Source organism: Elephas maximus, chromosome 26, assembly GCF_024166365.1.
Source record: "Elephas maximus indicus isolate mEleMax1 chromosome 26, mEleMax1 primary haplotype, whole genome shotgun sequence".
Lineage (NCBI taxonomy): Eukaryota > Metazoa > Chordata > Mammalia > Proboscidea > Elephantidae > Elephas > Elephas maximus.
Window position 1 is genome coordinate 26,438,931 of NC_064844.1, and position 72,089 is coordinate 26,511,019.

Sequence of the window (72,089 nt, forward strand, 5' to 3'; positions counted from 1 at the left end):
CATCTCTGATGAGGACCAATCTGAACAAAGACCTTAGTGGAGCGAGTGAGGAACCAGGTGGTTTTCTGGGGAAAGAATGTCCCAGGCACATGGACTTGTGCATGGAGTGTCAGGAGTGGCCTAAAGGCCAATGTGGCTAGAGCGGAGTGAGAGGGAGAGCAAATAACAGGAGATGAGGTCTTACATCCAACTCCTTGTCGTAGGATCCCTGCAGCCCCTGAAGTGGGATGGCTACTGAGTCCACAGTCCGGCTTCATTTTTTTGGAGGCTGAAAAGATGATAATAAATTGCAAGGAGAGCCTGCTATCAAATTACAATCTCGCTCATGAAAAGGTTTACACACAAAATGAAGTAACCTTTGATGCTTACAAGGGAGGGGAGGGCTGGGGATGGAAAAACAATAGGTAATAGATAAGTGGTAACTTTGGAGGAGTGAGACCTGGCAAACTGCTCTCATAAGGATTATACAGTTTAGAAAACCCTATGGGGCAGTCCTACTCTGTCACTTGAGGTCACTATGAGTCGAAAACAGACTCCACAGCACCTAACCACAACAGCACACATATATTTGGATACTTGCTATTTTCCCTCCTGGGCTCAGTTACCTATGCATTTCTCCTGTCTGAAGTGCCCTCCTTCATTCCTCTTCCATTTTCCCCACATTTCAAGGCTTGTTCAAGCTCTGCCTCCTATTAGAATCCTCCTCTAACCACCCCAGGTGACTCTGAGCACCTCTTCCTTCTCTGTGACTAGAGGCCTCAGGCAAGGAAGGCCTCACTAGACTAATCTTTAGGGAACCCCGAAATCGTATGCAAAAGTGTGTGTATAGTGCTCTGTGTACATTTTTCCTACCAGAGTGTTCGTAAATTTATAAGATTTTAAAATGAGCCTGTGGCTTAAAAAGATTGAGAACCACCGCTCTTGACCAGTGCTTCTCAAATGTTAAGCATGCACACGTTTATTAAAATGAAGATTCAGATTCAGTAACTCTGGAGAGAGGCCTCGTGCTGCTGGTCTGGAGACCACAGCTGGTCTTAAGAGCCTAGAATACTTCCAGTCAACACTCACTTGTATAAACTGGCATGTTGCTCTCTGCCCCGTTAAGTAAACTGCAAGTTTCTGGACCACCAAGGGCAGTGCTGGTGCTATTCAGCTCTTCTCCCACAGCCAGAACTAATGGAAAAATAGCCTAGTGTTGGGCCAGGCAGGTGCTCTACAGGTATTAATTAGCACATCGAACCACAGTAATTGAACCAAGTTAATACATCCTTTCTATGCCCATTTTCTTAGCCTCAAATTAGATTTCTAGGGTTACCATCAAAATTTCAAGGCTCTATCTTGCTGTAAGTCAGAGCAGAATTTCAGAACCCCTAAAATCTTCCTGAAACAAAGCTTTCTCTCTCTTTCAATATGTAGTCACCCAACATGTTGAAATCTAAATCCATCAAATCAGAGTACAGGAAATGCACTCATTTGGAAGGATAATTCATTATGTAAGGGCATTCTCTCCTCACTGAAGATCTTTGGTACATACAAATAAGGAGGGCATCAAAGAAGCCAGAGTAGACCAAAATAGTACCACCAGGCACTTGGGGAAGGTTCTGAATAAATTGTTTCGAGCCCAGAAATGAAGTCTCATAAAGAAAGGGTAGAAAGGGAGAGCCTCTAATAGGTGAGGAACACTGTAGAAAAGTGAAATGGGGGTCTAAAATAAAATTGTTGCCTCAAACAACCTGCGACGAGCTGTAAAAAAGCAATTAGTCCTGGAGAAATGTGTTTAACAGCAGTTTACAAGAGAGCAGGCACAGTGGTTAGGAAGGCTGCTGAGTCCTTGGAAACCCTATGGGGCAGTTCCATTTTGTCCTATAGGGTCACTATAAGTCGGAACTGACACAACAGCAGTTTTTTTCTTTTTTTAACAATAGAGCAAATGAAAAAAAAATTTTACACACAAGACGTATGTATCAGGAATGTCTTTGTGTGTCCAAACGGAATTTTTCATATGGTATTTTTATAAATATATATACATACTATTTGTACTTATAAAAATACCGTATGTAATGAAAGCTACCCATAAATATTTATAAAAATACCTTTAAGTAGGCCAGTAACATTTAATTTTTTCAATAAATTCATGTATAAAATACATACATTAGTGCCAAATGGAACATATATTTTGAAAAATGAACCCCAAGGAAAACTCTCAGGAATCTGGAGTGAAATCCAGGTATTTGCCAAAGGAAACTTCGAAGCAGTTGTGATTCGAGGAAAGGAAACAATGCCTGTTCTCTTATCTTCATGAACTGTTTTGCTTGTAAAATTTCTAACATCACTTCAGCAGAGTTTTGTACTTGACTTCCAACCTCACGGCCATTTGACCTGCCAACTATTATTTTCTTTGAGGCTTTTAACACTCCACCCAAGTATTTTGCTTTCCAGAGCAGTTGTGTCCGTTTCCTTCCCACTTCACTTCTTGTCAGCGGTGGTTTACATCGTGGGCTTAACGTGCATCCTCTAAGGTTTCAGACAGATTCGGGGGCACGGCTGTGACGACCTGAAGCTGATAGCGCTGTTGATTCAAGGTCCCCTCGAGGTCCTCCGATTGTGCCAGGATTTCTCTCCAACCTTAGAGTCCCACGGCCGCGGCCCGTCCCGGAGCGTCCGATTCCCCTGGGTTCCAGCCCCTTCCCCAGGCCGACTTGGCGGGCTGGGACCTCAGAGCCGGAAAACACCGCCCTTTCCTGTCTGCTACTCAGTCCCCAGGCCGACTACTAGAGGAAAAAATGGAGACTGATTAAGAAAAATTAACACTAATTAGCCGGGTTCAAGCTCGGGCCCGGGCGGAGGGGCGGGGTCGCGGCCGCAGGGCTGACCGGCGGGCGCAGGTGCGGCGCTGGCGGAATGCACGCTCCCCCGCCAGCAGCTGCGCTTTCGCCTCGTCGTGCGTAGGGGCGGCCGCCACACCCAGGCCCCAGCTCTGAGGAAGGCCGTTTTAGGGACGCGTGGGAGAGGAAACGCCTCCCCCTGGACGGGAAAAACCTGCCTCATCTGCTGTTCTTCGCGTGCCCAGTCGCTCAGCCGGGAGCACCCGGCGTCTCCAGTGCGTGAAATCCACTCTCCGGGTTTTGGCTGCAGCTCTGAAGGGAGCGAGCTGGAAACCAGCCGACCGCGACCCCCCAACCTCTCCGGAGCCCAGGCTGCGACCCGCCCGGGGACTGGCAGGGTAAGGTGGCCCTGCTTCCCTGGGGCACCCGCCCGCCGCGCCGGAGTCTTGCAGGGTTAGGCCTCCTGGAGCAGGGAGAGATGGGCTCACAGGTTTAGCGCCGGTGTTCGGGGTGCGGACGGAGGCTCATTGTCCTCAGGCACCAGGGCGCCAAGACTCCGGGGTCCCTCTTTGAAGCGGGCATCCGCGACATTTCTTTGTGCCGAGGGCACTGAACGCGGCTCCGTCTCTGAGGGCAGCCGCATCCCCGAGCGGTGGCGCTGGGGAGGTAGCAATGGGCGCCCATTGTCCTCCGGCGCCCCCCGGCCCCGCCGCCGGTGGTCCCTAGCAGCGCCGCGCGCGTGCGCCCGGCCCCCGGGTCAGGACTGCGGGCGCAGGTAGTCGGGATCGGTCCGCGGGGCAGCCGGGGCCTCCTCCTCGCCCCGCCCCGCGGCCTCGCGGCCCCACCCTCGCCGCCCCCGCCCCCCGCAGGTTCAGTCCTCCGGCCGGCGGCCGAGCTCAGTCTCGCTGCTCCCTTCCCTCTCCGCAGGGCAGGGGCCGGAGCGGGCGGAGGGCGCTGCGGCGGGCCCGAGCGGGGGGCCAGCCCGGAGACCCGGCGGCCGGCTTCGGCGCCTTCACGCCGTCTCGGAACGGGTAATGTGAGGACCCGGTCGAATTTGCGCTCAGCGGGCAGGGACTGTGTGCGCTCGGCGAGGTGTCGGTGCAGGGCGCCCCGACGCCGAGGACAGCGGCCGGGATCCTCGGGACTGCTGGTGAGTCGCTGCCACCCCACCTCTGCCTGTCTGTGAGTCTGTCCGAGCGGCGACCGTGGCCGCTTCCGGCGTGTGCGGGGTACTGGGCTTAGGAAAGACCAGGGATGGGGACACGGAGGGAGGGCATCGCCTCCCCAGCTGGCGTTAAAAGAACCAAAGAAGACATAAAGTACACCGGGAGGGGGCCGGGTGGCACCCACCAGGATGCAGAGTTCCACCGTTTGTGCTCACCACTTTTCAGGGTGGGGCTGCGCGGTTACACTGCACCATCTCCGAGCCATTGACAGAGCCATTTTTGGGCGCGTGTTGCATTTTTCCAGCTGAGAACAAGCCGCACATGGCCGCCGCGCCCCTCGGGTGGTGAATTGGCACCAGGCAGAACCGCACATGGGTGCACCGTGCAGATCTGCCGAGGCAGTGCCCGCCGGATGCCCTCTCCGCTTGAGAGACCTGCAGACCTGGCAGTTGAATTTTTTTTTTTTTTTTGGAAGGTGGACTCTGAACAGCTGAAGCGTTTTCGAGATTTTTTTTTTTTTTTTTTAATTTCTTTCTCCTTGGAACTAAGTGTCTTGACACTAGTGTCAGACATCTGAGGATGAATGGATCTGGCCATTTTCCTCTGAAGAATTATTATACTCCACCCCCCTCTCGACTTTGGGAGGCATGTGTTTCATCTTATAAATAGAAAGTAGCATATTTTTTTGGCAGGACCTCCTTTATACTGTACAGTCTAGGAGAGGTCAGTTTAAAAATAAATATGCACTTGAATGTTACGTTACCGAGAGCCAGGCTGTGGCTGAGACAAGCTGCGTGGACAGCAGCATCAAAGCCGGGAGCACAGCTGTGCTGAAAGGAGTAAAAGCCCCAGAGTGCAACCCAAGCTGACAGTCAAGTAATTACATTTTGTTTTTTATTTTTTTTCAAAAAGTGAATTAAAATGAGGGCGGGAATAGGAAGGACAGGACGGTATCGCAACATGAATCTTCCCAGCCCTGATGTGTTTGGGGGAGTGGACTGCTGATGTGTGCTGAGGGTGTAGGGGCACTGCGGAGGGAGGTGTTGGAGGGGGAGGAATCTGGTGAATGTGCTAGGGAGACAGATCCTCTCCCCCAGCCCTTAGGCCTTACAGTATCTAAAGGGTTTCTTGGGGATGTTGCCTTTAAAAAGAAGAAAAATTAGGAAAGCAGCAGATGTCTGTATTTTAATAGCAAAGTCAGCCTTGTGGACTTCCCCTTAACCTCATGGGGAGACAAAGGCTCACCATGAAGCAGTCCAGCAAATGGTTAATGGAACATTACTTGATGTCCCAAGGGTATCCCTGAGGTGACTTAAAAGAATCATACACTGATCTAACTTATCAAAGATTTTTACTCAAACAACCAGGAAATGGAGCTTCTCTCTTCTGGACAGCTCCAGAGGTCTTCTCTTTGATACCCCCTGTTAATTTTTATGAGCTCTTGTTAACAGATGTTATGAGTCAGAATCAATGGCAATGGGTTTGGGTTTTTTTTTTTTTTTTTTTATATATTTGCAGTTAAGAAAGAGGCTGCACAGGTAAGGGTGTGACACACACCCCTCTCAGAATAGATTTAAACATTCAGGGATGCGTTGGGGCAGTTGTGAAATGTTTAGCATTGTCATGTGTAAAATAAATGATAAAGACGTTACATGTATTTGAGGAATGGTTGAAATTTCTTTTTAAATCTCCCAAAGAATGTAGATTTCCCAACAGGCCTCGGCCATTGAATAAAATGCTCTGTACCAGCCTCTGGGCTCACAGATAAGAACTTTAGAGGAGAAATTTGGAAGCACTGGGGACCCATGGCAGTTTCTGTTTTCCAGTGGTGTCATCTGCTAGAGATTTACATAGAATCCCGTGATTGGAACATGGTGCTGCGGCTGTGGCAGCAGCGCAGACGTGAAGTAAAATGAGCTCCCTCTTCCCTCAGAATTCGAGCAGCGAAACCCTGTTTTGTATCTCAGTGGGACATGTAAAGGCAGTTGGAGTAAAAAATGCTGCACATTTTTTGCTTTTTATTGTAAATTTAAGTGTGGTGTGAGACGAGTAAAATATAAAGCCATAAAGATTATTGCAGAGTGCTCACATGAGCTTGCTTGCTGTCTGCTCTCCAGCTTTTCCTTTAATGTTGTGTTTTGTTTTATGTCCAACATGCTCACAAAAGCTGCCCTTTTTCACTTAGAAAACTCGTGGTATTCAGCAGTGTCAAGGATAACGTTGCTTTAACCTATATCACCCAACGATTTTTACCAGGCTATAAATTTTTCACAAGCTCTTTGCCCAGTAGGTTTCCAGCCCTAACACTGATCCAGTGGGTGGAATACAGTCCATGACTGGAGAAAATGCCAGAAAGACTGCTCTGATTTTGTTTTGTTTTAATTGTTAAAATTCTTGCTTTCAGTCTGATTTCATTTAGGCCCTGCCTAATTTCTTTCTCACCAGAACCCTGTTTTTCTTTTCATTGACTGGATAAGAACTTAAATCTCTTTCTAATTGTACTGTGTTTACCATTTGAAACTACTAGATCGAGCCAGCCCTTCAGTCTCCTGTATTCCCATATTCTCCTGACATATCACACTGTTCATGACTGGATATTGGAGGTACTTCCTGGATGGAGCCTATTCTGAGTGCCAGGCACTCTTCTCAACCCTGTATCTTTTTTAACTCATTTTTTCCTAACAGGGTTCTATGAAGGAGGAACTGTTAATATCCCCATTTTACAGATATGAAAACTGAGACAGGTTATATAACTTGCCCAAAGTCACACAGTGAGAAACATGTCTAAACATGCATATGTAATTTAACAACACAATATGTACTTATGTAAGTGGCTAATCCTTCATGGAAGTCAGCAGCTCTCTGAGGAAAGGGGGAAAGAACCCTGAGGTTAAAAAGCTGCTCTAAATCTGACTGCCTGGGCTCATATCCTGGCTCTGGTCCTTAGTACTTGACACAGACAAGCTGCCAGACATGTGAGGATGAATGAATTCTGGCCAATTTTTTGTTATGAATCGTGTGACTTTGGGCAAGTTACTTAGCCTGTGTACCCCCAGCTAATCAACTGTAAAATAGGAATAATAATAGTACTGTAAGGATTAAATGGTTAATCAAAAATTTATAGCACTCATAACAGTGCCTGGGCCAGAGTAGGCACAATAAATGGTTTGTTTTCATTGTTGCTTTTGTTGTTATGATAGGTGTTTAATACTGGTTCTGTCATTTAATAATATTCATGACTACCTTTTGAGACAGATGGTATTGTTTTTATTTCCCATATGAGAACTCATGTTCAGAAAGGGTTAGTAACTTGGTCAAGGTTTAACAAGTAAGTAGCAGAATCAGGGTTTGAATTAAGGTCTGTTTGATCTTGTATTAAATACCACACCACCACCACCAGTGGAGGAGGGGCAAGGACGCTATTAAATCTGATTCTCTGGCTTTTGGCCTCTAGCAAGGAACGCTTTTCTTAGTACTTTGTATCTCACAGTACCACCCACAAAAGAAAGATGACAGTAATTGCCTGCCTTGGGGAATACGATGTGAATTATTTTATTATTAAAGATGAAGCAGTCCCACATGTGTGGCAGCAGACGTCTCCTGCAATGGATCAAGCATCAGACTGCTAGAGTTAATATGAGCAGTTTAATTTATACCATAAATGAAAAAATTTACTAGGTAAAAATGCAGGACTCTGGAGTGAGAAAGAAAGCTGTGCCACAGCCAGGAAAAAGAAATTTCAGGGTCAGGGGTGAGATGGAACTGTGGTGTGAACCCTTTCCTTGCCTCAAAGTTCTAGAGAGTCAGGGGGTGCAGGGTCCAGTAACCAAGCCTAGACAGTCATCTTGAGGCCAGGAACTGCATTCACAGTGCCTGGTCCTTCAGCTAATAAGTAAGTAAAACCTGTTGCCATGGAGTCGATTCTGACTCATGGCCACCCGCCATGTCACAGTGTAGAACTGCACTTCGTAGGGTTTTCTTGGTATAATTTTTATGGAGGCAGATCTCCAGGCCTTCCTTCCAAAGTGCTGCTGGGTAGGTTCGAACTGCCAACCCTTAGGTTAGTAAAAGCTGAGTGTAAACTGTGCCATTCAGGAATCTATGGTGCTTCGGTACCTGGCACTTAAAACCAGTTGTCATTGAGTGTGTTCCAGTTCATGGCAGCCCCTTGTGTATCAGAGAAGAACTGGGCTCCGTAGGCTTTCCAATGGCTGATTTTTGGGAAGTAGACCGCCAGGCCTTTCTTTCAAGGTGCCCCTGGGTAGGCTTGAACCTCCAGCCTTTTTGGTTAGCAGCTGAGCCTGTTAACTGCATATATTATCCGGAGATTCCACTTGGCGCTTAAAAAAAACTAAACCTATTGCTGTCAAGCTGATTGCGATTCTTAGCGCCCCTATAGGACAGAGAAGAACTGCCCTAAAGGGTTTAAAAGGAGTAGCTGGTGGAGTTGAACTGTTGACCTTTTAGTTAGCAGCCGAGCTCTTAACCGCTGCGCCACCAGGGCTGCACTTGGCACTTAGTATGCATTTAATACATGTTTGGGAATGATTTTGCTCTAAGATGAGCTAAAGCAGGATCCACAAGTAAGCTGGGCAGGACGGCACTGGGCTCTTCCTTGGAGGAAGTCAGGGCCTCTTTACAGTCTTGTACATGCCCAGACCCTGCCAGATAAGCTTCTGCTGTGAAGGATAGATTACGGAGACCTTTGAAACCTTGAGGGGCGCTTGGATAACCTGGACGGTCTGCCAGGCTTCCACTGCCTTTGATGCTGTGGGTTGTGATTAGCTGTGTGAGTCTGCTTGGGGGACTGTGCTCAGACAGAGGTAGGGGTTCTGGAAAAAACTGCTCCAAATAAGCCCCATTGCCTCAAAATGAAGGGTAAGAGCCCTGGAGCTGTCCATTTCCATTTGGAATTACCATTTCTCCTGCCCCTACTTTTTAAAGGCCACAAAGCAAAACAACACCAAAAAGAGTAATATAAAGAGCCAAATAGCTCTACGGCAGTGGTCAGTTATGTTTCTTTAAAAAAATGCCTTCCTGGCCTTGATATACTTCAGTGCCACCCTTTCACCAGAGACCATGACGACAGACTGAGTTAGACAGTAAGGATTTAGTTTTTAAACTTGAGCCATGTCATTTTATAATGTGAATCATAACATTGATATTAAAATGTTTACTATTTCTGAATAGCCAATAAGCTGTTTGAAGGCTGATGAGTTTGCAGCTAGTATTGGCTTGATCCTTATTGATTGCCAAAGTCATGAGTCAGTAGTAGAATTCTAGAATCCCAAGATTAAAATTTAAAAAAGATGGATTTTCAGTGATTTGGGTTTATTTCCATATTTGAAAAGTTCATACGAGCCTTCTAGCCTCTGGTTTTTTGTTAAACAGTGTTGCAGAGATCACACACCTGCAGTTACCTAATGCAGGGCCACCAAAAGTGTACTCCAAGATGTGAACAGCACCAGAAAAGGACTCTGTGGAAAACTAAGTTTGATTAAGTTCCCTTACGGCAGAACCTTTCAGAGCTTTTAATATGCCAATGTGTACCATGAATCTCCTCGGGGAAATAGTGTCCAGAATTTCTCAAATAGTTTAGCCCGCAGAGCAGCTGGCAGGACTAGTCTGGCAGGAAACCCACACCCGGAAACACTGAGCCAGAAGGCAGAAGCCACACACTGCAGTGTGCCCTATAGGGCTTACGGAGCCCAAGGACATCTTAACAGACCACAGGCTGTACAGGAATAGAGCCATAGAACACACCACAAGATGCCGGCAAACACCCAGTGCTCTCCTGTTTGATGAAACTAATACAGAATTAAGTTTGGAGAAATGAAAAGGTATAATGGACTAGAGATCCAAAAACATAGGTTCTGGTCTTACTTTTGCCCCAAGTTGTGTGACAGATGAGGCATCTTAGATTATCTTCGATAATCTCTAGTTCTCAATTCAGGGAGCCAGATCAGTGGCACCTATTAGCATAGCTATCTTAGTACTAATAATGTAAAACCCCAGATTGAAAAACAGTCCTTGTGGACCTCTGGCCCGGCAGCTGGAGCAAGCGTGGAAGGCAGGGCACATCAAAGTCAGGCTGCTATTTAGACAGCTTTCACATTTGGGCGTCCATCATGTTCCGGTGACAATTTAGAAGGTCATAGTTGTAGACACATCATGCCAATAGTAGGTCAGTGTCGTGTGTTTAGTTGGAAAGATCTGTTTTGTTCAAACACATAGTCATTTAGGCTATGAACATTTTTAAAACAAGCAAAGACATTTTTGGTGAAACATGGCCTTGCCGTTTTGGAATGTGTTTGATTCCTTATTTATTTATTTACTTTTAACTTTTTTTTTTTTTGCCAAGGGTCAGTTAAGACTTTAAAACATTGATTTTAACACAGCAGGAGACAAGGCTCCAAGTCTTTGACCAGTGCATCACAAGGCAAATCGCTGCCCCTCCCTGGGTGGGCCTCCGTAGTGTGTGTGGGGGAGGTGAAGGGCTGCAGCTCCTGACTCTAAGCTACTGTGATCCTGTCACCCTCCTGTTCGGGAGTATTTCCATAGTGTCTTGTACCTTTTCCTAGTGTAACACTTACTGCGTTTCAGTTATCGTTCATGGTCCCATGTGGCTGCCTATTTAGATAGCCAGCTCTTTGAGGACAGGGACTGAACCTAGTTTATCTGAGCAGTCATCTTTTTAAAGATAAGGCTTAAGGAAAAAGTGGTCTGTCCAGTGTTGTAGCCAGATATGCAGCTTTGTCTCATTCTTCTATAGCATCCTTTTCTCTTAGTTGTCTTCAAGTCAGAAACCGTTAACCACTTATCTAGTTTGAGTCTTGCTGTAGTAAAGTACTCCTTGCCAGGCTACAGAACATTCAGATTTGAGGGGAGGCACCCCCCGTCCTTTGGTTCTGGTGATAATGATCATCCAAGGGTACTATGAAACCATTGAAGTCACCGCTGGAACCTTCTCAGTCTTCTCAGCTGGCCAGTTGGCAACCTCTGCCGAAGCTTTCTCATGCCTGAGGGCAGCATGTCCACTCAGCATGCAGGCCACCCGGGTAGCCCAGGTGCTGAGGAAAATAGTGGTTGTGTTTACTCGTGCTTGCCTAGGCCTATCACTGGAGCCACCATGAGTGTACAACCAATTACCGGTTTATGTATTTATCATCTGTCTTTCTACACCAGAATGTAAGCTCCGTGTAGGCATCGTTGCTATAACCTCAATGCCCACAACAGTGCTTGACACTTAGTAGGACTTGGTAGATATGCCTTGAGTAGATGGAGGAGTGACCAGCATGGGCTGGGCACGTGGAATGCTCTCCTGAAAGCCTGCTTCTCACTGACTGAAACTGTTCAAGCCACATGTCCCACTGTGTATGTATCATAGCACCAAACTTGAAACTTTTGTCTTGCTCTCAGATGACTCCAGAATGAAGTGTCTTCCAAAGTAATATGGCTGTTTGGCCTTGTATTTAGTGTAGTTTATGCTCCCTGGTGAATTTGTTTCTGTAGTCCTTGTGAAGAGGCCATTAAGCAGTGTCTTACCTGAGGGAAGGTGGGCTTCACTTGCCAGCCTGTGAGCACCACCACAGACACGGCTGAGGGATGGCATGTGGAGTGAAACAGCACCTCTTTCAAATGTGAGCTTTTTGTCAGATGGGGTATTAGACTTTTGGAACCAGAACATTTGGGAATTCCCCACACTCTTTTCAATTAGTTTAGGTGTCCAGAGTCCAAGGTCTAAAAGAAATAATGTTGGAAGAAGTCCCCACTGTGAGCTGGAATTCCAGCCTGTCTTGTTTCTTATATAGCTCTAGTTTTTTGGAGTAATTAATAATAATAATAATTGCCTTTCCCATTACTTGAGGCTCTTTGCCTGCCTGGACTTTGCTAAGCCCTTTATGCACATTTCTTTGCATCCTTACTGGAGCTCTGGAAAGCCAACTCCTACCCCTACTGTTTCTACTTTACAGTTGAGGAAACTGAGGCTTCCAAAGGGAGTCATTGGCATGGGAAACGACGATGATGAAAATTTATAAGCTGGTAACAAGTATTTTAATTCTAAGGATAGTCTTGTCTTCTTTAAAAAGTATTAGATTTTTTTCTTGAAATTCCCTAGAAGGTACAGATTCTGCAGATATGTTGAATCACATTTCCCAAAGGGAAAGGACCTTATCTAGACCCTACTTTCTCACTCTAATAGGATAAAACTGCTACACCCTGTTATACGCTCGCACCTTGGAGCCCCTGCAGCCACCCAGGATCAGCGGGAAAACTTCCTGTGATGAGTCTGTCAGCCCATTCTTCAAGTAGATAACTCGAATTGTTATAGACTTCTTCCTCATATCAAGCCCCAACTGGCCTCCCTTGTGAAGCTCAGTCACACAGAGTCTGTTCCTTGGAACCATACAGGTTTCCTTTCACTTGACAGCTTGTCAGTATTTCAAGAAAATACCTTTATATCTTCTCTCTCTCACACATTACCTTACCATGAGCCAGTAGGCATCTGCTAAGATTCACCATCTAGCTGTTCTCCTCTGGATGAACTCAGGTCTGCAAATGCCTCTTGTAATGTGAAGTCTCAGATAGGGGTTGAACAAAGTGGGGTAGGAAGGGACTCTTGCCGGTAGGAACTGTCCATAGAACCACAGATTGCTATAGCTTTTTCAGCTACGATCTCATACTCTTAGCTCACAGTAAGCATGTGGTTAACTAAGATGCCCTCGTTTATTTACATAGGAGCCCTGGTGGCACAGTGCTTAAGAGCCCAGGTGCTAACCAAAAAGTTGGCAGTTCAAATCCACCTGCCGCCCCTTGGAAACCCTGTGGGGTAGTTCTACTCTGGGTTACTAGGAGTCAGAATCTACTTGTTAGTCTGCCATCTAGATCTTGTCCCACTCAGTACTTATGTGATGATATAATTTATTTTTACCCCAAACCCAGAACTTCTTGTTCTCATCCAGTGCCTCTTGATTTCATCCTGCCCCTACTCCTAGTCTGTCAAGATAATTTTGGCCCCCGGTTTGTCATTGGCACATCGAAGCTCCCTCTGAGTATCGTATCATTTATAGATTCGACAAGTGTTTCCCATTTCAAGTCAGTTGGTCTGTCAAAGATGATTCTTCTCACACTTGCTAAAATCAAGGCATGATGTGTGTATGGTTTGATCCTAATCAGCCTTCCTCGCAACCCTGTCAAAAAACAAGGAAACAAAATGAGATGCTGAGTAATTTCCTTTCTCTCTCCTGTTTTTTGGAATAAACAAACAAACAAAAACAGACTGCCACATCTTTCTCCCACAGAGCAGCTGGTGGGTTCAAACTGCTGACCTTTCAGTTAGCAGCCGATCACTTAACCACTGCCCCATCAGGCTCCTTCCTTGGGATAGAAGCACAATAAAAGCTGAATAAATATCAGAGAAGGGCATTTACCTTTTTGGCTTCAGCTTCCTTTTTCATACAAATAAAACACAGTGAACTTGAGATGCAATGAAATGGGTTCCCCCTCAAAAAAATTAGAGTTTGGAGAGAGAGATTTTAGACTATTTGCATCTATTTATGTATTAAGACTGCTGTGTACTACACATGCCTATTATTATGGATTGAATTGTGTCCCCTAAAAAGTTATGTTGAAGTCCTAATCCCTGTACCTATCAGTATGACCCAGTTTGGAAATAGGGGTTTTCTTTGTTATGTTAGTAAGGCCATATTGGAATAAGGTGAGTCCTAAAACTAATCCCTTCTGAGTGATGTTTTATAAAAAACGAAAACAGCTGTGGAGAGAGGCACACACATAGGGAGAAGAGACCATGAAAGGAACCCTCTGCAAGCAAAGGAAAGCCAAGGAGCCTACTATAAGAAATCCCAGTTTAGGCATTAAAACGACGCCGTTATCTGACAGTTGTTGATTTTCCAAACTCAAGGAAGTCCTATTTGTTCTCAAGACTGGAAGAACTGTAATGGGAGATAAAGGATACAGGTATATGTGTATGAGAAGTTAGCCTCACGGCCTCTTGTCAGAAGAAATCACTTTCTGATCCGCAAGCCCTAGGAATCTTGCCCCATCTCCATCCATGTTATTGATGACTGCTCCAAACGACACTTAAGGAGAAAATGGAAATGGTTATTTTGGCAGTTAGAATGGTTCCCCGTTCTTCATATTGTATTCCAGTAGATGTTCTGGTTTTTCACTTGGGGGAAAGATAATGCCTTGTGTTGGCATAGCACCCTGTAGTTACAGAGATTTTACACTCAGTTTCTATAATCACCTAAGAGAGACTAGGAAGGTTTGGGGCAATAGCTCCATTTTACATAGGAGGTAACTGGCACCTAGATGTGTATGGGAGTCTGCAAAGATTCTTTAAGTTCAAGGTTTTGGGTCTTTTGGTCCAGTTCTTTCCTCTACTTCTAAGGCCTGGAATAGGAGTATCATTATCTAGTGCTGCTATAACAGAAATACCACAAGTGGATGACTTTAACAAACAGAAATTTATTCTCTCACAGTTTAGGAGGCTAGAAGCCCAAATTTGAGGTGCCAGCTTCTAGGAAAGTCTTTATCAGTTCTAGTGGAAGGTTCTTGTCACCAGTCTTCCCCCAGTCTAGGAGCTTCTCCATGCAGAGACCCTGGGTCCAAAGGACATGCTCTGCTCCCAGCGCTTCTTTCTTGGTGGTATGAGGTCTCTATCTCTTTGCTCACTTCTCTCTTTAGAGATTGACTAGATTGACAACTAATCCTGTCTCATTAACATAACTAGTCCAGCCTCGTTAACATAACTGCCTCGAATTCTGCCTCATTGACATCATAAAGATTAGAATTTACAACACATAGGATAATCACATCAGATCACAAAATGGTGGACAGTCACACAATACTGGGAATCATGGCCTAGCCAACTTGACATACATTTTGGGGGACACAATTCAATTTATAACAGTGGGTGAGAGCTCTACTAGCTGTTGATGTTTTTGTTCATTTGGCGGTTTTATCTTTTAAGTACCTGTTCTGTGTCAGTCCCGTGTTAAAGTCAAAAACAACGCTTCTCTACAGAATGTCCATTGTTGTTTCTTGAGGTTCCCATATACATCTTTGGCCAAACAATCTGACTTCCGCCTTACCCATTTCCTTTTGGAAGGAAAGGTCAGGAGAGCGGGCTTATTGTTTCCCTTAGGGCCTCATTCTTTAAGTTTGTCTTAAATATAACTAGCAAGCCTGTATTCTGGGAAATGTATTGTCAAATTTTTCTTGAGACCTGCCTCTCTCTAACATCTATTTGTACATTGCAGTCATGGATAGAAGACATTTTCCTTTCAAACAGCAGGTTCACAATTATTCATGGCTTTAATTGTAAAGATCTGTAGGAGCCCATAGAATTACTGAGGCTTATATTGATACGCTGCTAAATCCTTACCCTGCATGGAGAGAGAAAGGTTAAAATGTCTTACAGATGGAAGAATGAAAGGCCTTTACCACAAGAAAAGAGACTACAGCTCCTTGTTAATTTCTTTTTTTTCCACCTGTAGGAGTCATAGAAAGACTCCAACTTGGATATTCAACAGGCAGGTTGAAGAGGAAGCAATGTCTTTCAAGATTTTTTATTCATTCATTCATTCATTCATTCAACAAACATTTGTCCAGAATCTGCTATGAATAAGATATAGTTCTCTCTCCCGAGAAGCAGGCTGTCTAGTGGGGAGGCAGTCAAGTAGGTGGTAATTACAGTTCAGTGTGGTAGTTGGTCCGAGGTGTATACAAGGTGCTAAGGGATCCCTGGTGGTCCCGTGATTAAGTGCTCGGCTGCTAACCAAAAGGTCGGCAGTTAGAACCCACCAGCTGCTCTGTGGGAGAGAGTTGTGGCAGTCTGCTTCCATAATGATTACAGCCTTGGAAACCCTATTGGGCAGTTCTGCTCTGGCCTATCGGGTCACTATGAGTCAGAATTGGCTTGACAGCAATGGGTTTGTTTGTTTTTGGCTTAGAAGATCATGGTAGACACCAAGCTTGAGTCATGGCAGGTGAAGACCTGGGAAGTAGGCAATACTTAGTGTTGAAGGACTGCATCACTGAGCAGACAAGGTGGAGGCAAGGCATAGTAAGCATGTGTAAGGGTATAAAAAGGCACCGCCAATTTTAAGAGGCTTTAGGGAGCTGGCAGAAGATAGAGCTGCAGAGATGGATGGGACTTAGATTGCGAAGGCGAGCCTCACCATCTGTCTTATCTCCAGGCTGTAAGGGCAGCCTGCCATTGTAGGATTTTAGAAGTGACAAGATTAAGGTAGAGGATCACTGAAAGAGAGGAAGACTCTTAACGAGATGGATAGACACTGGCTGCAGTAATGGGCTCAAGCATAGCAACGATTGTGAGGTTAGTCCAGGAACAGGCAGTGTTTCATTCTGTTGTACATAGGGTCTCTGTGAGTCAGAACTGACTGAACGGCACCTTACAACAAGATTACCTGAGCATTCTAGATGGCTCCCTGTGGTATAAGTTGGAAGATACAGCACAGGAAGAGGAATGAGGCTGGAGGCAAATGCCCTTGTCTAGAGGAGAGCTCATGAGGGCCAGAAGTAAGGCCAAGGCAGTGGGGGTGAATAAGAGGAGACAGAGCCCACTCAGATGGAAGAGGCAGAATGATAGGACTTGATACGGAGAGTGAGGCAGGGGGAGGAAAGATGGCAAATTCCATCAGAGTTATGTTGAATATGAAGTGCCTGAGGAAAGCAAAGTAGAGCAGTCTAAAGGACAGGGAGAAATGTTCAGTGCTTCTCAAATTATCTGTGAAGGACCGGTGTTTTTTTGTTTTTTTTTTTTCTTTTTTCCAATTTCCAATTCATCATCTGATATTGTGCACAAGTATGCAGCTTGGGCCACACCCAACTCCTATGCAAGTTTCATAACTCAGAACTCCAAATTTTCTATAGCCTATTCAGTGTGAACATGCATGATTGTCAGGACAATGCCAAATGTTATAGGAGGTTCTAAACACCTTCAATTTTGCCATGAACTGGCCCTAGACCACGGACCACACTTTGAGTAGTACAGGTCTAGACGTCACATATGTGTGGGCTAAAGATCCTGATTTGGAGGCTTTCTTTAGAGGTGGTAGTTGAAACTATGTGCAAGGATGTGACTGCAGGGGGATTGTTGAGGGTTGGGGGATGGACAAGAAATGTCTAACGCTGTGGACATGCCAACATCTAAGGCAGAGGTTCAGACTTTGTCTGTGAAGAGCCAGATAGTTAATATTTTAGAGTTTGAGAGCCACATGGTCTCTGTTACAGCTCTCAACTCTGACCTTGTAGCATGAAAGCAGTTATTCCGCCAGTTTACAAACTCAGCACTACGGAGATTTTGGTGGTACAAACAGTGGAGCACTTGGCCACTAACCAAAAGGTTGGCAGTTCAAACCCAACCTGCTGCTCTACGGGAGAGAGACGGGGCGATCTGCCTGTGTAAAGATTGCAGCCAAGAAGACCCTATAGGGCAGTTATACCCTGTCACATGGGGTCGCTATGAGTGGAAAGCGACTTGACAACACCCAACAACAATGAATTCTTTGTTGCGGGGGACTCTCCTATGCATTGTTGGATATTTAGCAGTATCTCTGGCCTCTACCCACTAGATGCCAGTAGCACCACCACCCAGTCACAACCATCGAAATGTCTCCAGGCATTGCCAAACGTTCCCTGAGGGGGGCAAAATCACTTCCCCTTGAGAACCACTGAGCCGTAGATAATACATAAATGAGTATCTATGAGTATACCAATAAAGCTTTATTTACAGAAACAGGCAGGAGGTCAGATCTGGCCCACCTGCTGAAATTTGCAGACCTTTGGCCTAAGGGATTGGCAGAAGGGGCTCATTCAACAAAATTTGAAGGTCCCTTGTGTTCACAGCCTGAGAAGAAGCTCTGTAACTGATCCAGCGTAAAGAGTTTCATTGACAGCAGTTCTTATTGATGGCACTTTTGTTTACCTTATTCTTTTTAAGCTTACCGTTACCTGGAGATATTAAACATAAAACCAGAGAACAGGAAAATAACAAAACAAACTATAAATGCTCCATGAACCCAAGGCAGTAATGAGCCTGGATTGCATGAGGTAAGTTAGACTTCCTCCAGGAAGGAAGTGACTCTTGAACCCGGTCTTGGAGGATGTTATGAGTCGTTGATGATGGTAAGAAGGTGGGAGGACATTCCATGTAAGGAACACAGAGTTCTTAGTTTCAGAAAGTTACCAGGGAAGTGAAGTGTCAGTAGTGAGGGAAAGATGCCGTTGTCCCAGGTGAAAGCAGTGTGATTATGTGTGACCCCAAGCATGTGTTTCCTCAGGGAAAAGAATTCACAGCACTTACAGCTGTTTTCTAAGAACAGGATGTTTGTTTTTCTCCTTGAGACACAGAGGACTTTTATTACCTTAAAATTAAAATCTTTTGACTCTTTTTATGTTTTACCATAAAGTCAAATTCCTTTTGAGATTCCTTTTGACAAATAGCAAAAATATTGAAAAGTCCTAGTAAGTTAGAGTTGGAAAGGCTGGTGTCTAGGACCGTTTTATTCATTCTTGATTTCTGACAAGGTCACGTTAGCATCTCCACCTCTTGCTGATGTTGAGATCATAGGGCATCATTTCTTCTTGGAGTTATCAGACATCAAGACAGATAATCTGCAAGGTGGTGGTCCTCACACTATACAGTAGGCAGTGGTTGAGCTCAGACTGTGGAGTCCATCTGGGGCTGAAATCCCAGCTCTTGCACACTGGGATTTGGCCTGAGATACGATTGTTGCCTCCAAGGTGTGTTCTAAGTATTAAATAAGACAGTATGTACCTGTGCGACCACAGAACGCACTCAAATCGTAGTCCTTTCCATTCACATGTGTAAGTTCTTCAGAGAACCAGGCATTTAAAAGTTCCACTTCCTAGAGACTGCCCTGTGTTAATCTCTCCCTGACCCACAGATGGGGCAATGAACAGCTGGAAAGACGTAGTTAGGCACAGCACCTGGGAGCACACTCTCACCTGCCCTCTGTTTGCAGTCAGGACTTCCCTGTGTCCCTGAAAAGGCCTCTTGACTTGCACTGGGGGTGATGGGAGTCTAGCAGGGGTTATGGGTTTAACACTTAACTATTGATTTTGTACCAGGGCTTCTGGGCGGCAAAAACGATAAGACCACAGAAGAGCTTTCAGCCTGGTCAGAGAGATTACTTATTCATTCGTTCATTCAACATCCAATACTTATTTCTGTGCAGACATACACACCAGTTACGCTGGGGTGTCTGCCATCGAAAGGGTTGGAAGTGGCCACTGGCAGATTGCAGACAGGCTGAGTGCTGGTGTGATGCAGAGAAGCTGTATCTCAGACCCCCAGGGAGCATGGGTGGGGGTAGAGGGCCCCATCAGGATGGGGGAGTGACATAGAAATTGATCCCCACTGTCACGTCTGACCTACCACCCTACTAGGGGAAGATGGTGTTCTGGGACCTAAACCTGAGGATGTGTTACCAAGGCAGATGACTAGGGACTCGGCTCTCTTAAGGTGATATTGGTCAAATGACTGAATTTCCAGATACCTGTCAAACCTGTAAGTCTGGATCATTTGACTGACTAATAGTAGCTATGATACTGTTGCCACAACTGCAGTTTTGCATAGGATAATTGCAGACTTAAATAGTAGGGGTTTTTTGTGTGTGTGTGTGAGCAACCCATAAAGATTTCTAACACTAAGCAGCCTTAAGAGTTACTTGCAATCACAGTTTAGAATAAATATCCTGGTTGAATATTGCTGAAGACTTCCAAGTTGAGTTCACTTCCTGTATGGGTGTTATCCTTGCAGCGTTCAGATCAGGTGGGATCCATTAGTTATGGCAGCGCATAGATATTAGTTATGGAAGCACCCAGTTCACTCTGATGGCCTTCTGATGCTCATCTACCAAACTCAAATGCCTGAATCGGTGCTCCTGAACAGCGCTGAGGCTGAGTCCCCTGTTGAACGAGCCAGACATTTTGAGAGAGCCTGCCCTCTGCTGCCTTGTCTTAAAGACCAGGGATCAGTGTCCATATTTAGTCCTCCCCAATAACTCATTTTTATAGGGAAAAAGGCCATAATGGCCTCTCTTCAAAAGCAGTGGCTTGGTATTTTGTGAAGTGGATGTTCTGTCTTCTAATTTTGATTCTAAAAAATCTTTCAGATAGAACAGTTAAATCCTATAAATGTGAGAAGTAGACACAAATTAGCAGTGAGTCTCCCATATGGTATTTTGTGGGTCTCTGTGTCATCAGGGGAAACCCTGGTGGCGTAGTGGTTAAGTGCTACGGCTGCTAACCAAAGGGTCGGCAGTTTGAATCGACCAGGCGCTCCTTGGAAACTCTATGGGGCAGTTCTACTCTGTCCTGTAGGGTCACTATGAGTCAGAATCGACTAGACTGCACTGGGTTTGGTTTTGGTTTTGGTTTTTATATAATCAGGGTTGTAAAAGAAAAGTAAATGCAAGTGGTAGCTGAGTCATAAACAAGAAGTCCACTTATAAACTGAAGGTGCAGTGTCTCAGAGACTTTCTGAGTGGGTCCATAAAACACAGCCACCTCCGTTTGCAGACAGAACTGGGCAGCTGGAGCTGGGCTACTGCGGTTTACAGTCTGGCAGTGTATAGCTGCACCCTCAGCTCAGATGGTCTGGGGAGAGGTTAAAAACCTACAAGTAGAAAAGGCATTTTCTTATCTTAAAATGGGGGGAGGAAGATAGATTGGAAGTATGAAAAGCATACCTTTAGGATGCTGTTCCCTGAGTGTTCTCTTGTTACACTTATTTCTGTCCTGGGTTTTCATTTAAGTTCATTGTTGGATTTTTAGTACTATGATTTGATTTTTTTCCCTTGAATTTTAAAATTCCTTGTCTGATTTGGGGAAGCGCTCCTACAGAGGCTTGTGGACTGATTGGCAGGAGCCACCCCCATGTTGTTATACTGTGTCAGTGTTTCTGAAACCAAAGCCTGGTTCGTCATTTCTGTTTTAGTGGAAAAGCACAGCCTTCTTCACACAGAAAGCCTTTGGAAGGGAAACTTTAGTCTTAAGAATCCAAATTCACTATGTTGCTAAGCACAATTGCAGTAAACAAACTTTTATTAACCCAATAATATTGGTATGAATACAATTAATTTTCTGTCTCATTTTCCATTAAATGTGTCTGGTGGAAAGTCACTGAATAAACTGTCAAATTCAAAACAAAAAAAAGTGGGGGAGGTGGAGTCTGTGAGTATTTTATAGGTAAATGTGACTTGGGGCCATAAGGAAATGAGCAGTAATAGCATCCCCATAGAGAAGAAACTGGGATGTAAACACCTTCAGGCAGTCTCAGAGGAATGGCTGCCTCTCCCCATGCTCATAGCCCCTTCTTGCCCTCCCCATAGCAACTCATTTGTTTTTGGGGAAACTTGGTTCTTCATTATGGTCCTTGGGTGGTGCAAATGGTTCGCACTTGGCTACTAACGTACAGGTTGGTGGTTCAAACCACCCCCCTGTGGCGCTGCAGAAGAAAGGTCTGGCAGTCTGCTTTGATATAGATGACAGCCATCAAAACCCTATGGAGCAGTTCTGCTCTGACACATGGGCTCACCGTGAGTCAGAATCAACTCAAGAGTGTTGGGTTTGGCTTTTTGGGTTTTTGTTTGCAGGGAGGATGGAGGGAGGTTCTTCCTTGGAAAAGCCAAAGTCTGTTTCCCTGTAGCTGCTATTTAGTAGCCCTAAGGCCTTGCAGAACAAGTTAATCCCTCTTGTGTTTACAATTAACGAGTCCTTCAGATCCCTAAAGATAATTTTCTGAGTTTTCTGTAAGTGATGCAGTGGTTAAAGCACTCAGCTGCTAACCGGAAGATCAGCAGTTTGAACCCACCAGATGCTTTATGGGAGAAAGATGCAGCAGTTCGCTTCAGTAAAGATTTACAGCCTTAGAAAGCCTATGGAGCAGTTTTCCTGGGTTCTGTAGGGTCGCTATGAGTCTGAATCAACTCCACAGCAGTGGGCTTGGTTTCAGTGAATTTACTCAGTTCCTTCAGCTCCTTCTGATTTGATGTGACCAAGTTCCTTGGCTCCTGGTTGGGTTGCTCACATGTGGGAACATACTCCAGGTAACCTTTATCCCATCCAAAGTGCAGAGCCCAGGGTGGCATACAGTATTCTGGGGTTTGCCACGGTGTCAGCAGAGAGAAACACTCCCAAAGGTGGCTAGGGGTGGGGAGATGGGGGAGGGTACTTGAGCGAGTCATCCCTGCCTAGGACTGTTGATGAAGACACGAAGGAGGACTAATTTAATATTTCTGCTCGGAGCCCGGACAGTACAGTGGTGCTGAGGCTGGTGCTAGGACAAAGGGCGTACAGATAGGTGCTGAGGCCGAGTGAAAAGTGACCAGAAGCTAGGATGCCCTTAAGGGATATGACCACCAAGCAGGAAAGGGGAAATCAGGCAGAGGCTCACTTCCTGAAAGTAGAAGACAGGGAGAACCCAGCAGGTTTCTCAGGACAGTAATACCCCTCCCTTATCCCACCTGCCCCTATTTTTAGGCGTATGTGTTTTTAATTAACATTGTGCAACCTATTTTGTAGGATGCAAGAAATTTTTTACCCTCTCCACTAAGAATTAATCTAAGAATAATTAGTAGGCAAACCAAACATTCCTTTCTTAAAATAAATGAAGTCTTTTTATCCCAACCTCTTTGTTCTTTTCGGAGCCCTGGTGGCGCAGTGGTTAAGAGCTTTGCTGCTAACCAGTCAGCAGTTGGAACCCACTGCTGCTCTTTGGAAACTCTATGGAGCAGTTCTATTCTGTCCTATAGGGTTGCTACGAGTTAGAATCGACTCGACGGCAACAGGTTTGGTTTGACTTTTTGTTCTTTTCAGAACCCTGCAAAATTGCCAGTACAGTCAACTCTAAGGAGTTCAGGAATGGGTTTTTCCATCTGTCATTTTTTATACCCGCTTGTTTCTCCCTCCTCCTTGCTGCTACCCCATTTTGGTCTGTTCAGCGTCATCCTGCTTACCAGAAGGATGACAAGGAGGTGAAGCAATGGACATCTTTTTTTTTTCTGCCTTGAATTATTACTGCCATTACTACTTCTGTTATTACCACTGTCGTCTTTGCTTGAGTCAGTCACAAATGAGAAACTAGAACTGTCTGGCCTAGTGTCAGGCCAAGGTCCCTGGGTGGTACAAACAGCTTGTGTTTGACACTAACCTAGAGGCTCGTGGTTTGAACCCACCCCATGGCACCTCAGAAGAAGGGCCTGATGGTCTGCCTCCATAGAGATTACAGCCAGGAAAAATCCCAGGGAGCCCAGTTCTGCTCTAACGCATCGATTGCCATGTGTCGGAATTGACTCCAGTGGTGATGGCTTAGTGTTAAGCCCGGCACTAGGCCTTTCTTATCAAAACCTGGCCCTAGCACTCTCTCCGGTACTTTTGTGTCTTTGAGCCGTTTAATTTCTTGAAAGTACCTGTAAAAGGAAGCCTGTCCATTTGTAGCTGGCCTTTGGCCCACGTATCTGCCGGACCACCTCTCTAGCCCTGATGGAGGGAGACAAGCGGCTGGCTGAGGAGTCCGACCATTTTGTTGGAGAAACTTTCCTCACCAGTGCCCAGGAACTGCAGAATTTGTTTTCAAAGGAATCTAATTTCCCAGATGACTGTTATCTCGAGTGTCATCTAAGGGAGGAAAAAAGGAGCAAACAGAGATCCAAGAGAAGGGGTTAGCTGGCAGTCCTGGCGAGTTCAGATTTCGGGGTCAAGGGAACGGTTTTTGAGAAAGGGCTTAAGATGTGGGAATAGTAGAAGTAAAGGACTGATAGCCACGCAAGAAAGCGGGAGAGGTGGGCAGGAAAGCAAAATGGAGCCTGAGCGCACAAGTCCTTGTTGCAGGAAGAGGTTAAAGGTGGGGCAGGAGAGGCCTGAGTGTGGGTGATCAGCATCCTCCGGTGGTTCTGAGCCTGAGAGTTAATATCGATGATAGATTCTGGGCTGATGCAGAAAGGCTATAAATTCTCATCATGTGGCTCACGGGACTCCCAGGAGTGTGCTCTCGCCAGTTCTAGTCTAATAACGCACTTCCGGCCCATAAATCCTCCCAGTCAGCCTTTCTTCTCCCACACCACCCTCCTGTAAGCACGCCTTGCTTCCTTCTGGGTGTAGAGTAAAGCCTGCTCAGTGTCCCCCGACTCAGGCTCTCCCCACTCTGGTCCGTCCCTCCCTCTGTCTGCTGCCACGTTGGTTGGTCAGCCATCAGCAGCCTCCTCTTTTTGAAATGGTGAGGAGGGACAGGGTTTCTTGTCATGGTGTTGAGGACCATTCCACTGTAAAGTTTTATCTGTCAGTGTCACTAGCCACCTCACAGACAAGGGACTGTACGCAGGGCCCTTGCGACTCTACCTGTCTATTGGCTCCTCCACGTGGACGCCCTGCCCTCTGGCCTTTCTTCCAGCACCCTTGTACTCTTCACCTCTTCTCATTTCCTTCTTCCTAAAACCCCTTCTCTTCTGAAATCTTTCTGTAAAATACAGGCTGATGCTGCCTCCTTGGTGAAGGGCTAACGACTACAGGAACTAGTGATCTCTCCCTTTCCAAGCTCAGGTGGGACCAGGCCCAGCCCTCTCATAAGGACTTCATATATCTATATGCTGCCTTCCCAGACTGTGGCTTTTGCTCACATCTTTGCATAGACATGTTATGATCAGGTACCTCACAGGTTCACTAGGTTTCTCAGGACCTCAGTACCGTGTATAACATTGGCTCTGCAAGAAAGTGCAGTCTGAACCTTGCTGGTTGCCCTCAAGTGGATTCCAACTCATGGCCAACCCCATGTGTGCAGAGTAGGACTGCTCCACGGGGTTTTCAAGGCTGTGGCCTCTCAGAAGCAGATTGCTGGGCCTGTCTTCCAAGGTGCCTCTCAGTAGTCTTGAACTGCCAACCTTTTTTGCTAGTAGTTGAGCACTTAACTGTTTGTACCGCCAAGGGACTTCTCAATCTGAGCCTTAAGCAACCCATTTATTTAACTTTTTAAATAGCTCATTCATTAACATGGTTGGAAAATCCAGAGTTATAAATTTAGATGTACTGTGAAAAGCTTCAAGTTTCTTTTCTATCTTCTACTCATTTTCCCTCCCTGTAGGTAGTCACCATTAGTTTCTCATGGATGTTTCTAGAGGTATTTTGTGGATATACAAACAAACACAGATATAAATACGTACACCTTTTTCTCCCTTACTAATAACATATCTTTGAGCTCGTTGCTTATTAGCACACAAAGAACTGCTTTTTCCTTTTTCACACCTGCATGGTACTCATTTGTATGAATATACCTTAATTTATTTAACCAGTCCCCTATTGGGGACCACTTATTTAGGTTGTTTCCAACTCTTCACTGTTACAAACTGTGTTGGATTGAACAACCCTGGCACATACATTATTTCCCATTTACGTGAGTTAGGGATTCCCTATAAATGGAATTCTTGGTTCAAAGAGCATGTGAATTTACAGTTTTGATACTGCCTTCCATTGAGGCTGAACCTGTCCGTTCTTCCACCGTCAGTATGTGTGAGGCCTGTTCCCTACCCTCATAAGGACAGTACGTGATTGCACATTTGTGTCTTAGAATTTGGAATGCAACCCCTTCATAATTTTGGGGGGCTGACTGAATTCCCAGGGCATGCGTCCACCAATTGTCAATGTCAAGACCTCAAACTCTGGAGCCCAGCAGCCTGGCTTTCTGCTTGGCAGCTGTGCGGCCTTGGCAAAGGGACTCAGCTCAGTGCCTTGGTGCCTTATTTGTGTAACAGGGATGTTAACAGCAGCAGCCTCAGGTTCTTGTGAGTGAGCTAGTACATGTCAAAGGTTAGACAGTGTCTGGCACAGAGAGATGCTCCCCGTAAGTGTTAGCTGTTGCCACTGCTGTCACCGTTGCTTCCCAGGAGAAGCACATAGCCTCTCGAGGCAGGCCAGTCACTAGTGAAGAAATTGCCCCATTGGGTTTCTGCATAAAACAAAGGCAGAGAAGACGTTGAAAGAGTTATTAGTCTGGGTATATATCTCTGAGCTCTTTAAATATCCCCAAGGGGAAACCTGGTAAAGCTGCAGGGAAGTCCACTGAATGATAAGCCAGGAAGTCCAGAATCTTCAGAAAGAGAGAGGGGAGGAAATGGTCATTGTAAGAAGTGGGAATAGGATTGCCTCTCCTGTAATCAAGCAGGGGTATCCCTGAGCTGGAGGAGGAAAATAACAGATAAGATAAAGGGTTGAGATCAGACACCCACCCATCTAAACTTGTGAAGCTGTCATTTTTGCCTCATATTCATTTTTTTAAATTTTAAGTTTCGAAACTTCCACTTATTTGGGAGTTCTTAGCACTGGCACATAGTAGAAATTAAATTAAAAAAATGTTTCCCAAGTCCTCAGGGCCTACATCCTTGAGATGTGTGTAACACTGTGCAAATATTTGTAGAAAGAAGAAGCCTTTTAAGGTTATCTTCTCCTGCTCTCCAAAGTCTCACTGTCTGCAGCTTGTGTAGCCTCCATTCACCAGTTCTTTTATCTTTAACCTTTTTCTCTTGTCTTTATTTTGCCACTTCCTCCAACCTTTGTCTCTATGCCATTGACGTAAAACCCCAGCTCCCGGCAGGCCAAGCGCACCTCAGCCTGGGTGCCTGCAACAATTAGTGTCCGTGGCCAGGAGGCCTGAGGCCTGGGCACTCCTCACCCCGTGCCCTCAGAGAGAAGCATTTCCTTCCCCTCTTTTCCTCCTGAATTTGCCGCCCCACTGTCCCGCACCAGTTGCTGTCGAGTCGATTCTGACTCATGGCGACCTGACATGTGTTAGAGTAGAACTGTGCTCCATAGGGTTTTCGATGACTGGTTTTTCAAAGTTGATCATCAGGTCTTTCTTCCAAGGCACCCCTGGTAGACTCGAACCTCCAGCCTTTCAGTTAGCAGCTGAGCACATTAATTGTTTGTATGCCCAGGAACTCCCAGTGCCCCACAGGGTAGCCTCATCCTTGTTGTTTAAGTAACGGGGTAGATGTGAGGACTCCGGGACCACTCTCTGAAACCAGCTGCTGGCTGCATGTCCTGGGGAATTTTTCTTTTTTAGATAACTTTGAAATCCCTCATCTCTGCTTCTGGCCTTGTATAACCCTCGCTCCACCAGCTGGCCATCGGCATCCTTGCACGCCCCTGAATTGCAGTGAATACACTGTGTCTTTTTTCACAGCAGCTGCCCTCCTGGCTGTGTGTGGGAGGCCATTCATCAGGGCTACCCCCCTAACCTCTGCGGCCAGTGCCTTCTGCAGCCATTCATCCCACTCATCTGCGCTGTGCGCAGAGAGACGCGAAGGTGGGTGGCAGGGCCCTAGGCTGGAGCCATGTATCATGTATTTATACAGGAAGAAGCCCTGATGTATTAGCAAGAGGACCCAGGTTTTAAATTTTGTTATTGCTGCAAGACCCGAATTAGACCTAAAACTGAGAGAGAATGCCAGCATCCAAGTCTTGGCTTCCTTTGCTAGGGTTTCCCGTTTTTCCACTTAGTATCAAGGGTCTCCTGTAATCACACAGTGTCTCTGTAATGCTTCTAACCTGAAATGTGCCGCAGAATCCAAGGCCACTCTGTGTGGCCTCAGAGGCCGGCAGGATACCTAGGCGAGGGCTGCAGAACCCAAGACCACTCTGTGTGGCCTCAGAGGCCAGCAGGATACCTAGGCAAGGGCTGCAGAACCCAAGACCACTCTGTGTGGCCTCAGAGGCCAGCAGGACACCTAGGCGAGGGCTGCAGAACCCAAGACCACTCTGTGTGGCCTCAGAGGCCAGCAGGATACCTAGGCGAGGGCTACACCCCCATGGATTTTTTGACCCAGTGCCTTAAATAATAAAAAAAAAGAGAAAGCAAGAGGTGGTGCGTATGTAGCTCTCTTTGGCAGTTTTGAGGTCAGCCCACTGTGAGTGGGTACAAACCTAATGCTGCCTCGTCCTCCTCCCCGAGTCTGAAGTGGGGGTAGGGTTGGGGTTCCTCCAGCTCGTTGTTCTCTTTCTTCCCTGGCCTGGATCACTGTAAGGCATGCTGACAGGCACTCTAGGTATATGCTGGTCAACATGCCATTTGCCAAACAGTTAGTTATTACCTTGCAGTTGGGGGGTCAGGGGGAGCGGGGAAGATGGTAGAACAAAGTTCTGGTCACCTGCCACTGGCAAATGAAAACTTTTGTTGAAAGAAGGATGGGGCAGATGGGTACAGCCCCCAGATGCTACAAAGCAAATGTGGCTCTCCTCAAGCCACTGTCTCACCCAGCCATAGACTATTTTTTTGCAGGCTTTGCAGCCAAGGGGAAGAGATCATGATGGGAAAAAGGTCACAGCAGAACCACCAGGGGATTCCCACAGTGGGGAACTGGTATCACCTGATGGAACTGAAGAAGGCATGGTATTGTGTGTACCAAGAGTTTGTCATCTGTAAAATGAGGACCTCAGGTCCCCAAACACCTTCTAGCTCTTCACCTCTAATTTTATCATATGACGTGTATAGAGAAGTGTGTTAATTTTCTGTGCTGTGTAACAGATTACCACAAATTTAGCAACTTAAAACAACACCCATTTATTATCTCACGGTTTCTGTGGGTCAGGAGTCCGGCAGGGCTTAGCTGGGTCCTTTGCTCAGGGTCTCATCAGGCTGCAATCTAAGTATCAGCCAGGGCCGTGGTCTCACCAGAAGCTTGACTGGGGAAACTTCCAAACTCCTTCAGATTGTTGGCAGAATTTCTTTTTATAAGCCCTCTCACAACATGGAAGCTTACTTTTTCAAAGCCAGCAAGGGGAGTCTCTCTCTATAGTCTGCTAAGATGAGGTCTTCTAAAATGTAACCTAATCCGGGAAGTGACATTCCATCACTTTCATCATATGCTGTTGTTTCTAAGCAAGTCACAGGTTCTGCCTACACTCCAGTAGAGGGGATTACACAAAGGCATGAGGAGGCAGAGATGGCAGCCATCTTAGAATTCTGCCTACCACAGAGAAGAGGAACTTACTAGAAAATATTTTGAAGGTAATTCTAAGTGAAGGCCCAGTGTAATATATGTAACCACACTGTCTTCTCTTTGAAAAGAAGCAGTTTTGTTCTTTTTCTTCCATCCCAGAAGGCCACCAAATCCTGAGCCCAGTACTTTCCACAACACATTGATTCCAATTCCAGCTCTGTCACTTATTGTCTGTATGTTATTAGGAAAGGTTGGTTTTTTGTTTTGTTTTTAACTACTGAATCGAGTTCCCTCCTCTGGAAGAGCACATCTCACTAAGAGCATGTTGGACACTACCATACAGTTGCCAGTTATGGTCAAGTTGATTCCAGCTCATGGGGACCTCATGTGTGTCAGAGTAGAACTGCTCCATAGGGTTTTCAGTGGATGATTTTTTAGACGTAGATCACCAGGCCTTTCTTCCAAGGCACATCTGGGTGAACTCACACCTCCAGTCTTTTGGTTAGCACCCAACCGTGTTAACCATTTTCACCATCTGGTCACTTAGTAAATGGTATCTCAAGCCCTTTCCTTATAAAAACCAAACCAAACCCATTGCTGTGAAGTTGAATCCAACTCATAGCGACCCTATAGGACAGAGTAGAGCTGCTTCATAGGATTTCCAAGGTTGTAATCTTTTTGGAAGTAGGTTGCCATATCTTTGTCCCACAGAGCAGCTGGTAGTTTCGAACCTCCAACCTTTTGGTTAGCAACCCAGCACTTAACAACTGCGCCACCAGAGCTCCTTCTTTCCTTACAGGACTATTAATTTTATTTACATATTGAACTCAACCACAAAGTATTATCAGTCTTGCTAGTGGGAATGCCAAAGCAAATAGGAAAAATAATATTTTTAAACTAATCTAGTTTTTTTAGTTATACCTAAGGAGCTGAAGGCACTCTGGTCATATGCTGACTGTAGTTCTTATGTTAGAGGAAAAGGGTAAAATCCTTTTAGCCGCTCTTAGGTATGTCCGTGGGCATGTTTAAAAAGTGCCGATGTCATAGATTTGGGGGTTTTAAGTCTTTTTGTCTTTTTTTTTTTTTTCCCTGAAGTAAGGCCGGATCAGTGAGCCTTTGTCAAACTGAAAGCTTTATATAGGGAAACAACAAGATAAAGCTCAGCTTTAGGTGGGAACTGCCTTTATATACAGGCCTTTTGTGAAAAGGAGGACTAGTGAACCCTGAAAGGAGTCCTGGTGATGCAGTGGTTAAAGTGCTCAACTGCTAACTGAAGAGTCATTCATTCAAACCCACCAGTGATTCTGAGGGAGAAAGACCTGGCAATCTGCTCCCATAAAGATTGCAGCCTAGAAGACTATGGGATAGTTATACCCTGTCCTATAGGGTCACTGTGAGTCGGAGTCAACTTACCAGCACACAACAACAACAGTGAACCCTGAAGGGTTAGCTGTTTATAACTTGCTCTGGTTTATTTTCCAGGTTTTTCCATGGTGCAGAAAGGATCAGATGGTGTGACTGGCTGTCTTGGAAGCCTCACTTGGCCGTAACTCAAGGAAGTCTCTCCGACCCCATCTTGTTTCAGAGTTGCTTCTTAAGCTCCTTGAAGAAAATGATGTGACTGTTCATATCAGAAAGGATTTTTCAGAAACATATCACATCTGTGAAGAAAGTGATCCTTTTCCCTTCTGCAAAATAAACATTCTCAAATTCCAAAATGCCAGCCAAGACCCCAATTTACCTAAAAGCTGCCAATAACAAGAAGGGAAAGAAATTTAAACTAAGGGACATTCTGTCTCCTGATATGATTAGTCCTCCCCTTGGAGACTTTCGCCACACCATTCACATTGGCAAAGAGGGCCAGCATGACGTTTTTGGGGACATTTCCTTTCTTCAAGGCAATTATGAGCTTTTACCTGGAAACCAGGAGAAAGCACGCATGGGCCAGTTCCCTGGGCATAACGAGTTTTTCCGAGCCAACAGCACCTCTGACTCTGTGTTCACAGAAACGCCCTCCCCAGTGCTCAAAAACGCCATCTCCCTCCCAACCATTGGAGGGTCCCAAGCGCTCATTCTACCCTTATTGTCACCAGTGACATTTAATTCCAAGCAGGAGTCCTTTGGCCCAGCAAAGCTGCCCAGGCTCAGCTGTGAGCCTGTTGTGGAAGAAAAGGCTCAGGAGAAAAGCAGTCTGCTGGAGAACGGGCCAGTCCACCAGGGAGACGCCTCGTGGGGCTCCAGTGGTTCCGCGTCTCAGTCCAGTCAGGGCAGGGACAGCCACTCGTCCAGCCTCTCCGAACAGTACCCCGACTGGCCCACCGAGGACCTGTTTGACCAGCCAGCCCCATGTGAGCTCATCAAGGAAAAGACAAAATCAGAGGAGTCCCTCTCGGATCTGACCGGCTCCCTCCTCTCCCTGCAGCTTGACCTGGGGCCCTCACTTTTGGATGAGGTGCTGAATGTCATGGATAAAAACAAGTAACAGGACACCAGCCCTTTTCCTCTGGGGCGAAAGGTACTGAAGAGCCAAAACTAACCACAGTTGCAGAGGAGAGCTTCACTGGCTATATTTGCAGTTGTGCCATGGGTTTTCTAAAATAACGTTCCTAGGAGATATTTTTTTACCTATCGTGTTATGTCCTGTTTGCAAAAAGTTTTAAAAAGGAAAAAAACTATCCTGGCAAAAAGAGGAAATGAGTCAGCCAGAGCCCATTTTCGGTGGGCATTGCCGACGTTCAGCTCACATTGTCTTTGCAGATGTGTAAGTAAGGAACCTGGCTTGGCTGGGATTGGCACTTAGGAAGGGCTGGGCGAGGCACGGGAAGGAACTGTACAGTACTGCAGCATTTTCTGAGCAAGAGGAAGTCAAAACTATCTAACACCTAAGCATTTTTTCTAGACTCTTTTCTATATTATATCGTTTGGGCTCAGCATAGCGAATTCTCCAGTGTTAAAACTTTTCTCTGTTTTCACTTTGAATAATTTTATGGTTTGGGGGATTTTCTTGTAGTTCTTATATATCCTTATATATTATAGCTATATCGCAAAATTTTGACCGTCAGCTACGTGTTGGTAAGACACAAGCAAAGTATTACTGTAACTAAGTTATTTTTAAAGTTAAAATATATTTTTATGTGCCTTTGGCTTTTTATTGCAGAGTCTACATTTTACAGATATTGCATCCAATGCCATTTGATTTGTTTCCATTGGGGTTCCATTGTAAGCTGTGTGTGTACGTGTTTGGAAAAATGTATTCATACTTAGCATTATTTTTTTTCACCTGTTGTCATACTTCTCACAGCAGCCAACAATGGATTGTAAAGTATGAAGGCACAGGTTACTCACGATGCTTCTGCAGAGACTGTGGGTTTCACCACATAATGTATTTGGAAATAGGGGTATTTTAGTACAGTACATTCTTGCATTACATAGGTACTTCATACAACACAATAAAGAGTAAATGTTGAATCGAAGTTGCTTATTTATACAGAAGAGTGTAATAGAAGATTTCTGTAAGTCTAGGGCTAGAAAAATTGCTTCTCTAAAATGTGGGTGAGACTTTAAAACAAGGTAAGATATGGTTTCCATCCACTCTAATTTTCCTTATTTCCCGAAGATTCGAGATTGCAGAAATGGGGCCCTTCAAGTTTAGGAAAAATGTACATCTGAGACCAGAAGTTTTTTTAGAGCCAACACTGATGCCAACCTCTCAAGGTTTACTTCTGTGACTCTCCTCCCTTCGCTAACACTGATACAGCCAACACTTGTGACCCCAGTCCCATCCCTGCAGGACAGATGTTTGATACCTTACAGATGAGGTTAAGGAGGCTAAAAGGGCAGTAGACAGCACTTAAAAAATCAAACCCAGTTGCCGTTGAGTTGACGTGTGTCAGAGCAGAACTGTGTCCCGGAGGGTTTTCAGTGGCTGGGTTTTTGGAAGTACATGACCAGACCTTGCTTCTGCAGCATCTCTGCATGGACTTGAACCTCCCACACTTCAGTTAGCAGCTGAGTGCACTAGCCATTTGTACCACCCAGGGACTCCAGAGAGCGCTTGCCCCCTCCTTCCCTCCCCCACAAGGACCCAGAGATTCTCTAAGGATGTTGGTTAAGGAAACAGGAACAGGAAATGTACACACTGATTCCTGTCCCTTTGTCAACCACCTCTTCCCCCACCAGGGAAAAACACCTGCACACAATAACTGCCAACTCTGTCTTTCAAACTTTCATTTCTCCTTGAAATGTATCTCAAAAATGACCTCACCATTCACTTCAGTGGTTCTCTCACCGCTTTTGGAGTTGTTTGCAATTCTGCCACCTGATCATCTGAAATAACCTTTGAACTGCAGGTGAAATGCAGTTAGGGTGACTAACCAATTAGAAGAGTTCCCTTAGAGCATTGAGTGTTACTCCATAATTTTCCAGTTGGGTTTCTTTATCCCATAACTTTCTAGTGTTTTTTCAACAACACCCTACTCAGAGTTCACAGTTCCAATAGAGACTCCCCAGCTTCTTCTCAGTCTCGTTACTGAGGACGAGTTCATTTATCTCATAATTTTTAGCCAGTTTTAGCTACTCTTTCAAAACCTTCCTCCATCTTAATTATTATCGATCATATTAAATCTCTCATTTTACTCTTCATTTGTAGTGTAACCTCAAGGAAAAGATGAAACAAATAGGCTAGATGATGAAGACTGTCAGTGTGTATTTCATCTGCTCACAGGTCTGGAGACAGTTATGGAGGTGCAAGTAAGACAGAGTTGTGTTTGTTAATCAAATAATGCACCCTGCATGTATTTAGCCATGTTGCTCTTTCCCAGCCCTTTCACATACCCTCTCCCCCATCAGTTTAGGTATAATTGAGTTGACAACAAACATGCCCCTACTGGAGAAAGGAAACAAAGCCACATCCGGTTTATAAACTATTTGTTGAGTCATTTCTCCCTTGGCAGCCCTTCTAATGTCTGGTCCCTTCTCCAGGGAGCAGGTGCAGAGCTGCTGGTGTTTTTCCTGCAGAGAAACACTTTAGAATTGCACCTGCTGAGAGCTGAATCGATGTTCTCTCCAGCCCCATGAACACTCTCCCACTTTTAACCTAAGTCATCTTCACTTGTTTATAGTCGAGAAAACCCAAGATGCACTTTACCTGCAAGTTCAAAGAGAATGGAAACCACCAGAAGAGATCCAGCTGTTTTTATAAGTAGAGGTGCTTATTGTATCAGGCAAGGTTATTAGTGATCTTCTCCCTGGGTGGCCAGACCTAACAAAGGACAAGATAATTTCTGCCTAAAATTACCTGCTTAAAATATCAAAATATTAGAGTTACTTAGCACTTCACAAATATAAAGTCTTAAATGATGTTTTAGTGAGCCAAAATCAACATCTAAACACTAAAGGCTAAAGTGATTGAACAGAAAACAGAACCTGGGTTTCCAGAATCATGGTCTAGTTCTGTTTTTAGATTACTGCAAACTACCATTTTTTTTCAAAGCTCCCTTCAAACAGTTGAATTCATGAAATGGAGGAAATCCATGAATCCATGAGTTAACAATGGGTTCAAGCATAATAACAATTGTGAAGATGGCACAGGACCAAGCAGTGTTTCACTCTGTTGTACATAGGGTCACTGTAAGAACCAACTCGTTGGCACCTAACAACAACAACATGAATTAACTTGATAAATACTTAGAGCATACAAAAGAAAAATTATACATTAGGTGATGATTCTGATCCTCCTAGTATGGAGCCTGGTAAGACTGAAGCATTTTACTATAAATATAGAAAGACAAGAGGATGAGCCAACACGATGATCTCTCTCCAATAAGGCTTTCTCCTTTGGAAATTATGTTATCAACCTAGTCCCAAATTTAGCAGTCCTATATTTTTTTTCTATTGAACAAAATTCTTGGACTTTAGATTCAAACCACAGATCTTTTGGTTAGCAGCCAAGCTCTTAACCACTGTGCCACCAGGGCTCCGGTTTAATGTCCAGACTAACATAAATGATTGACTTCTTAAACAAGTCAGTGAGCCATATAAATAGGGTTATTGGGTACTACCCTCAGGTCCCCATCCAAACTCCAACAAAATAAGAATAGTTTCCAGATGTCAATGGTAAGTCACCATTAATCCAAACAGGGAGCCTTCTAGTTTGTCTGTCTGCATGCACCTCAAGGAAGTCATGGTACTCAAAACTGGCATTCACTCATTAGCTTATTGGTTCTGGCTGTACAATTCATCTTCCAAAGAAGAAGATGGTCTCCCTGGTATATTTTGTGACATGCCTGTTTCATCTGACTGTACCTAGAACGCCACTTGCTGTATTCCAGTGGTATACCATTTTACCTGGTGAGCCTTCCATCTGAGGATATCTAATTTTCATCTTATTCTTAGAGCAAGTGCTCATTAAGCATCTCTAAATATTTCTCACTTGGGTTGTCAAGGAGTCATGATTCGTGGTAAAGATGCTACAGAGAATATCGTGTAAAAGAATGGAAACTGCCTGTTTTATGAAGTTATGTATAACACAATGAAATCTGTTTTACAACTATTACGCTGCAGTTAATTATCTTCCATTTTTACTTTCAAAAATCTGATACTGATGTCACTTTCATTGGCTTCCAAAGAGTGGTTAATAAGCTTTATCCTTTGAAGGTCAACCAGATTTCCTCCATGGAAAGCAGATTGACATGGGTGATAGAAACATCTGCTCAAAGCACAGCTGTTATACAAAATAGAATAATTATTACAGAGACTCATCACACAAGCAGAGATGTCTGCCATACATCAAAATTATCAAAGCTGAATAAGTGAAGTGGGTATTATGTTCACCATAAAATGGTTGTTGGAAGTATGGCATAATGCATGCATGGGATTCATTACCAAAAGGATCACTGGAAAAAAAAGAGCTTTGTATTTTGAGAATTGATTCATGGGAGAGAAGGACCTAAAAGGGGGTCTTGAGGGACTGAGAAGATTTGTTTAGGGGTAGGGGGCATTTTAGGGAGAAAGAAGGTTGAGTAAATAAAAGGATACACACTGTCCTAGTAATCTACTCAAAACAGTTCAGGAACAAAGATTGTAGAAAATGTCAGTTATAGAGCTGCAAAATTTGGGCCCAAGGCCCTTCTGGTGGAGGAAGAAAAAGTTGGGTAATCCGAGCTGCTGAACAGGTGCTTCCCAAGATTGAAATTTTATATAAGTGGCTGCCATCTTGTGACAGCTCACATCCAGTTGATAGTGACCACTCCAACCTCAAGGCCAGGTTAGGGACACTTCAACAGTGAGGTTGTCATCAGGTGTCCAGGAAAGACGTGGGGCCCGGGGGCGGGGGAGGGGGTTGCCAAATGTTTCCTGAAACAGCAGCAGATGAAACAATTTCGTATTACGTCCCCTGGACTGAACACACTTGGACAGCTATCCCACCAGCAGTGCTTCCTCATGCCCTCTCAACCCATCTTTTCATGGGCTGGTTGATTGAACATCAGTCAGGAAACTTAGAGTCTCAGCTGAGAATTTCTTTTTCCCAGATCCCTAGAACCTGAGAGGACCAGGGTTTCCAGCTTGTGGAGTAGGAAAACCAACACAATGGAGTAGAAGCAAACAGCTCCTGAAGTTGCCTTAAACTCCTGGAAGTCCAAGGCCACAAAACTGAGGCCCAGAGAAAGGCAGCAGTCCTCAACTTCCAGAGTCTGGTTTCTTGTCTGAGGGCCTGCCTGCTTCCTTCTGGGCTGTCTAGCCCTCGGGGAAGACCACAATCACTCCTGGGGTGAGGCCTTACCCTACAGGCCACATCAGGAAAATGGCCTTCTCAGCTTAGCACAGTGTCCCCAACATTTATACCACAGATACCCACATAAATAGTGAAAAAAGACTTCGTTAACATTTGGGTCCTAAAAATCCCAACAAAGACCCAAGACACTGCTTTTCTGTAGAAAATTACATCTTTAACAGAAGTCTCAAGAAAGGTACATTAAAACTTCAAAAAGAAATTGTTCTCATACCCATGGCCAGCCTTTTTTGTAAGTGAAGAAGGTAGAACCTGAGTGGTTCTGGGAAGACAATCCTGCTCAAAACAATCCCTCTTCTACACAGCTGCCCCAGGGCCATAAAAATCCACCCTTAGAGACACCACCTTTGGGTGAGGCATTATACTAGGGGCAAAGTCCTCTTAGAATACTCCCAGGAGTAAGTAAGGACACGTTAGGGCCACCAACAATGGGATGTGAACTCATTTGTGTGCCAGAGTTGATTTTCCTGTAGGACAGAGTAGAGCTGCCCCATAGGGTTTTGTTAATCTTTACAGGAGGAAATGCTGGTGGCGTAGTGGTTAAGTGCTGTGGCTGCTAACCAAAAGGTTGACAGTTTGAATCCATCAGGGGCTCCTTAGAAACTATGGGGCAGTTCTACCCTGTTTTATAGGGTCGGTATGAGTCACAATCAACTTCATGGCAATGGATTTGGTCTTTTTCCTTTTTTTAAATCTTTACAGGAGGATCCCTGGTGGTACAGTGGTTAAAGTGCTCAGCTGCTAACTAAAAAGTCGGCAGTTTGAACCCACTGGATGCTCTTTGGGAGAACGATGTGGCTGTGTGCTTCCGTAAAGACTTACAACCTCAGAAGCCCTATAGGGCAGTTCTGCTCTGCCCTGTAAGGTCTCTGTGAGTCGGAATCAACTCCAAGGCAGTGGATTTGGTTTTGATTTTTCAATCTTTAAGGAAGCAGATCACCGGGACTTTCTCCTGAAGAGCTACTGGGTGGGTTCTAACCATTGACCTTCCAGATAGCAGCCAAGCACATAGCCATTGTGCCACCAGGGCTCCTTAGCACACAAGCCTTTGGCAATTGAACTAGGGCAAGGAAAGACAGACAGCAAGAGAGACCATTATCATGAAGACTGAATTCACTGAATGCATAATTTTGCCTGGGACCAAAATAAAGGGGGTGGGGAGATTGGGAGACATGCTTTCCAAGAGATTGACCTGTCACCAAACGTGACCTCAGCAGAGGAGATAATAAATGTGCCAGAGGAGTAAATATACCCATTGCAAGTAAATCTAATTTTAAATCAACACAAGTTAGATAGTACAGGAGAAGATTACTGTGAAGTTCTCAGTGATTGACATGGTTCTGCTCACCCTATAGGCCACAAGGCTTTAATGCCCTGATGCCAAATGTTGATGTTTCTAAATCATTGATTTTTCCTCTGCCTTTTCCCCCACCTCTTAACAACAGAATCATAGTGACATGCTTTCCCTGGTAAGATTATGACTTTATTCTGAAGTCTCCTTTATAATCGTCCTTCTGCATTCTAAGGTAAACCGATGGCAATGCCCCAGAAACTCATGAAACCTTGAAAAGCCTGAAAAAACATTAAAAATAACATACTGAATTTTTCAGAGTAAGGAGTAGCATTCAGACATAGTTTTGTAATCAGAGGCATTGTTAAAAGTGAAAGAAGATAATTGTTAATTATTTTCTAAGCCCTACTCCCATGACATAAAAATTAAATTGGAATGGGACTAGAAACAAGAAGCAAAACACTGGTGGTGCTTGGGCAGCAGACATATCACCATAAATGGCAAAAAGGAAGAGCAGACTAACACAATCCTAGATACGAGACTAGCACCAGTGAAGTTTGCCCATTCTACCAGGAGATCACATCTCTTGTGAGCAATTAAAGTACTGTTTGTGAAGATTCGCTCGCAAACTCCTCTTTTTAAAAAACAAAGTTGTGGGTTCACTGTTGCTTCAAATTGCTAATTTTCAACACATTTGGCTTTCTGGACTTTATCTGCACATTGAAAATTCATCTAATGCCTCAGGTAATTGAAAGGAAAAGTGTAAGTATGGTGATAGAATAAGGAGGAGCAGCGTCTCCCCACAGGGTCCACACTGCAGAGGAGAGGGGAGCCACCCTCCTTGTGATTGTTCCAACCAGAAATAGGCAAACTATTGCAAGTGAAATGACCTCCAGGAGTGCCCATCCCTGTAACCAGCCATGAAATAAGGAAGCATAGAAGGGACTCTTCCTACCTCTGGTTGTTGCAAGCTGCACCTCCCCAGGGAGACTCCTCACCTCCCCAGCCCCCAGGCCCTGTCTCTAGTGAGAGGACAGCCAAGGTGTCTTGAGTGTGCTTATGAGGTGGTGATCCTGCCTGGACCTGCTCAGGAAAGACAGCTTTGAGTCTCCTGCCCTCCAAAAAGGTCTTGTCTCATAGGTGGTGAGTCACTGCTAAAAGACCAAATGATATTACATGAACAATATATCTGTAGTAGACTGAATAATGGCCCCCCAGAGATAGTAGGTTCTAGTCCCTGGAACCTGTAAGTGTTACCTTATTTGGAAAAAGGGTCTTTGCAGATGTAATTAAGAATCATGAGATGGGGAGATTATCCTGAACTTTCTGGGTGGGCCCCAAATGCAATGTACTTATACAGGAGAGGCAGAGGGAGAGTTGACACACAGAAGAGAAGGTGATATGAAGCTGGAGGCAGAGACTGAAGTGATGGGCCCCACACCAAGGAATGGAGGCAGCCACCAGAAGCTGGAAGAGGCAAGTAATGAAAAATCCCCTAGAGTCTCTGGAGGGAGTGAGGCCCTGCTGACATCTGGATTTTGGCCCAGTGATACTGACTTCAGACTCTGGCCTCCAGAACTGAAAGAGAATATATTTCTGTCATGTTAAGTCACCAAGTCTGTAGTATTTTGTTACAGCAGCTGTAAGAAGCAAATACCCCACCAAACCACTGGAGAGAATTCAGAAAAATCAAGTATGTGAAGGATGGAGCTACCAAAGACCTTCTTAAAGAGTTAGGTTCTTAAAGGTGATAAGACCAGGATGACCCCACCTCCCTGGACCTCGGACACCACTACAAGAAGAGGAGTTAGCGCTGGCTCAGTGGAGCGCTGACTGTGGCGAGGGAAGGGAGAACATTCCAGGCAGGAGCAGAGTCTAGCCCTGCATTCACATTTCCAGAAAGCATCGTCCACTACAAGTGCACGAGAGAAAGCTGCCATGTGCCACACGTTCAAGTGGGGTAACACAGTGTCTAATCGTACCCAGGTGTGATGCCTGAGCCCAGGGGCCAATTCTGCTACCTTAGGGAGGGCCACTGTACTCAACGGTTGAGTGCTGCTGCTATAACTCCAGTTGGTGTGTGCATGGTGGGCAGATTTGGGAGAGAGAGAGGGAAAGAAAGGATTTAAAGGATGTTTTAAGGCTTGTTTCCAGCCCCAGATAGTATGTGATGTGGGCAGGGGCCAGATTCAATCCCTGTCATCCAGGTAACAACCAAAGGGAACCAGGAAAGCCTGCAGAGGAGGAGTTTGGTTATTACTAGGGACATACTCTTACAGTAGCTCTTTGCCTAAAAAGTGAGCCTTCTCACACAAATGCCAGGCAAAGTTAAGTAGCCCTTCTCAGTGTGCCCATGGCAGATCAAAGAAGCCAGAGAGTTTATTGAGGCCTGAGAGTGATGTGTGGGGCATTGTAAACACCGTCAGGAAGCTGATTGGAAAAGAAACAGCCAGTGTGCTGGGGGAGCCACTAAGTAGTGCTTCCATATCACTGTCCAAAAAGAAAATGATAACATGTGAACAACAACCTGGGGAAATGGAAGGGCTATTAAGGCTGAACAGGCCTCATTTACCTGCCACAGGTGCTGAGAGGTTCAATGCCACAGCACCCTTGTAACATATTTGACAGCCAACAGTTGCAATGTAGGAAGTCCTGCCCCAGAACACAGTGACCTCACTGGCCCCTGGCTCTTTATGGGACTGTCCTGCAGTTCTTCATAGGTCTCAGAGTCTTGGGACCTCTGTGAAGCACAAGGGGGTGAAGGAGAAAGTGTGGTCCCAAGAGAGAATACAGAGCATCGCACTTGTTGAGGCCTGACCGCCATGCTGGCAGTGGTGACAGCAGCAGGGCAGGGGCAAATCCTTCCCCTGTAACAGTGGACAGAGAGCAAACCCAGGGAGCCTGGGAGTCCTGGGCACTAACTGGTGAGTTGAGGAAGAGATCTATAAATAAAACGTATTCAGAGTCTGACAGGCGAACCAGAACTAAGCCTTTTTTTTTTTTTAACCCATAGCTCAGTCTGCCAATCTCCCCGTCTACTGGCTTCCATGGAAAACACGCTGTAGTCTCTCTCATGAAAACATTCAGCGACTTTGAAAAGGTATTTTACCTAGAGGCCTATCCTTCCAAATCTTACAATCTCACATTGTCTGAAGCCATTGTCCTCTGGCTTCCACCTTCACCACTTCACTGAAGCAGCACTCAACAAAGTCACCCGTGAACTCTGTTCCTAAAGACACAGACAGACATTGTCTACCACTACCTCCTTGCCTTCCCTGTGGCATTTGACTCTGCCAGGCACCGCTTCTTCTCTCACACCCATCTCTCTTGCTTTCCTTCTCCCTCTCTCACTACTCCATTCTGCATCCTCCCTGGTTTCTCTTACTCTGTTGGCCCAGTCGCTACTGTGCACTCCAGGGTCCTCCTCGTCCTTCTCTCAGTTCCTGTTTGGTGAACTCTGGTCGCATAGTTTCTACTACCAGCTCTTTCCTGCTGACTCTCACATCTGTATCTCTTACCTGGACTGGACTCTTGAGCTTCAGGTCTGAATATCTAACTGGGCACTGGAGGTTTCTACTTATTTCTGCTCCCATCTTCTTCCTCCTAACCTAGTGAATAGCACCACCTATCCAGCCAGCAGCCCAACACAAAAACCTGAGAGTGGACTCCTCTACCCACATCTTTCTGTGTCTACCTCCTTAATATTTCTCATATCCAATCTCTTTTTTGCATTCCCACTGCACTAGATTTATTCAGACCCTCTTCGATCCTTGCCTCAATTAGTATTTCCTTGCCTTCGGTATGGCCACTGCCAATGTTTTTCTTTTGTTGGTAGTTGGGCTTTTTAAAAACATATTTTTTAACATTTAAAAATGTTTAAAACCCTCTCTAAATGAACATCTAAACCTGTACACTCTAAAGTTAACAAACTTCAGAGATTTCGCCTTACCACACAAAGCTCAAACCCCTAAGCAGGACATGGAAACTCATCTGTTAGTGGCAGAAGCTGGACGTAAATCCAAATTTTATAAATCAGAATCAAGTGTTACTCCACCTTACCCTAATCCATACCCAATGCGGTAGAATTGAGTTTGTGGTACTGTGGATTAAATGGGAGGAAAAACAATCAACTTTTTTGCTCCTGGGTGGAACACTTCATTCAGAACATCTTCTTTTAAGTTCAACTTTATTAAAATTCTGGTCATTTCTCTTTCTTCCCAAGAAGCTGGTGGAAAACATTGGTCCAGAGCCTTCTTCCCTTTCTTAGAAAGCTGAACAGGAATCAGGCAGAATCCAGGAGAGAGGGGCCAACAATGTCATCTCACCTGCTTTAGGTCTTGCTTTTAGATGGGCCAAGGGGTCCTTACAGCTCACCCAAAGCTTGGCCCAGATGAGTGGCGCAGAAAAGGCACTTACTTAAGGTGTTAAGCATAGAGCCTTAGCTGGAAATAGCATGCCTCCCTGGAATGTTTTTCATGAACTTACAGTGGTAGGAGGGTACAGGATAGGATCTGGAGTTTCAGGATCTTGCCTATCTTCTCTTCATAGACATGACTAATAAAGACACAAGAAGTATCAAATGAAGATGGAAGGGATACACAGTCATTGTACTAAAAAGAATTGGTCAATACTGAACCACTTCAGGAGGTAGCGTATGATCAAGAGCCAATGTTACTGAAGCAAAAAGTCCAAGCTGCACTGACAGCACTGGTGAAAAACAAGGCCCCAGGAATTGACGAATACCAACTGAGAAATTTCAAAAAACAGATGCAACACTGGAAGTGTTCACTCATCTATGCCAAGGAATTGGCTTCCTGGCTAACTGACTGGAAGGAACCCATATTTATGCTTATTCCAAAGAAAAGTGATCCAACAGAATGCAGAGATTGTCAAAGAATATCATCAATATCACACACAAGTAAAATTTTGCTGAAGATAATTAAAAAGCAGTTGCAGCAGTATATTGACAGGAAACTGCCAGAACATCAAGCCAGATTCAGAAGAGGATGTGGAACAAGGGATATCATTGCTGATGTCAGATGGATCTTGGCTAAAAGCAAAGGACACCAGAAAGATGTTTACCTATATTTTATTGACTAATGCAAAGGCATTCGACTGTGTAGATCATAACAAATTATGAATAACATTGTGAAAAATGGGAATTCCGAACATTTAATTGTGCTCATGCAGAGCCTGTACATAGACCAAGAGGCAGTCATTTGAACAGAACAAGGGGATACTGCATGGTTTAAAGTCAGGAAAGGTGTGTGTCATGGCTGCACCCTTTCACTGTACTTATTCAATCTGTATGCTGAGTGAATAATCCAAGAAGCTGGGCTAGAGGAAGATGAACACAGCGTCAGGATTGGAGGAAGGCTCATTAGCAACCTTTGATATGCAGATGACACAACCTTGCTTGCTAAAAATCGAAGAGGACTTGAAGCATTTCTGATGAAGATCAAAGACTATAACCTCCAGTATGGATTATACCTCAACAAAAAGAAAACAAATATCCTCACAATTGGACCCATAAGCAACATCATGATGATGGAGAAAATAATGAAGTTGTCAAAGATTTCATTTTACTTGAATCCACAATCAATGCCCGTGGAAGGAAGGAAGCAGCAGTTAAGAAATCAAATGACATGTTGGATTGGACAAATCTGCTGCAAAAGGCCTCTTTAAAATATCAAAAAGCAGGAGGAAGGGCCAAGATGGCACAGTAGTCAGACACTTCTGTTGATCCCTCTTACTACAAAGACCCGAAAAAACAAGTGAATTGATTATATATATGACAAGGTAGGAGCCCTGAACATCAAAGGCAAAGTTAGGAAATCAAACTGAGTGGCAGGGGGAGGGAGAGATGGTTCAGAAGCAACGAGGAGTTGCTGGACCTGACTCAGTGGGAACCGGTGTCCCTCAGGCACGATCCCCTGGCAAGACCACGGCAAGGCTGGCAGTAGCGTTCAGGATGCATTTTCCTCAGGGACGGATGGCAAGCAGTACAGAATCTAACAATGCCTCCAGAATCAGCAAAGAACAGAGCTCTCAGCAAAAGGTAAATATTTGCATCTAATTTAACACGCCCCTTGCCCCCAAGCTGGTTTAAGTGGTTGTTGATTTCCCTGGGCCTGAGATAGGTCATGCTGCACATCCTGAGCCATTCTCCCAGTCTTGGAGAAGGAACAAATTAACTAATGGGGGAAAAAATAACCTGCAAGCTCCCCTAAGCTGGGAAGTCAGGGGAAAAGCAGCTCCTGTCCAGGCACAAACAGTCCACAGGCTATTTCACCCCTGAGATCTGACTTCGATTGTTTCAGCTGTGCAGTGGACAGGTGAGTTTTTGATGCTTGACACTGCTCTGCCTATTAAGCAGGGCCCCCATCTACCCACATCAGGGGCCTGAAGACTGGTGTCTCCACCTACGTGACCTAGCCACCCGGGACAGAGGTCCAAGGATAAGTGGAGCCTCCCAGTCCTTACAGCCAAAAGCATTTGGTGCCCATGGTTTGGCTGCAGAACCCACTGACCTGTGCACTCTTTGGAACAAGGGACGTGCTTCCCTCACAGAGACTCGGTGAGCGATTGTCAGCACCCTGCATTGCAAAGAGTGTGACCCCCTGATTGAACCAGATACCTGTGCCTACACCAATCACCCCTGCCCTTTTAAGACTGTAGGACAGAGCCTGCACCACACACTTGGTGATCGATTTCCTGGACACCTGAGCCAAATCCATACAAGAAAAGTAAATGGACTCCTAGGATCACATACCTGGTAACAGATCTAGCCATTGGTGACAGGACGTTAGAGCTCCAAAGGCACAAATAATCAAGCTAGCTCGCTCAAGCAGCCTATTTGGACATATCAAAACAAAACAAAGCAAGAAGGTACAACATAGTAAGCAAACATAAAATAAATTAATACAATAACTTACAGATGGCTCAGAGTCAACAGTCAACATCAAATCACATAAAGAAGCAGACCATGATCATTTCAACAAGCTCTCAAAACAAAGAATCAAGGGATCTTCTAGATGATAGTGCCTTCCTGCATTACCAGATGCAGAATACAAAAGATAAATATACAGAATCCTTCAAGACATCAGGAAGGAAATCAGGCAATACACAGAACAAGCCAAGGAACACAAAGCAGTCAAGGGAATTAAGAAAGTTATTCAAGAGTATGATGAAAAATCCAATAGGCTGCTAGAATCCATAGAGAAACAGCAATCAGAAATTCAGAAGATTAACATTAAAATTTCAGAATTAGACAACTCGGTAGAGAGTCAGAGGAGCAGAATTGTGGGAATGAAATTCAGAATTAGTGAGATTGAAGATATAACACTTGGCACCAATATATTTGAAGAGAGGTCAGATAAAAGAATTTTTAAAGATGAAGAAACCATAAGAATCATGTGGGACTCTATCAAGAGAAATAACCTATGAGTGATTGGAATACCAGAACAAGTAGAGAGAACACAAAATACAGAGAGACTTGTTGAAGATTTGTTGACAGAAAACTTCCCTGATACCGTGAAAGATGAGATTTCTATCCAAGATGCTCATCAAACCCCACATAAGTTAGATCCCCAAAGAAAGTCACCAAGACATATTATAATCAAACTTGCCAAAACCAAAGATAGACAATTGTAAGAGCACTAGGGGTAAATGAAAGGTAACCCACAAAGACAGTCAATAAGAGTAAGCTTGGACTACTCAACAGAAACCATGCAGACAAGAAGACACTGTGATGATATATATAAAGCCTTGAAGAAAAAAAATTGCCAGCCAAGAATTGTATATCCAGCAAAACTGCCTCTAAAATATGAAGGCAAAATTAGGACATTTCCAGATAAACCAAGTACAAGAAATACTAAAGGGAGTTCTCTGGTTAGGAAATCAGTAACATCACCTATCAAACCAAGACTAGAACACAGGACAGAGCAACCAACCAGATATCAACCCAGATACAGAAATCACAAAAATAAATCAAGATTTAAAAAAGCTCAAAACAGGGAAACAGAGATGTCATTATGTAAAAGATGATAACATTAAATCAATAAAGAGGGACTAAAAAAAATGTACTTACAGATCTTTCATCATATGGAGAGGAAGTCAAGGTGATATAAAGAAATAAAAGTTTGCTTTAAACTTACAAAAATAGGGGTAAATATTGAGGTAACCACAAAGGAGACTGACAATCCTAGGCTGCAAAATAAAATACTCAGCAAAAGCAAAATCAACAACAATGAAAAACAGGAAAAGAGAATATGTAAAGAAATATTACTAAGCACAAAAAATTAAGGGGAAAAAAGAAACCATCAACAGCACACAAAAAAAAGACATCAAAATGACAGCACTAAACTTGTACCTATCCATAATTACACTGAATGTAAGTGGACTAAATGCACCAATAAAGAGACAGAGAGTGGCAGAATGGATAAAGAAACACAATCCCTCTATATGCTGCCTACAAGAGACATACCTTAGACTTAAAGACACAAACAAACTAAAACCCAAAAGATGGAAAAATATATATCAAGCAAACAACAATGAAAAAAGAGCAGAAGTGGCAATATTAGTCTCTGAGAAAATAGATTTTAAAGTTAAATCCACCACAAATGATAAGGAAAGACACTATATAATGATTAAAGGGACAATATACCACGAGGCTATAACCATATTAAATATTTATGGATTTCAAGATACATTAAAAAAACTCTAACAGCACTGAAAAGCAAGACAGAAAGCTCCACAATAATAGCAGAAGACTTCAACACACCACTTTCAGTGAAGGACAGAACATCCAGAAAGAGTCTCAATAAAGACATGGAAGATCTAAATGCCACAATCAACCAATTTGACCTTACAGACATACACAGAACTCCCCAGCCAACAGCAGTCAAGAATAGTTTCTTTTCCAATGCACATGGAATATTCTCTAGAATAGACCATATATCAGGTCATAAAGCAAGCCTTAACAGAATCCGAAACATGAAAATGTTACAAAGCATCTTCTCTGACCATAAAAGTAGAAATGAATAACAGAAAAAATACAGAAAAGAAATCAGACCCTTGGAAACTGAACAACACCTTTCTTAAAAACTACTGGGTTATATAGAAAATTACGAATGGTATAAAAAAATTCATAGAATCCAAAGAGAATGAAAACACTTCCTATCAGAACCTTTGGGACGCAGCTAAAGCGGTGCCCAGAGGTCAATTTATAGCAACAAAATGCACACATTCAAAAAGAAGAAACAGCCAAAATCAAAGAATTAGCCCTACAACTTGAACAAATAGAAAGAGAGCAACAAAAGAAACCCTCAAGAACCAGAAGAAACCAAATAATAAAATTTAGAGCAGAATTAAATGAAAAAGAGAACAGGAAAACAATTGAAAGAGTTAATAAGATGAAAAGCTGGTTCTTTGAAGAAATTAACAAAATCAATAAACCATTGGCCAAACTGACAAAAGAAAAACAAGAGAGGAAGCAAATAACCCAAATAAGAAATGAGATGGGTGCTGTGACAAGACCCAACTGAAATTAAAATAATCATATCAAATTACTGTGAAAAATTGTACTGTAACAAATTTGAAAACCTAGAAGAAATGGACAAATTTCTAAAAATACACTACCTACCTAAACTAACACAAACAGAAATAGAACAACTAAATAGACCCATAACAAAAGAAGAGATTAAAAGCTAATTAAAAAACTCCCAACAAGAAAAAAGCCCTGGCCCTGACAGCTTCATTGGAGAACTCTACTAAACTTTCAAAGAAGAGTTAATACCACTACTACTACAGGTATTTCAGAGCATAGAAAAGGATGAATACTCCCAAACTTATTCTATGAAGCCAAGATATCCCCGATACCAAAACCAGGTAAAGACACCACAAAAAAGGAAAATTACAGACCTAAATCCCTCATGAACTTAGATGGAAAAATCCCTAACAAAATTCTGGCCAATAGAATTCAACAACATATCAAAACAATAATTCACCATGACCAAGTGGGATTCATACCAGGTATCCAGGGATGGTTCAACATTAGAACAACAATCAGTGTAATCCATTACATAAATACAACAAAAGACAAGAACCAAATAATCTTATCAATTGATTCAGAAAAGGCATTTGACAAAGTCCAACGCCCATTCATGATAAAAACTCTCGGCAAAATAGGAATAGAAGGAAAATTCCTCAACGTAATAAAGGGCATTTATACAAAGCCAATAGCCAACATCATCATAAATGGAGAGAGTCTGAAAGCATTCCCCTTGAGAATGGCAACCTGACAAGGATGCACTTCATCACCACTCTTATCCAACATTGTGCTGGACGTCCTAACCAGATTAATTAAACAAAACCCAACCAGAGTAATTAGGCTAGATAAATAAATTAAGGGGATCCAAATTAGTAGGAAAGAAGTAAAAGTACCTCTGTTTGAAGATGACATGATCTTATGCACAGAAAACCCTAAGAAATCCTCAAGAAAACTACTGAAACTAATAGAAGAGTTCAGCAGAATATCAGGATACAAGATAAACATGCAAAAATCAGTTGGATTCCTCTACACCAACAAAGAGAATGTCAAAGAGGAAATCACCAAATCAATAGTATTTACAATTGCCCCAAGAAGATAAAATACTTAGGAATAAATCTAACCAGAGACGTAAAAGACCTATACAAAGAAAACTAGAAGACACTACTGCAAGAAACCAAAAGAGACCTACATAAGTGGAAAAACATACCTTGCTCAGGGAAAGGAAGACTCAACATTGTAAAAATATCTATCCTACCCAAAGCGATCTATAGATACAATGCAATCCCAATCCAAATTCCAGTGAGTTTTTTAAATGATATGGAGAAACAAATCACCAACTTCATATGGAAAGAGGCCCTGGATAAGTAAAGCACTACTGAAAAAGAAGAACAAAGTGGGAGGCCTTGCACTACCTGATTTTAGAACATATCATACTGCCACAGTAGTCAAAACAGCTTGTTACTGGTTCAACAACAGATATCAGTGGAACAGAATTGAGAATCCAGACATGGGCAGCTGATATTTGACAAAGGCCCAAAGTCTGTTAAATGGGGAGAAGACAATCTCTTTAACAAATGGTGCTGGCATACCTGTATATCCATCTGCAAAAAAATGAAACAAGGCCCTTACCTCACACCATGCACAAAAACTAACTTGAGATGGATCAAAGACCTAAATATAAAATCTAAAATGATAAAGATCATAGGAGAAAAAATAGGGACAATGGTAGGAGCCCTAATACATGGCATAAACTGTATACAAAACATTAACAATGCACAAACATGAGAAAAGAAACCAGGTAACTGGGAGCTTCTAAAAATCAAACACTTATGCTCATCCAACGGTTTCATCGAAAGAGTAAAAAGATTACCTACAGACTGGGAAAATGCTTTTAGCTATGACAATCCCGATCAGCATCTGAGCTCTAAAATCTACACAATACTGCAAAAACTCAACAACAAGAAGACAAATAACCCAATTAAAAAATGGGCAAAGGATATGAACAGGCACTTCACCAAAGAAGACATTCAGGAGGCTAACGGATACATAAGGAAATGTTCAAGATCATAAGCCATTAGAGAAAAACAACTAAAACTAAAATGAGAAACCATCTCACTCCAAGAAGGCTGGCATTAATCCAAAAAACACAAAATAATAAATGTTGGAGAGGTTGTGGAGAGACTGGAACACTTATATACTGCTTGTGGGAACGTAAAATGGTACAACCACTTTGGAAATCAATTTGGCGCTTCCTTAAAAAGCTAATAATAGAGGTACCATATGATCCAGCAACCCTACTCCTTGGAATATATCCTAGGGAAAAAAGAGCCTTCACATGAACAGATATATGCACACCCATGTTCACTGCAGCACTGTTTACAATAGCAAAAAGATGGAAGCAACCAAGGTGCCTATCAACTGATGAATGGATAAATAAATTATGGTATATTCACATAATGGAATACTACACAATGATTAAGAACAATGATGAATCTGTGAAACATCTCATAACAGAGGAATCTGGAAGGCATTATGCTGAGTGAAATTAGGTGCAAAAGGACAAATACTGTATGAGACCACTATTATACGAAGTTAAAAAATAGTTTAAACAGAGAAGAAAATATTCTTTGATGGTTACGAAGGTAGGGAGGGAGGGAGAGAGGTACTTAGTAATTAGTAGACAAGAACTATTTTAGATGAAGGGAAAGACAACACAGAATACAGGAGAGGTCAGCACAACTGGACTAAACCAAAAGCAAAGAAGTTTCCTGAATACAATCGAATGGTTCGAAGGCCAGAGTAGCAGGGATGGGGGTCTAGGGACCATGGTTTCAGGGGATATCTAGGTCAATTGGCGTAATAAAATCTATTAAGAAAACATTCTGCATCCCACTTTGGTGAGTGGCATCTGAGGTCTTAAGTGCTAGCAAGAGGCCATCTAAGATGCATCAATTGGTCTCAACCCACCTGGATCAAAGGAGAATGAAAAACACCAAAGACACAAGGAAAATATGAGCCCAAGAGACAGAAAGAGCCACATAAACCAGAGAATACATCAGCCTGAGACCTAAAGAGCAAGATGACTGCCCTGACAGGGAACACAACAGAGAATCCCTGGTGGAGCAGGAGAACAGTGGGATGCAGACCTCAAATTCTTATAAAAAGACCAGACTTAATGGTCTGACTGAGACTAGAGGTACCCCGGAGGTCATGGTCCTTGGACCTTCTGTTAGCCCAAAACTGGAACCATTCCCGAAGCCAACTCTTCAGACAGGGATTGGACTGGACTATTAAGACAAAAAATGATACTGGTGAGAAGTGAGCTTCTTGGCTCAAGTAGACGCATGAGACTATGTGGGCAGCTCCTGTCTGGAGGCGAGATGAAAAGGCAGAGGGGGACAGAGTTGGTTGAATGGACAGGGTGAATACAGGATGGAGAGGAGGAGTGACCGTCTCATTAGTGGGAGAGCAGCTAGAGTACACAGCAAGGTGTTTATAAGTTTTTGTATGAGAGACTGACTTGATTTGTAAACTTTCACTTAAAGCACAATAAAAAAAGAAAAAAAATGTTAAAAAGCAAAGATGTCACTTCGAGGACTAAGGTGCACCTGACTCAAGCATGGTATTTTCAATCACCTCATATACATGTGAAAGCTGAACAATGAATAAGGAAAACCAAAAAAGGACTGGCTCTTTTGAATTATGATGGCGTCAAAGAATATTGACTCCACCATGGACTGCCAAAAGGAACGGATCTGTCTTGGAAGAAGTACAGCTAGAATGCTCATTAGAGGCAAGGATAGTGAGACTTCATCTCACATACTTTGGACATGTTATCGGAAGGGAGCAGTCCCTGGAGAAGGACTGGTAGAGGGTCAGCAAAAAAAGAGGAAGACCCTCAAGATGGATTGACACAGTGGCTGCAACAATGGGATCAAACATAGCAATGATTGTGAGGATGGAGCAGGACCAGGCAGTGTTTTGTTCTGTTGTACACAGGGTCTCTGTGATTTGGAACCTACTCGATGGCACCCAACAACAATAGCCTAGAGGCCCATGTGGGCTGATCTCACTGCAGCTCTTAGAAAACAAAACAAAAAACCATCATGTAGCAACAAAAAGTGATTAAAGCATTTTAATATTTATATCTTTCTCTCAAAGAACACCAAAGGAGATCCAATTCATATCCCATAGCTCTGCCATAATTTTCCTAAGCAGGGAGAAGCCAGGGAATGGGAAGGAGAAAAGAGGCTGTGACTACTTATATGTTAATGTTTTTTTTATCTGTTATATTACATGCTGAGCTTGTCTATAGCCACACAGAAGGTCTTTGTTTCTAGTCCACATTTCCTCTAGCTTACACTATTGCAAGAGCCCCTGTCTCTGACATTGCCCACTGTTAGTCATCACCCTGACTAAAATTCTCACCAGGTCACCACAGCTAGGAGACAAAATCCAAGCTCTTCAAAATGGCGGTCAAAGCCCTTAATGTTTTGGCTTCAAATAACTCATCCAGCCTCTTCTCCCACCACGGCTCAACACTAAGCTTGGCCACACTGTCTATTGCTGAATTCTCCTCATAGTTCAGCCTCTATGTCTTCGCATGTGTTCCTTCCTCTTTACTCTATCAATTTTTTTAACCCCAAGTTGATGTCACCTCCTATGTGAAGCCTACATTAGAGCTCCTGGCTGTCATTCGTTCCCTCTGTTTTGGCCCCATCACACTTTGCGTGGGCCTCACTCAGCAGGTCTCCCTCTGTATTATGACCAAGTCATATTACCCCATACAAGACAGTCCAGTCCTTAGGCCTTACCCCAGCCAGGATGGAAGAATAATAAATGAATAAAAAGTAGAGGTTAAAATTAATGCTTACCTATACATACATATATATACATATATATATATATATTATTTCACAAGAAATGACTTCTTAGGAATTTTAACTGGATGAGAGAGATGCCATAAATTTTTATCGCAATTTTTTTGAGGAAAAAAGAACATATAATGCATTTCTCTAATGTATTAAAAGGATGTAGAGACTAATGGGACTGAAACCACTTTTAGAAACGTTTACATGCAAATGTTTCTATGGATCTGGATTTTTCTCCCATATTTAAGCTTTGTAGCTATTTGCCTTGTAAAATAAAATAGCCATAAATAAAATTATTATCATTTGCTGCAATAAGATACAGCCATTCCAGCAGGCTTTTGAAATGCTGTTGATTTAAAGAAAGATAAGAATATGATTTAGATCTTGTAAGCACTTACAGTTCTAACAAGCCTAAAGAAACATTTTTAATCACTCTTGTTGCTTTAGGAAAATTTTTAATCTGTCACTTAAGAGACACTAATGTATGGGCTAGCAAAAAAAAAAAAAAACCCTGTCACCTTTACCATACATTATCTAAGTGTGCTAAAACAAATGTGTTTTAAGTGCCCCGCCTTGCAGACGCATGAACACATAATAGAATAGGAGTTAAGCAGCAAATGATTTTATAGCCTAATTGTTGACATTGACTATTTCTAGGACAGCCAATCATGTCAGAAATAAAGAGACGTAAATTATCTGTAAGGCGTCTTCAGGTAGTACAAGCACAAGCACTGGACTATTAACCAAAAGGTTGGCAGTTCAAACCCACCCAGAGAGGCCTTGCAAAAAAAGTCCTGGCAAGGTCACAGCCTTGAAAACCCTATGGATGCATGCATGGGGTCTACTCTGCATGCATGGGGTCACCATAAGTTTGAAGCAACTCAATGGCAATTGATTTACTGGTATTACTGGTTTACTGGTAATAACAAAGAAGAACAACATGTGAACATTGATTCCTGGTGGAAAGTCAATTTTTGGTCTTAAGCGATCCAAAAATCTTTAAATCATGTAAGATGTGATTTGGGTTCAATAGCTTTCTATAGTCAAAACATAAGACACATAACCATGAATTACACATGGCACCCTATTATCTCATCTCACACTGCAGCTGTCACAAGTCACCGGACACTTGACCAACAGGCAAGTAAAAATTTAAAGAGCCAAGTTCTAACCACAGCACTCAAGGGCACACAACAGGGCATCTAAAAGAATTTCCATTTGTGCCATCCTAGGCCTCTTGGCGTTCCTAGAATATTATGACCTAATTATCCAGATGCAAGATCTGAGAGTAAGGACAAGATCAAATGTATGGCCCTCTATTTCATGAGTCTCATAGTTTCTAAAGCAAGGAACAAATTCTGTGTAAACTTGATGCCTATACGTAAAAATGTTATGTTCCTAGGTTGTATGTGTGTGCACGTGGTGTGGTGTGCACATGTAGAGTGTGTGTATATATGACACAGAGAGAGAGAATAACTGACAGACTGAGACAGGCGAATGATCGAAGAAGCCTGGAGAAAGGGTGGCTTAATCCTTTGTAAAAAGAAGTTGAGGGGTACACAGTATTATACAGCATGAGCTAACTTTTGAAAAGGAAATAACAAAGAAAGAGCAATATAAATGAGAAGAAAAGGTATGAGAAAGCACAAACCTGAAAAGAGATAGAATAAACCGTAAAGGAAAGCACAAAAGTCTCAACAGAAAAGAAAAGAAAGTGATTACCAAACAAGGCCATTGCCAGGGTGTACGCTCCCTGGCAAATATTTTTGGGGGGTCCCTGTTCACAGGGTCACTATGAGTCAGAATTGACTCAACAGCAATGGGTTTTTTTTTTTTTTTTTGGTCTATATAAACAATTTGATTTTTGAAATGTATTAGTAGGTTCATGGGCCCGTGTGAGGTATAGTGCTTTTTTGATGAAGTTTTAGAATAATGGACAGAGAAGAGCTATTTTCGTATTTGCTTATTGTCCAATCAGTGGGTGTGAAGGTTATTCTTAGTGTTCAGGCACCATTGCTTCCTGTGCAGTTGCCAGAATAATCTCTTCATGTTTTGTATTGTTAAATGTGATAATTTCCCATCTCCTACTGAGAGAAAAAAAGATAACCCTGTAATGGCTCTTAGGAACTTGTTTATATTAAAACAACAGGTCTTCTAGCTTCTGCATTTCCAAATAAATAAATGTGTCCATTATTTTATACTTTCGATATCATCACTAAGGAATTTGGGTGGGGCAGCAGTTATGCACTCAGTTGCTAACCAAAAGTTTGACAGTTCAAATCCACCCAAAGGCTCTGCAGGAGAAAAGATCTGGGGATCTGCCCCAGTAAAGATTACAGTCTAGTAAACCATATACAGCAATTCTACTCAGTCACATGGAGTCACTATGAGTTGAAATCAACTTGATGGCAACCAACAACAACATGCATTTCATCACTCGAGCTCTACCTGCGTCATCTATCCTGGCACCCATGAATACCAGCTTCCAATGACACTTTCAAAGGTTTTTTCTGTGCTGTGTGTGTGAATAATGACCACAAGTGCAAGTCTTAATCAGAGTATGCAGAAAAATACAAATGTTAATTTATTTGCTGGTCATGTTGAATTTGCTGTTTGAAATTTCATAATATAAAGTTAGTACACCCTGTTTTCCAACCATATCTTCTCTTGAACTCCTAGGCCATAAACACTGCCTTCCTAAAATGTGATCTCTTTCAATGGAGACTGTGCCCCCACACCACCACCGGTCAGAAGATAGGAGAGGGGCTGTAAGTAAAATGAGAAGAGTCATGCCATTTGTGCAAGGAATGTCCTTCTCTTACCAATACAGCTTAACTATGGCATTGTAGACCAACAATTTCGAAAGCCCTGTGAGGAGACAGATGTTGCCACTTCTAGGGGACTGCCCAGGAAGGGGTATTTGGCCATCCTGAGTGCCAGGAATGGGAGGTACATCACATAAAGGTGCCTGATGCCACTTTCATCTCCCTGGGGTGGTATAGACCAAAGGCAAGTTTGGAAGATGGAGGGGTGAGAACCAACACACAGAGCCCACACATGTGGCTCAAGTCCAAGGTTCGGCAGTGGACCATACCATAGGTAGCCCAGACCCCTGAACTCATGTGTCCTGCCTAAGCGAGAGTCATGAAAATAAACATGCCAGTACTTTTTTTTTTAATTGTGCTTTAACTGAAAGTTTACAAAACAAGTCAGTCTCATATAAAAATTTATATACACCTTACTATATTCTCCCCCTAATGAGACAGCACACTCCTTGCCTCCACTCTCTTTTCTTTTTGTGTCCATTTGGCCAGCTTCTGACGCCCTCTGCCCTCTCATCTTCCCTCCAGAGAGGAGGTGCCAACATAGACTCATGTGCCTACTTGATCCAAGAAGCTCATTCTTCACCCGTATCATTTTCTATCCCATTGTCCAGTCCAATCCCTGTCTGAAGAGTTGGCTTTGGGAATGGTTCCTGTCCTGGGCCAACAGAAGGTCTGGGGTTTGTGACCACCGGGGTCCTTCCAGTCTCAGTCAGACCATTAAGTCTGGTCTTATGAGAATTTGGGGTCTGCATCCCACTGCTCTCCTGCTCCTTCAGGGGTTCTCTGTTGTGTTCCCTGTCAGGGCAGTCATCCCTTGTAGCCGGGCACCATCCAGTTCTTCTGGTCTCAGGCTGATGTAGTCTCTGGTTTATGTGGCCCTTTCTGTCTCTTGGGCTCATAATTACCTTGTGTCTTTGGTGTTCTTCATTCTCCTTTGCTCCAGGCAGATTGAGACCAATCGATGCATCTTAGATGGTTGCTTGCTAACATTTAAGACCCCAGACACCACTTTCCAAAGTAGGGTGCAGAATGTTTTCTTAATAGATTTTATTATGCCAATTGACTTAGATGTCCCCCGAAACCATGGTACCCAAACCCCTGCCCTGCTATGCTGGCCTTCAAAGCGTTTAGTTTATTCAGGAAACGATTTTGCTTCTGGTTTAGTCCACTTGTGCTGGCCTCTCCTGTACTGTGTGTTGTCTTTCCCTTCACCTAAAATAGTTCTTATCTACTATCTAATTAGTGGATACCCGTCCTGCTCCATCCCTCCCTACCCCTTCTCATAACCATCAAAGAATATTTTCTTCTCTGTTTAAACTATTTCTCGAGTTCTTATAATAGTGGTCTTATACGATATTTGTCCTTTTGCAACTGACTAATTTCACTCAACATAATGCCTTCAAGATTCCTCCATGTTATGAAATGTTTCACAGATTCATCACTATTCTTTATTGATGCGTAGTATTCTGTTGTGTGAATATAGCATAGTTTATCCATTCATCTGTTGATGGGTACCTTGGTTGCTTCTATCTTTTTGTTATTGTAAACAGTGCCGTGACAAACATGGGTGTGAATATATCTGTTTGTGTAGAAACTCTTATTTCTCTAGGATATATTCCAAGGAATGGGACTGCTGGATAGTGTGGTAGTTCTATTTCTAGCTTTTTAAGGAAGTACCAAATTGATTTCCAAAGTGGTACCATTTTACATTCCCACCAGCAGTGTATAAGTGTTCCAGTCTCTCCACAACCTCGTCAACATTAGTCATTTTGTATCTTTTGGGTTAATGCCAGGCTTGTTGGAGTGAGATGGAATCTCATTGTAGTTTTGATTTGCATTTCTCTAATGGCTAATGACTGTGAGCATCTCCTCATGTATCTGTTAGCTACCTGAATGTCTTCTTTAGTGAAGTGCCTGTTCATATCTTTTGCCCATTTTTTAATTGGGTTATTTGTCTTTTTGTAGTTGAGTTTTTGCAGTATCATGTAGATTTAAAAGATCAGGTGTGGATCGGAAATGTCATAGCTAAAAACTTTTTCCTAGTCTGTAGGTAATCTTTTTACTGTTTTGGTGAAGTCTTTGGATGAGCATAGGTGTTTGATTTTTAGGAGCTCCCAGTTATCTAGTTTTTCTTCTCCACTGTTAGTAGTGTTTTGTATACTGTTTATGCCATGTATTAGGGCTCCTAACGTTATCCCTATTTTTTCTTCCATGATCTTTATTGTTTTAGGTTTCATATTTAGGTCTTTGGCCCATCTTGAGTTAGTTTTTGTGCATGGTGTGAGGTATGGGTCTTGTTTCATTTTTTTTTGTAGATGGAAATCCAGTTATGCCAGCACCATTTGTTAAAAAGACTGTCTTTTTCCCATTTAACAGAGTTTGGGCCTTTGTCAAATATCAGCTGCTCATATGTGGATGGATTTATATCTGGATTCTCAACTCTGTTCCATTGGTCTATGTATCTGTTGTACCAGTACCAGGCTGTTTTGATTACTGTGGTGGTATAATAGGTTCTAAAATTAGGCAGAGTGAGGCCTCCCACTTTGTCCCTCTTTTTCAGTAATCCTTTATTACTTATGTGGGGCCTCTTTCCCTTCCATATGAAGTTGGTGATGTGTTTCTCCATCTCGTTAAAAAATGTCATTGGAACCTGGATCGGAATTGCATTAAATGTATAGATTGCTTTTGGTAGAATAGACATTTTTACAATGTCAAGTCTTCCTATCCATGAGCCAGCTATGTTTTTACACTTATGTAGGTCTCTTTTAGTTTCTTGCAGTAGTGTTTTGTAATTTTCTTTGTATAAGTCTTTTACATCTCTGGTAAGATTTATTCGTAAGTATTTTATCTCCTTGGGGGCTACTGTGAGTGGTATTGATTTGGTGATTTCCTCTTCGATGTTCTTTTTGTTTGTATAGAGGAATCCAACTGATTTTTGCATGTTTATCTTGTATCCTGATGCTCTGCTGAACTCTTCTATTAGTTTCAGTAGTTTTCTTGAGGATTCCTTAGGGTTTTCTGTGTATAAGATCATGTCATCTGCAAATAGAGATACTTTTACTTCTTCCTTGTCAATCTGGATGCCCTGTATTTCTTTATCTAGTCTAATTGTTCTGGCTAGGACCTACAGCACAATGTTGAATAAGAGTGGTGATAAAGGGCATCGTTGTGTACTTCCCAGTCTCAAGGGGAATGCTTTCAGGCTCTCTCCATTTAGGAAGATTTTTTGGCTATTGGCTATATGTCCTTTATTATGCTGAGGAATTTGCCTTCTATTCCTATTTTGCTAAGAGTTTTTATCATGAATGGGTATTGAACTTTGTCAAATGCCTTTTCTGCATCAATTGATAAGATCATCTGATTCTTGTCTTTTGTCTTATTTATATGATGGTTTACATTAATTGTTTTTCTAATGTTGAACTATCCCTGCATACCTGGTATGAATCCCACTTAGTCATGGTGAATTATTGTTTTGATATGTTGTTGAATTCTATTGGCCAGAATTTTGTTAGGGATTTTTGCATCTAAGTTCATGAGGGATACAGGTCTGTAATTTTCCTTTTTTGTGGTGTCTTTACCTGGTTTTGGTATCAGGGATATGTTGGCTTCATAGAATGAGTTTGGTAGTATTCCCTCCTTTTCTATGCTCTGGAATACCTTTAGTAGTAGCGGTGTTAACTCTTCTCTGAAAGTTTAGTAGAACTCTGCAGTGAAGCCATCTGGGCCAGGGCTTTTATTTGTTGGGAGTTTTTTGATTACCTTTTCAATCTCTTCTTTTGTTATGGGTCTATGTAGTTGTTCTACCTCTGTTTGTGTTCATTTAGGTAGGTAGTGTGTTTCTAGGAAATCATCCATTTCTTCTAGGTTTTCAAATTCATTAAAGTACAATTTTTCATAGTAATTTGATATGATTCTTTTAATTTCAGTTGGGTCTGTTGTAATATCGCCCATCTTATTTCTTATTCGGGTTATTTGCTTCCTCTCCTGTTTTTCTTTTGTCAGTTTGGCCAATGGTTTATCAATTTTGTTAATTTTTTCAAAGAACCAACTTTTGGTCTTGTTAATTCTTTCAATCGTTTTTCTCTTTTCTGTTCCATTTAATTCTGCTCTAATTTTTATTTGCTTTCTTCTGGTGCCTGAGGGTTTCTTTTGTTGCTCTCTATTTGTTCAAGTTGTAGGGCTAATTCTTTGATTTTGGCTGTTTCTTCTTTTTGATTGTGTGCATTTATTGATATAAATTGATCCCTGAGCACTGCTTTCGCTGCATCCTAAAGGTTCTGAAAGGAAGTGTTTTCATTCTCATTGGATTCTGTGAATTTCTTTATTCCATCCTTAAGGTCTTCTATAACCCGGTCTTTTTGGAATAGGGTATTGTTCAGTTTCCGTGTGTTTGGTTTCTTTTCCGTGCTTTTTCTTTTATTGATTCCTACTTTTATGGCGTTATGTTCAGAGAAAGTGCTTTGTAATATTTCAATGTTTTGGATTCTGCTAAGGCTTGCTTTATGACTTAATATGTGATATATTCTAGAGAATGTTTCATATGCACTAGAAAAGAAAGTATACTTGACTGCTGTTGGGTGGAGTGTTCTGTATATGTCTATAAGGTCAATTTGGTTGATTGTGGCATTTAGATCTTCTGTATCTTTATTGAGCTTCTTTCTGGGTGTCCTGTCCTTCACCGAAAGTGGTGTGTTGAAGTCTCGTACTATAACTGTGGAGCTGTCTATCTCATTTTTCAATGCTGATAGAGTTTGTTTTATGTATCTTGCAGCCCTGTCATTGGGTGCATAAATATTTAATACGGTTATATCCTCCTGGTATATTGTCCCTTTAATCATTATATAGTGTCCTTCCTTATTCTTTGTGGTGAATTTAACTTTAAAGTCTGTTTTGTCAGAAATTAATATTGCCACTTCTGCTGTTTTTTGATTGTTTTCTTGATATATGTTTTTTTCCATCCTTTGAGTTTTAGTTTTTTCATGTCTCTAAGTCTAAGGTATGTCTCTTGTAGGCAGCATATATATAGACAGATCATGTTTTTTATCCATTCTGCCACTCTCTGTCTCTTTATTGGTGCATTTAGTCCATTTACATTTAGCATAATTATGGATAGGTATGAATTTAGTGCTGTCATTTTGATGTCTTTTTTTGTGTGTTGTAGACAGTTTCTTTTTCCCACTTAATTTTTTGTGCTGAGTAGTTTATCTTTATATATTTTCTTTTCCTCTTATTCATTATTGTTGATTTGTTTCTGCCGAGTCTCTATGTTTTTCTTGTATTTTATTTTGATGTGTAGAATAGTTTGTCTCCTTTCTGGTTACCTTAATATTTACCCCTATTTTTCTAAATTTAAACATAACTTTTATTTTTTTATATTGCCTTGTCTTCCTTTCCATATGGAAGATCTACGACTACATTTCTTAGTCCCTCTTTATTGTTTTAACGTTGTCTTCTTTTACATAACAACATCACTGTTTCTCTGTTTTGAGCATTTTTGTTTTTAAATCTTGATTTATTTTTGTGATTTCCCTGCCTGGGTTGACATCTGATTGCTCTGTCCAGTGTTCTAGTCTTGGGTTGATACCTCATATTTTTGATCTTCTTACCATAGAGCTCCCTTTGGTATTTCTTGTAGTTTTGGTCTGGTTTTTACAAATTCCCTAAACTTCTGTTTATCTGGAAATGTCCTAATTTCACCTTCATATTTGAGAGACAGTTTTTCTGGATATATGATTCTTGGCTGGGAATTTTTTTCCTTCAATACTTTATATAAGTGATTTCATTGCCCTCTTGTCTGCATGGTTTCTGCCAAGTAGTCCGAGCTTATTCTTATTGACTGTTCTTTGTAGGTGACTTTCCATTTATCCCTAGCTGCTCTTAAAAGTCTCTCTTTGTCTTTGCTTTTGGCAAGTTTGATTATAATATGTCTTGGTGACTTTCTTTTAAAATCTATCTTATGTAAAGTTCCATGAGCATCTTGGATAGATATCTTCTCATCTTTCAAGATATCAAGGAAGTTTTCTGCCAGCAAATCTTCAACAATTCTCTCTGTGTTTTCTGTTATCCCTCCCTGTTCTGGTACTCCAATCACTCATAGATTATTTTTCTTGATAGAGTCCCACATGATTCTTAAGGTTTCTTCATTTTTTTTTTAATTCTTTTATCTGATTTTTCTTCAAATATATTGGTGCCAAGTGCTTTATCTTCAAGTGCACTAATTCTGCCTTCTACTTGCTCAATTCTGCTCATCTGACTTTCTATTGAGTTGTCTAATTCTGTAATTTTATTGTTAATCTTCTGAATTTCTGATTGCTGTCTATGGATTTTTACAGCTTATTAAATTTTTCATTATGTTCCTGAATAACCTTTTTAATTTCTTCAACTGCTTTATCTGTGTGTTCCTGGGCTTGTTCTGTGTATTGTCTGATTTCCTTCCTGATGTCTCGAAGGCTTCTATATATTAATATTTTGTATTCTGCAGCTGGTAATTCCAGGGATGCACTTTCATCTAGAAGATCCCTTGATTCTTTGTTTTGAGAGCTTGTTGAAGTGATCATGGTCTGTTTCTTTATGTGATTTGATATTGACTGTTGACTCCAAGCCATCTATAAGTTATTGTATTAGTTTATGTTTGCTTACTGTATCCTAGCTTCTTGCTTTGTTTTGTTTTGATTTGCCCAGATGAGTTGTTTGAGTGAGCTAGCTTGATTATTTTCACTTTTGAAGCTCTGACGTCCCATCACCAAACAGCTAGAGCTGTTTTCAGGTATATCAGTCTAGGAGTCCATTCACTTTTCTTGTATGGATTCCACTCAGGTGTCCAGGTAGCTGCCCATCAAGTCTGTGGTACAGACTCTGTCCTACAGTCTTCAAGGGAAAGGGGTGATTGGTGTAGGTACCAGTATCTGGCTGCAGCAGGGGGTCACACTCTGAACAAGGCAGGGGGCTGAGAATCAGCCCCTAAGTGTCCCTCTTCCCTAGAGCGTACAGGTAGGTGGGTTCTGCAGACAGACCATGGGCACCCAAAGTTTTTGGCTGTAGGGACTGTGAGGTACTGGTTATCTTGGACTCCTGTTGCAGGTGGCTGCATGACCTGAGTGGAGCCACCAGTCCTTAGACCCCTGATGTGGGTGGGTGAGGACCCTGTTTAATAGGATGTCAAGTATCAAACACTTAACTCTCCACCGCACAGCTGAAACAGTTTTAGACTGCCAACAAGGGCCTATTCTCCTGAAGTAGGCCCACACAGGTCCATGCAACTAGGAGGGAAGTTACTTAAAGTCCACTGACCATTTATGCCTGGACAGGAGTCACTTTTATCCTGAGCTCCCCAGGTTAGTGGAGCTGGCAAATTACCTTTTCCCCCAACTGTGAATTTATTCCTTCTCCAAGGCTGGGAGGATGGCTCTAGGCACTCAACAGGGCCTATCTCAGGCCCAGGGAAATCAACCGCCACTGAAGCCATTTAGGAGCTGAGGGAGGGGGCACAGTAAAATATACTCAAGTGCTAGCTTTTGCCGAGAGCACCGTTCTTCTCTGGTTCCAGAGGTGTGAGTAGGCTGTGTGGCTACTTGCTTCTCCCTGAGGAAACTGCAGCCGAATGCTAGTACCAGCCTGCCGCAGCCACTCCCGGGGATGGTACCTGAGGGCTTCTGGTGATTCAGGTCCAGTAATTCCTCTCCACTTCTGAACTGTCTCTTCCTCCCCCTTCTACTCAGTTCATTTTCTAACTTTGCCTTTGATGTTCAGGGCTCTTAGCCTGTGATAAATATATTCATTTCTCTTGTTTTTTTAGGCCTTTGTTGTAAGAGGGCTCACCAGAAGCATCTGTCTATTCTGCCATCTTGGCCCCACCTCATCGGTGCTTTTAGATGGCTCAATCTCATGCAATCCTGAGAACAAAAGGGTGATAAATAATCGCTTATCAGGCCACCCTCTGGAATGGTCAAGCCAGGGGGCCCCATCATGGTCCTGTAGACATGAGTTCTGGAGCTTCTTGGCCATCTGGTCAACTCCACAAGTGGGGAGGGAGTAGGAGATCAAAGAACACCTCAAAGGGGAGAAATGGGGATGAGAGTCTATGAAGATACAGGGACCAGCTCAGTGCACCCTGCCCAGATAGCACTGCAAGCCCCAGCTGGCCCCAGAAAACTGAGAGGGACTTGTAAAATTTTGAGGAAGGTGCTTTTGGTACCAAAACCTACATAGCACCCAGTCCAGGCTTGGGGTGCCTTGTCCAGATGGAACTACCAGCCTCAGTCAGTCTTAGGCACTGAAGGGGAAATTTGAGAAATGCTGAAGAATGCACTCCAAAGCATGGAAGGTCCTGAGTTACAGGGCCTGGGACAGACACTCCACTTGCCTGGGTCCAAGGATGACCAGCCATACCTATTACCAACTGGAACAGTTATGGAGGAATCTGTGACATGGGACAGTTAAGTAAAATGCCTAATACACAGCTACTAATAAGTGGTAGAGTCTAATTTAAATCCAGTGTAACTCTAGGACCTGTGTTCTCTGCTCTGAATCTACCTAAAAAGATTATAGACTTTATGTTCTGACAGACCTGGTAGCCTGAAAATTGCCAGTATGTGTCCTTGATGTGAAATGGTGATAATATTACCCAGTTTATAAGATTGTTTTCCAGAAATTGGCAATTTTTTTTTTTTTTTAAAGATCTAGATAGTAAGTACTTTAGGCTTTGCAGTCCATATAGTTTCTGTCACAACTACTTGTAAAAAAGCAACCATAGACCATGCATAAATGAGTGGGCATTGCTGTGTTACAAAAAGAGCCAGTGGGCCATATCTGGCCCACATGACTTAGTTTACCAATAGCTTGTTTTAAGCATTAATTAAGATCATACCAATAAATGTTTGTAAGAGTTACCGGCAACGATGAAGGAAAAGAGAAGAACAGAAGATTTCAAAGGGTGGCTTGAGAAGACAAAGTAAAGTATTAGAACAAAATGTGCAAAGACTTGGAGTTAGAAAACAAAATGGGAAGAACATGCTTGGCATTTCTCAAGTTGAAAGAAATGAAGAAAAAATTCAAGCCTCAAATTGCAATATTGAAGGATTATACCGGGAAAATGTTGAATAACACCAGAAGATGAGCCACTCAGGTTGAAAGGCACTCAGAATACAGCTGGGGAAGAGCTGCCTCCTCAAAGTAGAGTCAACTTTAATGATGTGGATGGAGACAAGTATGTGGGACCTTCATTTGTTAATGTGGTATGAGAAGAAATAGCTGCAAACATCTGTTAATAATCGAAACAATGTACGAAGTATGAATCTAGGAAAATTGCAAGTCATCAAAAATGAAATGAAATGCATAAACATTGATATCCTAGGCATTAGTGAGCTGAAATGGACTGGTATTTGGCCATTTTGAATCAGACAATAATATGGTCTACTATGCTGGGAATGACAACTTGAAGAGGAATGGCTTTGCATCCATCCTCAGAAAGAACATTTCAAGATCTATCCTGAAGTACAAGGCTGTCAGTGATAGGATAATGTCCCTATGCCTACAAAGAAGACCAGTTAATACGATGATTTCAAATTTACACACCAACCACTAAGGTCAAAGCTGAAGAAACTGAAGATTTTTACCAGCATTTGCAGTCTGAAATTGATCGAACATGCAATCAAGATGTGCTGATAAGCACTGGTGATTGGAACGCAAAAGTTGGAAACAAAGAAGGATCAGTAGTTGGAAAATATGGCCTTAGTGATAGAAACAATGCTGGAGATTGCATAATAGAATTTTGCAAGACCAGTGACTTCTTCATTCAAATACGTTTTTCACCAACATAAATGGCAACTATACACATGGACTTCACCAGGTGGGATACACAGGAATCAACTCAACTACATCTGTAGAAAGAGACGATGGAAAAGCTCAATATTATCAATCAGAACAAGGCCAGGGGCTGGCTGTGGAACAGACCATTAATTGCTCATATGCAAGTTCAAGTTGAAGCTGAAGAAAATTAGAACAACTCCACAAGAGCCAAAGTATGACCTTGAGTGTATCTGAATTTAGAGACCATCTCAAGAATAGATTTGAGGTGTTTAACACTAATGACCTAAGACCAGATGAGTTGTGCAAGGACATCATACATAAATAAAGCAAGAGATCATTAAAAAGACAGAAAGAAAGGACCAAAATAGAGGTCAGAAGAGACTCTGAAACTTGCTCTCGAACACTGAGCAGCTAAAGCAAAAGGAAGAAATGATGAAGTAAAACAACTGAACAGAAGATTTTGAAGGGTGGCTCCAGAAGACATAGTAAAGCATTATAATGATATGTGCAAAGAGCTGGAGATAGAAAACCAAAAGGGAAGAACACACTCAGCATTTCTCAAGCTCAAAGAACTGAAGGAAAAATTCAAATCTTGAGTTGCAATAGTGAAGAATTCTACGGGAAAAATACTAAATGCCGCAGGAAGCATCAAACGAAGGTGGAAGGAATACACAGAGAGAATAAATTTCTATTTGTTAAAGCCGTTCACTTGTGGTATTTCTGTTATAGCAGCACTAGATGATTAAGACACTGTCTCACAGTCTAGTAGGCTACAAGTCCAAATTCAGGGTGTCAGCTCTAGGGGAAAGCTTTCTCTGTCAGCTCTGGAGGAAAGTCCTTCTCATCAATCTTCCCTTGGTCTGGGAGCATTTCAGTGCAGTAACCTCAGGTCCAAAGGACATACTCTGCTCCTGGCACTGCTTTCTTGGTGGTATGAGGTCCTCTTGTCTCTCTGCTACTTCTCTCTTTTATATCTCAAAAGAGATTAGCTTAAGACACTATCTAATCTTGTGTATCTCATCAATATAACTGCCACTAATCCATCTCATTACATCATAGTGATAGGATTTACAACACATTAGGAAATCACATCAGATGACAAAATGATAGACAATTATACGATACTGGGAATAATGACATAGCCAAGTTGACAGATATTTTGGGGGGACACAATTCAATCCATGACAGACGATATCATTACTATCACACTAAATGAATAATTTATTTTATAAGGATCAGCACAAAGCTGGTTCCTATGAGATGGAGGTTAAAGATATCCCAAATGTTCAACTTTTCCAAACTGCTATACCACTCCATCATCTCTAACATCAACTACTCCCTCTCCCCTCAGTACTAATTCATTACAACATCTCACAGAACTCAGGAGCTGTATAAAGGAAATGGCTCACCCTGTTGTGGAGGCTGGCAAGTCACAAATTCATGGGTCAAGCATAGACTTCTCTCAACCCACATGGCTGCAGGAGCTAACAAACACAAACTGGCAGTTCACACCACAGGCTGCTGGCTCACAAGGCTGTGAAACCTGGTGAATCAGGTCACGTGGTAGGCCGCTGGCCCAAAGGGCTGTAGATGCTGGCAAATCCCAGAATCGCCAGGCAGGTCAGACAGCAGGCCTCCGGGGAGGTCAACTGGTCATGAATCAGATGAGGGATCCAGATGCAGAGAGAGAGAGAGAGCTTCTAGAGGACACACACATGTATCTTAGATGAAGGCCACACCCCAGGGAAAAGCATAACTTTAGTAAGGGTGGGACTTGAGTCACAACCTTCTACAAGGCTGTGATCCAAGACACACCTTACACCAATCCTGTATCATCAACATATAGAGATCAGGATCCACATAAAATGGAGGACAACCACACAATACTGGGAATCGTGGTCTAGCCAAATTGACACATAACCCCAACCATCACAGGTTCCATATACCTTATTTGTGTAGTCCCACTCAATCATTGTGTGTGAGTCATAAAGACCACGGATATAAAGGCCATTTAATTCATGGCACCTCACACACGCAAGTAAATTTTTGTTGAAGATCATTCAAAAGTGGTTGCAGCAGTACATCAACAAGGAACTGCAAGAAGCTCAAGCCAGGTTCAGGAAAGGACATGGAACAAGGAATGATATTATTGCTGATGTCAAGTGGATCATGGCTAAAAGCAGAGAATACCAAAGAGATGTTTACTGTATCTTATTGACTATGCAAGGCATTCGACCGTGTGGATCATAGCAAATTATGGATAACATTTCGAAGAATGGGAATTCAAGAACTCTTAAGTGTGTTCATGCGGAACCTGTACATAGATGTCATGGATTGAATTATGTCCACCAAATAATGTGTGTATCAGTTTGGCTGGGCCACGATTCCTGGTATGGTGTAGTTTTCCTGTATGTTGTAAATCCTGCCTCTGTGATGTTAATAAAGGAGGATGGGCAGCAGTTGTGTTAGTGAGGCAGGACTCAACCTACAAGATTGGACTATATGAAAAGAACATAGCATCAGGATTGGTGGAAGACTTATTAACATCCTTCCATATGCAGAGGACACAACCTTGCTGGCTGAAAGTGAAGAGGGCTTGGAGCACTTGCTTATGAAGATCAAAGACCACCGTATTCAGTGTGGATTATACCTCAACATCAAGAAAACAAAAATCCTCACAATTGGACCAATAAGCAACATCATGATAAACGGAGAAAAGATTGAAGTTGTCAAGGATTTCATTTTACTTACATCCACAATTAACACCCACGGAGGCAGCAGTCAAGAAATCAGACGACATATTGCATTGGGCAAATCTGTTGCAAAAGACCTCTTTAAAGCAAACTTGTCTCTTTGAGGACTAAGGCTTTCTCTATTGGTTCTGGGTGAAGGTCCTTGTCATCAATCATCCCTGGTCGAGGAGCTTCTCAGCACAAGGAACCCGGGTCCAAAGGATGCATGCTCCTGACTACTTTCTTGGTGGTATGAGGCCTCCCTGTCTCTCTGCTTGCTTCTTTCTTTTGTATCTAAAAAGAGATTGCCTTAAGACACAATCTAATCTTGAAGACTGAGTCCTGCTTCGTTAACATAACTGCCACTAATACCATCTCATTAACATCATAGAGATGGGATTTACAACACATAGGAAAATCACATCAGATGATAAAATGGTGGACAATCACACTACACTGGGAATCATGGCTTAGGCAATTTGATACACATATTTTGGGGGGACACAATTCAACCCATGACACTGTGCCTGACCTAAGCCATGGCATTTTCAATCGCCTCATATGCATGTGAAAGCTAGACAATGAATAAAGAAGACCGAAGAAGAAATTGATACCCTTGAATTATGGTGTTGGTGAAGAATACTGAATGTACTGCCAGAAGAAGGAACAAGTCTGTCCTGGAAGAAATACAGCCAGAATTCTCCTTAGAAGCAAGGATAGTGAGACCTACTTTGGACACGTAATCAGGAGGGACCAATCCCTGGAGAAGAACATCATGCTTGGTAAAGTAGACGGTCAGTGAAAAAGAAGAAGACCCTCAATGAGATGGATTGACACAGTGGCTGCAACAATGGGCTCAAACATAGCAAGGATTGTGAGGATGGTGCAGAACCAGGCAGTGTTTCGTTCTGTCGTACACAGGGTTGCTAGGAGTCGGAACTGACTCGAAGGCACCTAACAACAACGAAAACAATACAACTGGGGATAGTGCACCCAATTAGAAAAAAACAAAGAAAAACTCCAAGCTGATATTACTGGACTAAGAGAACTCATGAATCATCTTGTAACAGCTGTCCTGTGCTTAAGGTTTTGTAACCAAAATTTAATTTTAAGAAAACCTAGTGAAAGAGGAGTAGCAGAATTCCTTGATTTTTTTTAGGTCTGCCCTCGTTTCTGAGGGCTCATCACGTGGGCATTTGGTGAGTAGGTAGCTGATATGGACACACATTTGGCACAATGACTCGATTTCTCTCTGTATCACCCTGAGAAGATTGCTGATTTTTAGAGATTAGCCTGTTAGGTTCCCTAAAGGGTGAGAAGAATTAATTGTCCAAATTATTTCTTCATCTGATGTTCAGACAACAGCGTGAGGATCCAAACTGAGCCCTTTGGAGCCAAAAGACCTGGGTTCAAGCCCTGCCTCATCTATTTAAGTTTTCTGAGCCTCAGTTTCCTTTTCTGTGAAATTGAGATGCTAAGATGAGCAGCCTCACAGGGGCAAACAGGACAATACATGTGAAAGGACTGATACAATGTATTCTTAGCCACTTGGCTGAAAAAGAGTCAGTAAGAGGAAAGAAGATTTTGATGGTATTCCAAAGGAAGATAAACTCGGACATTGAGGGAATTGTGGGAAGGTCTTGAGCACCTGTCGGGTGAGGATGAGTAGGTTGTAGAGGAAAGGATCTCAAATGAATGTAGGAGAAAAAGAAGTCGGACGTCATCAAAAGTCAGCTACAGAGTTTTCTAAGAATGAGCTCTGCAGACTGCACTTCTGGCTCTCCAAAATGCCTGTTAGTCTTGCTTCTTCCCCACTGAGACCCAAAGGGAGGCAGGAATCTCTGGGACATCCTCTATCCTCAGTGCATTTGGGGCAGGAGAAAGTGACCAGAGACTGTTGCTGCTCGTTGCCGTCAAGTCGATTTTGATTCACGGCAACCCTGTGCATTCAGAATAAAACTGCTCCACAGGATTCGCAAGAGCGCGACCTTACAGAAGCAGATTGTCAGGCCTGTCTTCTGAGGTGTCCCTGGGTGGGTTCAAACTGTCAACCTTTCGGCTAATAGTTGAATGCTTAACCATTCAAGCAGAGGCTGTTGTTGTTGTGTGCTGTTGAGTAGATTTCAACTCAGAGCAAGCCCATGTGACAGCAGAACTGCCCCGCACGGTTTTCTAAGCTGTAATCTTTATGGGAGCAAATTGCCAGGTCTTTCTCCCACAGAGCCGCTGTGTGGGTTCGAACCATTGGCCTTTCAGCGAGCAGCTGAACACATTGCACCACCAGAGCTCCCTGGACTAGAAACTAGAGGGTCCTATTTGGCTGAAGCCCGTTGCCACTGCAGGCACATCTGATCTAGAAAATCAGTGCTCCATGGCTCAGGGCCAGCTATAGGCTGCCAAACTGTAAGGCAGATGCTGCCACCCTGGGTTTTGAGAGGCACCATTGTTAACTGTCAGCCAGGAAGTGCACTTGGAAGGCAAAGAAACAGAGACCAGACACCTAACTTCATAAAAACTAACAAGTGTCTAATCCTCCCAGCAGCTTGCTTGTACAGCTGTAGCAGTTGCTTGTGACATCTCCTTTGCCCACACACTTACCAACCCTAACAATCAAGGAGAACACTCTTTTATAAAGGGACAGGGGAACCCAGCATCACCAGTAATTATTCTCAGAAGTGATCTGAGAGTCCCCTTCCTCTCAAGATTACTTGGTCCAACTACATTCATCTTACCAATATTCCTCTGTCAGAAATTGTGACTTTCAGACAACAAAACTCTCTTTTTCAAGATCTTCCACATTGTAACTGCCTATTAATTACCTCCGCTTGTCAGCTGGCAGCACGCACAGGCCCTTAGTGTTTAGTCTGCAGTTTGTATAATCATTCTCCTGCTTCGGAATTACTCTCCAGAATTACTTAGCTAGGAAAGCAGCACCACAAAGTCTGTGCTGTTCATTTTCTTATAAAAACCCATTGTCAGGTCTGTATTCATAATGCCTTGCTCAGGAGTTGAAATGAATGTTTAACTATGCAATACTCATCTTTTGAACAAGTTCCCAATTTTACACCTACTCTCCAGGATCTTGGGTTGGAGAACTGGCGAGTGAGTTCTGGGGACAGTGGAGGACAACAGAAGCCCACACTGCTTCCACTCAGCTCAGGGAAGAGAGGGTTTCCATACAATCTAAGGTACTTCGTTTTCCAAACTGGCCTTGTCCAAGTTGGGATAATAACGAGCTTTAAGTAGTCACCACAATGGCCTCGCCCATTCATCTGGTTAGGAATTGAATTGTGTCTCCCCAAAATTCATGTTGAAGGAATGGGCGCCTGACTTCAGGGTAAAAGCAGAAAGGGAAAGGGGGTTCAGAGATGGTTAGAGCAGGCCTTCCTGCAGAACTGTCGTTAAGAAGCTCCTATTCCAATAGTCAGGGTCCTCTACAGTCCAACACAGTGGCTATTTCTAGCATTATCTCATTCATCATCTGGAAACTTCATTTCAGCCAGATTGGCTTACTTGTCTCATTTTCGTCCACACTGATCTCTCACCACTTCTGTGATCTTGCTCATGCCTTTTGCCTGCCTGGAATGCTCCCTTTCAATACTCAACTCCAACCTACCTCTTCTAGAGAAATTTCTCTTTCTTGCCAGCCCCAAATAATCTCTCACCTCTTTCAAACAACTACAGTGAAACCTACAAGAGCTGACACTTGATGGGACTGCCATGTTTTTCTGGGTCTCTTAAATTTTTCTTCTTTGACAGGGCATAGTCTTTTTTTTTTTTTTTTTTGCTCCTCTTAGTGGAAAATATTTGAGTTTTCCTTCTCTGACGAGTTTCCTCCTTACACAGGTTCCGGCTTTTGCAGGCTTTACTGTATATACATTCCATTTATAAATTAACCGTGCTGTCTTCTCAGACTCTCCTCTACTGTTATCTTAGCATGCCATTCACATCTTTTATGGGTACTTAACTGGGTTCTGGGTAACTTCGCATTGGTTGATGTCTTTTCTTTACAAATATATTATAAATTCCTTGAAGGTGAGGACCTTGTCTTATCATCACTTCTCTCACGGCATCAACCATAATACTCACTTACCGTCTCTGTTCGATTTAGTTTGTTTGCTGTATCACACCCAGAGTTTACAGAGTCTTTGCCTTCCTAGGAAGAATCAGTGGACTTGGGATTCAGCCCCTTAAGCAACAACACTTATTTCATTTATTAATTGGCACTATGACTT

At 43.0% G+C, this 72,089-nt stretch overlaps 1 protein-coding gene across 2 annotated transcripts; it reads left to right on the top strand.

Annotated features, from left to right (window-relative positions):
- Positions 1 to 2,687: 2,687 nt before the first annotated feature.
- CDC42EP3 (CDC42 effector protein 3) lies at positions 2,688 to 35,539 on the top strand. 2 transcript variants are annotated; one of them, XM_049870427.1, is made up of 3 exons: positions 2,688 to 3,223; positions 3,753 to 3,975; positions 30,472 to 35,539. In XM_049870427.1, exon 3 carries the CDS (start codon positions 30,707 to 30,709, stop codon positions 31,469 to 31,471), a length of 765 nt encoding a protein of 254 aa, XP_049726384.1. In that variant the 5' UTR covers positions 2,688 to 3,223; positions 3,753 to 3,975; positions 30,472 to 30,706; the 3' UTR covers positions 31,472 to 35,539. The 2 variants fall into 2 exon arrangements, with proteins under 2 accessions (XP_049726384.1, XP_049726385.1); XM_049870428.1 differs by lacking the exon at positions 3,753 to 3,975.
- Positions 35,540 to 72,089: the final 36,550 nt, after the last annotated feature.

Excerpts from the sequence above, each read along its gene's own strand:
- CDC42EP3 (XM_049870427.1), top strand. The coding sequence starts at position 30,707 with ATGCCAGCCAAGACCCCAATTTACCTAAAAGCTGCCAATAACAAGAAG.